Source organism: Miscanthus floridulus, chromosome 12 (genome assembly GCF_019320115.1).
Source record: "Miscanthus floridulus cultivar M001 chromosome 12, ASM1932011v1, whole genome shotgun sequence".
Taxonomy (NCBI): domain Eukaryota; kingdom Viridiplantae; phylum Streptophyta; class Magnoliopsida; order Poales; family Poaceae; genus Miscanthus; species Miscanthus floridulus.
The window spans coordinates 56,444,448-56,513,493 of NC_089591.1; the positions used below are offsets into that span (position 1 = coordinate 56,444,448).

The window sequence follows — 69,046 nt, forward strand, 5'->3', positions numbered from 1 at the left end:
GAAACATAGTTGTTCCAAACAACCCAGCTTATAGTTTATTTTTATCTATTCGGTTATCTAATTTAAATAAGGCTCCATTTGGATGTTGGAAATGGAATTGTTGGATGTTGGAAATGGAATTGAGTCGATAAAATTGCGTTTCCAAATCCATGACATGCTGAAATGGTATTGGACTGCAATTCAGATTGTATGTGTTTGGATGTCTTCAAATTGGACCCAGAAATCAGAAATTGCATCCGTACCTCGTCTTCTCCTTACTGGCTTACTCCTTAGCCGGCGCTGGCCCCTTCGACCCGGCCCCACCCCCACCATGTGCCGGCAACACCTGCCCCCTCCGTGCCGACGACCCCTGCCCCATCTCCATGCGCCGGCGACCGCCGCCCTCTCCGCGCCATCAAGCTCCGCCCTCTCCGCCCCTTTGTGCGCCAACAAGCTCCACCCCCTCCGCGCCCTTTGCGCACCGGCAAGCTCCGCCCTCTCCGCGCCGACGAACTCCGCCCGCTCCGCGTCGACGAGCTCCATCCCCTCGCGCGTCAGCAAGCTCCGCCCCTCCGTGCGTCAGTAAGCTCTACCCCCTTGACACCCGTGGGACGAGGTGACATCGATTCCAACCAAAACCGAGCCTCACAGGTTTGTATTGGGGGTTGCTTTGTTTTGTGCCGTGAGAACAACGTTTGGAATTGGTAATCAAATTCCAAAACATCCAAACACGTGGTATTGTAGATATTCCTCAATTCCATGCTGAATGCCAATATCAAAATGGGGTGTAAAGAAAGTTATCGACCCACTTTTATGTTATATCAACCTATAAGCACAGTGGTAGATCGCGCAATGTAGGAGTACTTATAGATATATAGGGTGCGTCCAAACTTCCCTTTAGCCGAGTTTTTTATGACAGGATCACAGGAACAGCCAAAGGTCCTTCTCACGGCCAACAGCCCAACACCGACCGAAAAACACGTCCAGAATTCCCCTCTCCTTGGAAGTCTATACGACTAGTCGACGCCAGGCTCTTATATTCCGCTGACGCAGCGAGCCCAGCCACCAGGCAAATGGGGTGAAGGCACTGAGGAAGCCATACCGCCGCTGTAGCTCGTAGGCTGTAGCCGACCCACGCCCGCGCGCGCACTGCTGTCGTCTGCGGTCTGTCGTCTGCCACTGCCACGCACCTGACCTCGCCAGTCACCAGTCAGCAGCACCCGCCGCCGCTAGGTGGAGAAGACAGGAGGAGGGCGGAGGGGGAATCGGGGGGTAGTGCGGCGGCATGGCGGGCAGTGGAGGAGGAGGGCCGGGGCCGGGGCGGGTGAAGGCGGGGAGCCGCCCGCCGTGGGTCGGGCTGGCGGCGGCGGTGTGGGTGCAGGTGGCGGCGGGGAGCGCCTACGTGTTCCCGCTTTACTCGCACGCCATCAAGGAGGCGCTCGGGTACAACCAGCAGGCGCTCACCATGCTCGGCGTCGGCAACGACGTCGGCGAGAACGTGGGGCTCGTCCCTGGGGTGCTCGCCAACCGCCTCCCGCCCTGGCTCATCCTCGTCATCGGCTCCGCCTGCGCCTTCTTCGGCTTCGGCACGCTCTGGCTCGCCGTCACCAAGACCGTCGCCATGCCTTACTGGGTGGTACGCTCCCCTGCCTCTCTGTTCTCCCGCCCCTTTTTCCCTATATGGGTTGACATGTGTGCTTGGTTCGCATGCTATTTTGGGCTGTTTGTCATTGTTTTGCTTGATTCGACGAGTCCTCGATGCCATTGGGAATGGCTGAACGAGCTAGTTGGGGCTTAGTTAGCTCTTCAAAATTCTTAGTTAGTTCTTCAACCTTCTATTTTCGAGTTTGATTAAAAACAAAATCTATTTAGTGCTTTTTAAAATCCTTTTTGTTGTCAATTTCGGTAGCAAATGTAGTGTAAAGTCGTGTTCATTGAACAATTCCATGGTGTTAGCCTGTCATACGTTCGGGAGATATTTTATGCCTTTTTGTTTCACACAAGCAAGTGAATCATTGTGTCCACACTCCACACGTGCATGTTTTTTAATCGCATGATTGACAATAAAACCCACACATATTTCCTGTTTTCAAGTTAAATGATACGAAGGCTTTCTTTGCTGCAGTCATTTACATTTTATTAGAATACCGGTTTTGGTCCATAAGTTGCTTATTCATGCATGCTCTGACCAAATCATTTCTGCAAGTGGAAGAAATTTGGTTTCAGTGGCCGACCACACAATAAACCCTGACATGTGTGCTTCACCTGCTCCCTGCTTCATGCCACGATGGATGTATAAGTGCTGGGTGATGAATGAGCTAATGCGAGGCTTGGGGCCTTTATATAGTCATTTGTCCTTCAAGTCTCCAGTGTCTAGTTGCGTTGATTAAAGCATTCCGATTTCTGTTTTTACCATTCTTGTTATCCTCTTTAGGTAATTTTGCGACCAAATCTAGCATCAATTGTGTTGGAGGAGCAAATTTCGTGGGCATAGCTGGTATAATTTAATGAGATAACTTATGCATTGTTGTTTCAGTTCAGTAAATCATTGTGTCCGTAGGTGCGTATAAATTAATTATTTAATTGTGTGCTTGATGTTGACGTGGCTATATATTTTCCCTTTTCAAGGTGTCTTGAAGCTGAGTATGATATGAAAAGTTTCCTTACTGCAACCATACTGAATTCATGTTTTAGTCATAAGCTCGCTTATTGGTGCTTTGGCCAATCCTTTCTGCCAGTGGAAGGAATGACCTCACTGGTGTACCTACGTAGCAAATCCAGGATTTAATTTTGTTAAATTCATCAATTCCTTTGTTTCTTTTGGCGTGCCTGTTGCTTTGAACACTGATGGCTGCCTGTGGATGGGTAGTTCTAGTGCCTTATGTTTGTCGCATACACAGCCGGCCTTGTACCTCTGTACTCTTGTGCTTCTTTCTCTTAATATAGCGATGAGACGCAGCTCTCCTGTGTGTTCGAGATCAATTCCTTGTGATGTATTCCCACCCCCAGTAGTTTGATTCACAAAGATCTGATGTGACTATATGAGTGGGATGCAATTCTACTTTGTTTTTTAAGTTATTTTAGTTTCGACATAAGATATATGGAATCACGCTCTGTAGGATTTGAACCTACGACATCGGGTCTTGGAGACCCGCGTTCTACCAAACTGAACTAAGAGCGCTTTCAAAGCAAAAAAAAAAAGAAAATCCTTTATTGGTACCGTGTTTCGGTAAGGTCGTAAATTGAACTATTACCACAAAGATCTGAAGCTGACTTCAATTACTATGTTTTAGTAGATTGTCTGCAATGCACTTTTATACTTTAGCCCAACTTAGGTTTTGAACTTGCAGCTTGAGAAAAGATTAATGAGCCTGGTAAAACTACACATTGTAATTATTCATACAAAAACTATGGTTATTGTGGCCTCTAACTCTGGAACACATTCTAGAGTGTATGCCATGTGTACTGAATCATGCTATGATTGGGGAGTGTTTGTCAAAAAAAAAATGAATTAGGACAGAAGGTGCATTATCAGCCAAAACCAATGTTGATGTATAATTATACATACTTAACTGGGAATTTATTGTTTGTTTCTCAGAAACTATTAAAGGTATTGATGAGTTACTCTGACTGAAGATAAAATTGTGGTTGTTAGGCTATTGTATATCGTTCTTTCTGGGGGGAAAATGTAATCCACTCACTTTCATGAAAAAGCCATAATCCTGTAGAGTCACACTGTGACCACTAGGAGCTGAAGCCATAATCTTATAATCAAATACCGCTTGCATTTAACAGAAAGATAGGACTGTGGTTTGTGGTGCATGGCGGGTGCCTCTAAGCTCCGTGATCTCCTGGCCAGGTCGCTGACCTCTGGAGTTTAAGCTCCAATGAGGCTCTGGTCGTCTGTTTTTTAGTCCTTGGCGTGGCTGTAATCTAGTTCTGTGTCTGCGTGTGGGGCGTGTGCTGTACTCAGGGAGGTTTTTGCCAGACTCGTGTACTACCTTTTTATCTACCTTAATGAAATGACACATAGCTCTCCTGCGTAGTTCGAGGAAAAAAAAAAGAAGAAAGATGGGAATGGTATTACGCCGCTTCAGCTAATAAGCTGTGTTGTCAGCACTATTCAATTACAGTACTAGGCAGAATCCAGGCTATAGATGGTTGATGGTTTTGTTATGACTACCTCCCTTATGCACCAGTGGATCTTTGGAATTTGGTTGATGCAGTGGCTGGAGCTTGAGCCACTATGGTTCGTTTTTATGTGTTGCCCTGTGTGTCTAGGTGACTGTGCTAGTAACTAGTAAGTTCGGTAGTGGCGCTTTGGGAGGGAGCTGGTATGGTATATGGTCGGACTTCTTCCCATGATAGAGCATGTTGAAGTCATAGGTCTCAATTTTTTTGCAGAGTGGTCTCCTTAGTCCTCGGTAAGCTGGTCGCCTCCTGCCCCTTCCATCTACTTGCTCATGTGTTTGTTAATTCATCTGGGTTTGTCTTGTGGTGTCTTGTTTCCTTAGTGAAATACACGCATGACGTTCTCACTAAAAGAAAACAAAATGTATTTGATAGTACTACATAGGTTTCTTCTTTGAAAAATTAACTGCCAAAGAAACATTCAGTAAGGTAATATGATCTCATTTTGAATGTTGGGAGTTCCTTGTAATGATTGTGGTTTGTTTATCATTCAAAAGGACCCAAAATTGGACAATGTGAACTTCTATTCTCCCTGCTTACCTCTGTACTAGTAAATTAGGTGGGCAAGACACATACATGTCCTGTTGGTCGTGTCCAGTACAGAAAATAGAGCAAAAGAACTCATAAATCAGTCAGAGATTCATAATGCGTGACTTAATTACTCACCATATGGCCTATCATGACGATCTTTGTTTGATTTTGCCAATGAAGTTATCTCTTGACATCCCCAAAAAAGTACTTATCTCTTAACTTTAGTTTTTGTGAAACTATGCCATTTGTTTCAACACCAGTATGCATTTTTTTTCAGATTGTTTACAAGAGTCAGCTTCTTTTCTTTTCCCTTTTTTCTGGTACCTTGACTAGTTTATCGTATGTTTGCAGTTGTGGATAGCTTTATGTATTGGCACGAACAGCAGTGCATGGTTGGGCACTGCTGCTCTTGTGACCAACATGAGGAATTTCCCTCTCAGCCGAGGCACTGTTGCTGGTCTCATCAAGGGTTATGTTGCTGTTAGTGCTGCTGTCTACACTGAAACGTTTAATGGAATGCTAGGGAATTCACCCACAAATCTTTTGCTGTTGCTTGCCTTGGGGATCCCAATAGCATGTATTGTGGTGATGTATTTTGTTAGGCCTTGCACTCCATCACTGGATGAGGACAACTCAACAGAACACAGCCATTTCATGTACACACAAATCTCAAGTGTGGTTCTCGGAATATACCTTATGGTTGCTACAATACTTGGTGATACTTTAAAACTAAGCCAGGCTGTCACCTATCTTTTGTTTGGTATAATGATACTTTTGCTCCTTGCTCCACTCGCAATACCAATTAAGATGACACTTTATCCAAACAAACAAACAAAGGAAAAGCCCAGCACCCTTGCCCCATCTTATTCAACTGATAGTCTGTCTGGTGCGGATCCAGAGAACTCACAACCACTTCTGGGCAGTGCCTCAACAACACTTGCTACAGGTACCAATGAATCTGATGACAGTACTGATTTGGATCTTCTATTGGCTGAGGGTGAGGGGGCAGTGAATTTGAAAAAGAAAAGAGGGCCAAGAAGGGGGGATGATTTCACATTCCTTGAAGCCTTAGTAAAGGCGGACTTCTGGCTACTGTTTGTTGTTTACTTTTGTGGAGTTGGCACAGGAGTCACTGTTCTCAACAACCTGGCTCAGGTTGGAATGTCTGTTGGTGCTAATGACACAACTATTTTGTTGTGCCTCTTTGGCTTCTGCAACTTTGCTGGCCGTATCCTTGGTGGATCTGTCTCTGAATATTTCGTAAGGTAAGCTACATTTAATTTACTCGCAACAACTTTATCTGTACAATTTGCCTTCAATGCATCACTTACTATATTCCAGCTTATTTAAGCTAAAAGCTGAAGTAGTAAAGCTGATTGCTTCCTACAGTACTGTGATATATTGATATTACTAAACAACAAACAAGCATTACTGAACATTGCAGCTAATTCCCAGTGGCATCGATCTCTAACCGCGCCTGTTACTTTGCATATGTTTTGAGGACTTAGTCATCTAGAATCTTATGTTATATATAATTATTAAAAGTTTTGTGAATAAATTTAATACTTACAACCAATCAAATTTGCTTATCTTTACTCTCTATCTTTCTATTCATTTTCCTAACACAATACACATAGGTACTCTATAATCTCTATCAAGTTATGACTTATGAACTTACAATAAATTTACCAATTACTCTATATGTGTTGTCATATTTTACATTGCACCTCTGTGGATCTTTAATATGTATTTAGTTGAAACTTTAGTTAAGCTATATCAGCTCTTGTTTCATTCTTTTTTGACATCATGGCTCTATATTTTGTCTTTCAACATTTGATCCTATTAGTTGTTGCAGGTTTTCATCCACGTGTTAAGTTGAAACTCTCTTCTATTCAAAATTTGCCTTTTTATATTTTATTGAAAAATAGATTCTTGGTCCTAAACTATACTCTTAGTTACTACGATGGCATAAACAATTGTTTCAGCCTACACCACAACACTCAACATGTGAATGTCCTCTATCAAAAAATTATACGTGTACAAGTGTTGTTTTATATAAAAAAAATCGATATGTCATAATATTTAAATCAAAATGTGTACATTTATCTAAAGCAACACTTCATAAATTTTGATGCCATAGAGTTTCGATATAATTTTAATGAATTACCTAATTGGTACATGATTTGTTAAGGCCTTGTTTGGATGTTATCGGATTGGATTGGGGTGAGATTTTGTTCATGTTCCACTCCAATCCACCCCAACACATGTGAATCGATGTGAATCCGACTACATCCAAACAAGGCCTAAGGGAATGTATTTTTCATAATCGATAAACTGTTAAAATGATTATGGTATTGGTATTTGGTTTGTTAAGGGAATATATTTTTCATTGCATTGATATGTGGTTTGTTAAGAGAACATAGATAAACTATTTAAACAAGGTATTGTTTCAGAGGGCTTTTCCCAAAATGGCTCTGGCTTTTAGGGAATCTTTTGCACTGAAGTGTGGAGTGTTTTTTCTCTCTTCCCAAAATAAACTAAAAGCTGATGAATCCATAGAGCTGGCTTCACTAGCTCCAGCTCCTTCGGGCACTGTAGCATGGAGTCAAGGCCGATATAAGGCCTGCCAAACAAGCCCTAGAAATATTCATCCTAATGTGTGCATGTTTACTTGGTTTACAAGGTGGGACATACTACCTCCACCCCCCCCCCCCCCCCCCAAAAAAAAATTGCAATTCTAAATCATTTCTTTGTTAAAGTTTGACCAAATATATAGGAAAACATATTAATGTTTATGGCACCAAATAGGTATACTATAGAATATCTCATAAAAAATCTAATGATACTTATTTGATATCATAAATATTGATATTTTTTGTATATAGTTAGTCAAACTTAAAAATACTTTAACTTGGTATTGTGCTAGAATTGCATTCTTTTATGGACTTTGGGAGTAGCATTTATGTTTACTTTGATTTTAAGTGTCTAATTTAGAAACATATATGGTGTCCTTTATGGTTATTGAATTATTTTTCATAATAGCTTATATTGGTATTTAGACGTAAATTTAGTTTATTCTTTATAACGATGGACAATTTAGATACAAAAAAGGGGTTACTTTATATTATATCTTATAATGGAAGATGTGGTTATTTTAAGGGCAAATTTATGGTTACTTTGCATTGTCTTTCTTATATGGAAGATAAATTTAGGCTTCGTTTTAAATTATCTTTCATAATGGTTGGGACTGGCAATTTAAATGCAAATTTAGGGGATTACTTTATTTATTTTTCATAATGGTAGGGGTGGGTGATTTTTTTGAAAGAGAATAGATCCAAAGGCTATTATTGGCGATGACGATTAGAGTCAGTCCAGATGTTTTTGGCTATCATGTTACTTTCTAGTATTTATCTTTTTTTCTAGCGTGTTTTGTGAGGATTAACACGGAGACTCCATTTGAGGCCTCCAATTAGTAATATTACTAAGATTAAGAAATATAAATTAAGGAGTGCCTACTTCTGAAAAAAGGACTGCTAAGACCTGATATTCTGCAGGTCAAGGATGCTCCCTCGTCCTTTCTGGATGATGTGCACACAAATAATCATGGTGGTAACGTTCCTACTCTTTGCAACTGGTCTTCATAGCTTGATTTATGTTTCAACTACTCTCCTGGGGATATGCTACGGGGTCCAATTTGCTGTCATGATACCAACGGTCTCGGAGCTTTTTGGGCTGAAGGACTTCGGGCTAATGTACAACTTCATGCTGTTAGTGAATCCACTGGGTGCATTATTTTTCTCAGCTCTTCTTGCTGGCTACGTCTATGACAAGGAGGCAGCAAGGCAGCACCCAGGTGTGCTGGAGCCTTCCGACTGCTATGGGCCTGATTGTTTCAGATTGACTTTCTATGTCTGTGCCCTCGTATGTTGCTGCGGTACCCTGTTGAGCGTGCTCTTCATATCGAGGATAAAGCCGGTCTATCAGATGCTCTACGCAAGCGGATCCTTCAGACATCCTCGGAGCCAACAGCAGCTCCACTGATGTTGCATATACACTATACAGTCATGCCAAGAAATATTGAGTTTTGGGAATGGAATCATAATGTTCTGGAGTAAAATATTTGCTGGATGCCACGTTCCGGTGTTGTATTGCATTAAGGGCGCTTGATTCGCCCCCCTGTTTGTATGAGAGAGTTGTTCTGATTTCATTTGTCCTGTTCTGTAAAGGTCGCCAGGACACCAGCCTTGATAAAATACAGCGGGTCATCAATATACGCTGGTAAACCAACTGCATAAGCTGCCTATTTATATGGCAGCTCGTGTGCATCAGCAAGTTTGAGGATGTCATAAAGCGAATGTATCTTCGTTAGGCCTTGTTTGAATGTATTTATCTTGATCCACATGCGTTGAAGTGGATTGAAGTGAAATTAAACTAAGTTTCATTCCAATTCCACCTCAACACATGTGGATTGAATTAGATACACGTGCATCCAAACAAGGCCTTCTTCTGTTGTTTGGCCTTCTTCTGTTGTTCCTGTACCATGAGGTTCTCCCTCTTCAGATGTTGCTGCTGCTTCTAAAAAAATGAATGGTGAATTTCCTTTTAGCTTATGTTTTGGTGCTTGTCATGCTAGCACTACCAGGAAACCGAGTTGTGGACTTGCAGTGGTCTAGTGGAACAACTGTAACAAGGTAGGCCCTTTATTTTCCCCTTGGTCACTCCGCTTTATATTGTTGTGTCGAAACACTGAAAATTTTGGTTTAATCAATGGCACTGGAAGCACTACTTCATTTGTAACTAAAAGGCCCTATATGTATGCTATATACTGGTCTTTTGTATTATGGGGAAGTGTCCCAAAAGTTCACTCAACTGAAATACCGAATACAGCACGGCGAAGCTGTCCAGCCCCAATTTTTTTTCGTCTACCTACTAGATTTGCCGGCCGAAAAATGTCGAGCCTAACAATCAGCCTGACGATGATTCGGATCGGAACAAAGGAAGCAAAAAAACCACAAATAAGCGTCGAGTCGAAGGTGCCGCCCTGACGAGCTGGCCTTTCTGATGCATTTTTGGTCCACGTCACTGCTCAGCAGTATCATCTCTCAATTTGCGACGGTAGTGATGTACCGGTGGGCGCGCCCACCGCAATGCACCGCACTTCTTCTTCTTCTTCTTTTTTTTTTTTTTTTTGCTTGATTGAAAAGGACCGACAATTGCACCTATATGCACGCGTTTGGATACCACACGTTACGCACGCACCCACCCTATATCTCCGTCTTCTTCCACGCTTTAGAAGAAGAGCCCTCCTGTGGGCGGCCACCGCCCAACCGCCGAGGAAAACCGACGGCGGCAAAGTGGGCTTCGCCATCGCCCCCGTGCGCACCACTCGCTTCGGCTGACACTGAGTCACTGATCAGCACCCTGTTCGTTTCATCGTTTACGTGGCTTATAAGTCAACTGATGATGTTTTGTTGTGAGAGAAAAACACTGTATCATAACTGATACGATCAAACAATCATGGTGAGTTAGTCAGCGAAACGGAGAGGAAGTGTTGTCCCGCGCTGTCCGAGGTAGGCGGAGATCCGTAGCGCAGGGGTTGGCCGGGAATCGTCGGCACTTGACGGGCGATGACATTCGTGGCCAAAACTCGCAGGCAGGTATTTGGTTCCTCGTCAGACATAGACTAATTTACGAGACGAATCTATTAAGTCTAATTAGTCTATGATTTGTTAACGTGTTGCTACCGTAAACATATGATAATCATAAATTAATTAGGCTTAATAGATTCATCTCGCTAATTAATCTACTTTTATGTAATTAGTTTTATAATCAGTTATATTTAGTCCTCCTAGATAGCATCCGAACGTTCGACGATGTGACACGGACTAAACTTTAGTCAAGGATCAAAACATTTCAGTCAAGAAAAAAAAAGTGCGGTGCACTGTGGTGGGCGCGCCCACCGGTACTTCGCTACCGTCGCAAATTGAGAGATGATACTCCTGCGCAGTGACGTGGACCAAAAATGCATCAGAAAGGCCAGCTCGTCAGGCCGGCACCTTCAACTCGACGCTTTTTGTGTTTCCTTGCTTTCTTTGTTCCGATCCGAATCATCGTCAGGCTGATTGTTAGGCTCGACATGTTTCGGCCGGCAAATCTAGTAGCTAGACGAAAAAAAAAACGTGGGGCTGGACACCTTCGCCGTGCTGTATTCAGTTTTCAGTTGAGTGAACTTTTGGGACACTTCTCCAGAATACAAAAGAAAGACCAGTATAGCATACATCTAGGGTCTTTTAGTTACAAATGAAGTGGATCCACACACAAGGTGGATCCAATTCTGTGACATGGGTCCCACTTCATTTATGATGACTTTTTTTTCTTTGTTTCGGAATCATTTCTTCACTATCTCTTCGGTTGACTTACCGCCCACACGAACGCTTATCTTATCGATAATGATGCTCACTGCGCCATTTTCTACCTGCGTTGTCGTGCCCATCCGCCCACCTCACTTCATGTTGCCGTCGTTGGTCTTCCGCAACGTCTCGCCCCATCCCCTACGGCCTCCTCCGCGTCGCATTCTCCACTGGACCTAGTCTGCCTCGCCTGCCTCCTTGCCACAACCGCCTCCATCGAGATGGCGAGCCGCGGCCGTCTCCACCGAGCCGGCGAGCCTCTATGACGGATGCTCCAGCAAGCCGGCGAGAGGGATGAGATTCGTGTGACGCCGCGCTCGACGGTGAGTTGCCCGTGCCACTACTGCACAACGAGGTTCATGGGCCATCGTCGACCTCCTCGTCGGCGTGCCTCGGTTTGTCCAAGCAAAACCCATGTTGCAAGAGTATATTTCAAGTGTTTCCGATGTTTCATCTGGATGTTGCAAAAGTAGATCGGAATGTTGCATATGTTGTGATGTCTATACACATATGTTTCAAGTGTATGTTAGAAATATTTCATCTCATTTTCTAGATGTATGTTTACAAGTGTTTCATCTGGATGTTGCGTGTGTTTTCACACATATGAAGTGTTTTCAGGTGTTTTTTGCAAGTGTTTCATATGTTTCAAAAGTAGATATGGTGTTGCAGCTAGTGTTTCTAATGCATATTTCATGTGTTTCATCTGTCTTCAGACGTATGTTGCAAGTGCTGCATCCGTATGTTTTAAAAGTAGATCGGGTGTTGCATCTCTGTCTTCGCTTTTTTGTTGCCTCATCTTCGCCCCTGGTGTCTCCTCCTCCTCCTGACGGCGGGTAGGCATCTGCCGCCGCCTCCCCCTCTTCTGCTTGTTGTAGCTGCTGGCCGCGTGCATGCGCATGAGAAGCGAAGGGTGTGAGCGAGGACTCCCCACGTGCAGTCGGACGGGTCAGGTGACACAGGCCCATGTAGGCAGGCAGCGGGATGCAGGTGCGCGGGGGAGAGACGGAGTGCAGGTGCGGACATCCGTCCGACATCCAGAGGCTAGCACTGCTCTTATCTTATTAGAGCAAGTATAGGCTGTTAGCGGGCTTTTATGCTGACGTGGAGAAGAGAGGGGGGAGAAGAGAGAAGAGAAACGAGCTATAAGCTTACAGTCGGCTTATGCACAAGAACCAAAAAGTTTTATAAGATAGATAAATAGGCTATAAGCCGACTAACTATTATACGAGCAGGTTGATAGATTGATCGTAAGTTTCCATACAGTTAACAGTCGACTGTATACGACAGCAGCTCAGTGGTGGAGATCATGATGGGAAACGTAACCAACCCCACACAATCCACAAACACAGATGAGGTTGGGTAAAAACTAAAACCAACTTACTCGATTTAAAAAAAACAGCGTACTCGGTTGTAAAGCAGGTTTCAATTTCAGATCACCTCTGAAATTAAAGAAATTTTGCCCAAATATCTTTTGAGACTTATACATGAAGTATGAGTTTTTTTTAAAAAAAATTAGATACATGAAGTATGAGTTTTTTAATTTTAGATCTGAACAAAATATTAACAAGGACCAAGAATTTTTATGAGATAGATAAATAGGCTATAAGCCGACTAACTATTATACAAGCAGGTTGATAGATTGATCGTAAGTTTCCATATAGTTAACAGTCGGTTGTATACGACAGCGGCTCAGTGGTGGATGATCATGATGGGAAACGTAACCAACCCCACACAATCCACAAACATAGACGAGGTTGGGTAAAAACTAAAACCAGCATACTCAATTTTTTTTAAAAAAACAGCGTACTCGGTTGTAAAGCAGGTTTCAATTTCAGATCACCTCTGAAATTACAGAAATTTCGCCCAAATATCTTTTGAGACTTATACATGAAGTATGATTTTTTTTTAATTTTAGATACATGAAGTATGAGTTTTTTAATTTTAGATCTGAACAAAATATTAACAAGAACCAAGAAGTTTTTATGAGATAGATAAATAGGCTATAAGCCGACTAACTATTATATGAGCAGGTTGATAGATTGATCATAAGTTTCCATATAGTTAACAGTCGGCTGTATACGACAAGCGGCTCAGTGGTGGAGATCATGATGGGAAACGTAACCAACCCCACACAATCCACAAACACAGATGAGGTTGGGTAAAAACTAAAGCCAGATACTCGATTTTTTTTAAAAAAAACAGCGTACTCGGTTGTAAAGCAGGTTTCAATTTCAGATCACCTCTGAAATTACAGAAATTTCGCCCAAATATCTTTTGAGACTTATACATGAAGTATGAGTTTTTTTTTTAAATTTTAGATACATGAAGTATGAGTTTTTTAATTTTAGATCTGAACAAAATATTAACATTATTTATGACTACACATCTATTATACAACATAAATAATAGAAAATATAATTATAAAGTTATATAGCATATGCATTAATGTAATGTGAAATTTAATATTTTTCTTTTAGTCAACACCGAAATTCATAAAAATTCGATGAAATGTCATAAAACTACAAACCTTGTTGTAAAATCAAATTGGGCAGCCATAAGATTTGTTAAACTAAGATTAGGGGTAAGTATATTATATTATGTTATTAGCGGTCTAATATATAGTGCCATATAATCTTATTAAGTCAACTTAATAGTTACCTATAAAACCTCCAATATGGAACAAGAATTATTGTGATTTACCTAGAGGCAAACCCAAAATTTGAAGAACGTGTATTCAAAATTTCAAAAGATAAAAAAGATTGATTCAACCATATCTTTTAACATGTATAATTAGTTATACCCTTAAATACTATTGATCAACAAAAGTAATAGGTATTCAATGAACCCTTAAATACCCCTCGAGCCCACCCTAAATTTACATGACAATAACAACTCATACAATTGCGTAAAGTCTTCTCATAGTACTGTACTTATAATTTACAAATGTAATTGTTTCGCAGCAGCATCTCTTTATCTCACCTCTCTCACCATCTCCTCCGTAAAAATTACTGGCATCGGATGAGACAACCTATAGAAACTCAACATACTTGGAATGTATATTTTAGAAAAATAATTTAAAATGGAACAATCTTTTTCAGCTTTACTACGCACCTATTTTTATTTAATCTTCCATACTAGTAGTAACGACCAAGTGGACGACACTGTACACACGCGCACCATGTAAAGCAAAACCTGGTGCCGCGTACACCATATTTTTCCCTTTTGGGTTTGGCGGCCGGTTTTTTTTTTTTTTTTTTTTTTTTGCGTGGAGCCCGGGCGTCGGGTAATAACCATCGCAAAAGGCGTCCTCGCCACAGCAGCGACGCGTCTCCCACACGGCCCACACCCAGGCTTCCACTTGCCGCCGCGCCCGCCCCTCTGCCTCGTTTTCTCTCCTTCCCCTGCTCCTGCACCTACGCATCGCCGCCTCCCCCTCTGTCCAGTGTCCACTAGTTCAGGCTCCAAAGTCATAGTCCTCTGTCCTCGTCTTCCTCCCGTATACCACCTCGTCCCTATCCGCAGCGACCGTTCGCCGCGCCGCGAGGCCCCCCTGATCCGACCGACCTCCACCGCCATGGCTCCCCTGCCCCGCGCGGCTCGCCTCCTTCGATCAGCCGTCGGGCGGCTGAGGTCGCCACCGCCGGCCCGGGCCTTCTCCAGCGCCGCGGCGACCGAGACGGGGGCGGGGAATGGACGCGAGGCCGTGATCGCCGCCGCCGCCGCCGTGGCGGTGGCCGGATCCGGGCTCGGGCTGTGGCTGAAACCGCCGTCGCTTGCCGACTCCGGCGAGGCGTCCAGCGGTCAGATCTCGGTCGCCGGCGCCACGGAGGCGCGGGAGGAGAACGGGTGGTTCCTGTTCGCAGGTGAGCGTCCTCCCTTTCCCGTTTGCTTCCTCCTGATGCGCTACCTCTCTTCTGTCTCCGTGTTTGCTGAGGGGTTTAGGTGGTCACCGCCGCCGTCGCTGTTGTTTAGTGTGGCTCTGGCTTATTGTTTTGCGTTAGGAGTTTGGAGCTTTGCTCTGTAAAGCTACACCTACAAGAGGTGCCAGGGTTATCTTCCCGAAGAGTGTCGCTTCTATTGATTTTGATCGCCTGCTTGCTTGAATTGCGACCTGTACGGTGCTCCCTCGGCTGTACCGATCCTGTTGTGGATAGGAGCATGTGATAAGCCAATTGTGACAGACCCTTGGCCGTCAGCGAGAAGCCGTCGACGTGAGCGTGACAAGAGGATCGCCGGATTCGGCAGAGCGGCGGAGGAATCTCACTCCGGCTCTTTACTGTTACTGTAATAATATTGTCGATGTTCATTACAGAGCTGGGTTCGGAAATAAGGCCGATGCCCACATACTGGGTCCCACATGTCATACAAACGTGATTACATAAATAGCTTAACTACGCCTTCTCTCAGTGAATACGCCTTCTTCGTCCTGTCATCACTCCTGAGGTGTGACAACTCCCCCTGCCGAAGTTGCTGCTTGTCCCCAAGCAGGAGCTTCTGGGAACCGAAGCTTAATGACGTTGTAATCCTCCCGAGTGGTGGATGAAGACGGCAATCCTGTCCAGGACACAAGCACTTGGGTTACAGCATTGTTACCTTTCTTTACCATGCAGCGTTGGAGGATTCGCTGAGGTTGTGCTGCTGCAGCCTGGAGGTCTGTAATCACAGGTAGGCTGGAGAAGACCGGTGTGTAGTCAGGATGAAATTGCTTCAATTGGGAAACATGAAAGACAGGGTGTATGAGGCTGTCCTCGGGCAGCTCTAGCTTGTATGCCACTGTGCCCACTTTCTCTAATATCTTGTAGGGGCCAAAAAACTTATTTGCCAGCTTGGGAAATGGACGATTCGCCACTGAAGATTGTGTATACGGCTTGTAATTTGAGCAGCACCTGATCCCCAACACTGAACTGTTGGTCTGTTCTGTTCTTATCAGCAAAGTACTTCATTCTGTTCTCAGCTTGTTCGAGTCTCTGCTTAAGTATCTGGAGATGCAGTTCCCGGTGCTCAATTACCTCAGAGACAGTTTCAGCTGTACCTTGGGGAACAGTTGTGTTTGCAGCCAAATTAGGATCAGATCCATAGAGGGCTTTGAAGGGGGAGCAACCAATGGAACTGTGAAATGTTGAATTGTACCATAATTCAGCAAGTGGCAGCCATGATTTCCAGGTTTTTGGTGAGTCCTGAACTGAACATCTGAGAGTCCAAGCATTGATTGACCCTTTCTGTTTGTCCATCAGACTGATGGTGATAAGCAGTGCTCAAAGCCAAATTAACCTTGTAGAGTGTTGGGGGCAGGCCCCACCAATGGGCACCCCATATGGCTCAATCGCCGCCTAGGAGTCAAGGGCCAGAGCGGCATCAGCCCTCCGGCGTACCCAGCATTTCGCCCTATTAAAAGGCGAGAAGGTGTATGTGGGAAGAAGGAGAATTTGTGTCGAATCCCCTTCTCGCTAAAGCGAAATAAAGGCGGTGCAAGCCATCCCGTTTCTTGGCATCACTTTTCGCCATAACGAAATGGCGGACCCCGCGGTAAAGGGCGGCCCGCGGTCCGCTCTCTGCCCCTTCGCCCCGGCGAGAGGAGCGGCCCGGCTGGGAAAGGTGCCGCTGGGCGGTGCGTGGTCGATTAAGGCTATTCGCTCGGGCGAATAGCTGAAGCGAATAGCTGCTAATGGGTTGGTTGGTCGTTTCTGCAGGTTTCGCCATAGAAGGAGCCGGCCGCCTCTCACGTGGCCGACAACTACTGTCCGCCAGTGGCCCGTCTGGTCGGTTGAGCGGGCAACAAGGGGCGGAACCGGTCGGGTCCCTTCGTGCCGGCGCTACCTGAGATAGGGGGACTCCGGATGGCGAACAAGCCCAAAGCGACGAAGAATATTTCCCGAATTTGTAGTGGTTGTGAGGGCATTTATGTCCTGCAAAAAGCCTACGAGCGTGTATAAATAGCCCTCGCAGGGGGAGTGTAGAAAAGGTGGAGAAATGAATAAAGTCTTTCGTTTTTATTTCGCTCGTGTCCGTTTAGCCATCTTTGCACTTGAATTCGCTAGCGAGGCAACCTAGTGTTCTAAGGCTCAGGCTTAGAACGACATAAAAAAAGGGGCAGACCCAATGCCAGAGGCTCCCACATGAGTGGGGACTAGGGAAGGGGAAAATCGAGGCAAGTCTTCCCCCCGCAAAATCTGCGGAGAGGACTGCTTCGAACCCGCGACCTGGTGACTCAGTGAGACAGCTCTCACCACTGCAACAGGCCTGCCCTTCTGAGCTTAGAACGACATAGAGCTTGAATAATTCCTTCCAAAAGTTGCTCACAAAGATGGGGTCTCTATCTGTGACAATGCTTTATGGCATCCCATGCAACTTGACAATGTTGTCCAGGAAGATTTGAGCAATGGACATGGCAGTGTAAGGGTGTTTCACAGGAATGAAGTGAGCATACTTAGATAATCTGTCGACTACCACCAGAATAACTGTATGGCCTTGAGATTTGGATAGAGCTTCAATGAAATCCATAGACAAGTCTTGCCAAACACCTTCTGGTATAGGCAAAGGTTGCAGAAGGCCAGATGGGTGTTGATGAGAGTGCTTGTTGTGCTGACATACACTGCACTGCTTGATGAAACTTTCAACATCAGTTTTCATGCCCTTCCAAGAAAACAGAGCATTCAGCCTGTGATATGTGGCTCTGACTCCTGAGTGACCCCCAACGGCACCCAACGGCACTAGAGTGAAAATCTGAGATTAGCTTTGTAGAGCTGTATTGTGACCAATCCATATATGGTTGTGGTGCTTAATCAAACCTTGGTCTAACTGAAACCCCTTGTCATCAGGACTGTGTAGAGCTAGCTGGGCAAGTAATTGTTAAGCTTGTGGGTCAGTAGCATAAGAATTTAGGACCTCCTGTACCCACTGTGGTTGAACCACTGAAACAGCTTGGATAGCCATCAGATGTGCTACCCTGGACAAAGCATCAGCAGCTAGATTGTCTTTTCCTTGCTTATACACAATTTTAAATTGGAGCCCCATGAGTCTTGTCATGGCTTTCCTTTGCATTTCTGAGTGAAGGTTCTACTCCTTCAAATATGCTAAGGATCTGTGGTCAGTTTGAATAATGAACTCCTGTCTCTGGAGGTATGGTCTCCATTTTTCCACTGCCATGATCAGGGCCAAGGATTCCTTCTCATAAATGGATAAATTTTTGTGTTTCTCTCCCAGAGCTTTGCTGCGATATGCCACAGGCTGTCCTCCTTGCATGAGCACTGCTCCAATGCCATCAATGCAAGCATCAGTTTCCACAGTGAATTGTGCTTGGAAGTTGGGCATAGCTAAGACTGGTGTAGTTGTCATAGCTGTCTTGAGGTTATCAAAAGCTTGCTGAGCCTGCTCTGACCACTGAAATTGCTTGAGCCTGAGGATATTGGTAAGTGGCTTAGCTAACATGCCATAGTGTTTGACAAATTTTCTATAGTATCCAGTTAATCCAAGGAAACCCCTGAGCTCAGTCATATTGCAAGGTACTGGCCACTGTAGCATTGCCTGAATCTTAGATTTGTCAGTTGTTACTCCTTTATCAGATATAATATGCCCCAGGTACTCTAAGCTCTGTTGTGCAAATGTACATTTAGATGCCTTCAAATAGAGTTTGTTGACTCTGAGGACCTCAAGTACTTGCTGTAGGTGTGAGAGATGCTCTTCCATGGATCTGTTGTAGATTAGTATGTCATCTAAGAAGACCAGCACAAAGTCTCTTAGGAATGAGTGAAGCACTTTATTCATGATACACTGAAATGTTGCTGGTGCATTTGTCAACTTTGAATTGGTAGTGGCCATGGTGTGTTTTGAATGCAGTTTTGTATTCATCCACAGGCAACATTCTCACTTGATGATAGCCAGACCTCATATCCAATTTAGTGAAAAATTTGGCACCATGTAATTCATCCAAGATTTCATCACTTGATTGTCATATTGTTGAGCTTTCTATAATCAACACAAAGTCTCCAACTTCCATCCTTTTTCTTGACCAACAAGACTGGTTTGGCAAAGGGACTGTGGCTGTGACAGATCAGGCCATTGTCTAGTAATTCCTTGACTTGTTTTTCAATCTCTGTCTTATGTTGAGGAGAATAGTGATATGGTCTGGAATTAATTGGGACAACATCAGGGAGTAGAGGGATAGCATGGTCAACTTCTAGGTGGAGGAAGTTGTTTGGGATCTTGAAAGACATCTGCATATTGAGTGAGAAGGAGCTGCAGGTTTTCTGAGTGAATGTGTTGCTTGGATTGTGGTTGAGTTGAACTTGTAGCTTGGTCAAGAATTACAAATGCCCAAATATCATTGCCCTTGGTGGATTTGTAAACCTGTTTTGCTGAAATTGTGCTTACTTGGGGTAGGGGTTGTTGCAAACCTTTCAGCACACTTGTTTGCCCTGATGTTGGAACTGCAATGTTTTAGCTTCCCAATCACATTTCATTGGACTGTATGCCTTGAGCCAATCATGACCCAAAATTGCATCATAGGGAAGCATATCCAGGACAATCATGTCTGTGGAGAATGAATGCCCTTGAATATACCACTGTAGGTTCTCAACCTGTCTGGTGGTTTTCATCCACTGTCCATTTGCCATCTTCACTTTCTGTGGGGCAATTGGTGCTGTTGGTAATTTAGTCAACTGCACAAACTGGGAGCTTACAAAGCTGTGGGAGCTTCCTGTATCAACTAGAATGAGCATGGTCTTGTTCTTGACAGTGGATTTAAGTTTGATGCAGTTCAGTGAATCAGTTCCTGATATGGCATTCAGAGAAAGTTGGCAAAAATCTTCAGTGATCAGGTCCTCTATTGCCATCTCATTGACTCTTCACTGATTTCTCTGTCCAAGTCATTCAGGGCCAATGCATTGAGTTGTGGCTTGTTCTTCTTGGTGCAGACATCGAGGTGACCAGGCTCAAATTTTTCACCACAATGAAAACACAAGTTGTTTGCCTTTCGATAATCTCTCAGTTGTCTATCCCTCCACAGAGTACCATATGTTGGTGGTTGCCTGACCTCAGGTCTCTGTTGTTGTGGTTTGGTTGCTTGATTATGGCGCTGAAATTTTTGTTTACCTCTATCCTAGAACTTTCTGCTGGATCTTTGCAATGAGGGCTGCCCTGTCAACAGTCAATGGAACCTGGGGTTCGACAGTGGCCTTGATATCATCCTTCAAGCCAGCAAAATATTGTGTAGCAAAGTACAACTCATCATGCTTGGCACTGTGCATTGTGATCTTGTACTGCAGTGCATGGAATTGGGCTGTATAATCTTCCACTGTTCCTATTTGCCTCAAAGCAATCAGATCTGCTAGAGCAGTTCTATAGTCATCACTTCCAAATTTGGACTGAATGTCCTGGCAAAAAGTTTGCCAATTGACAGTAGGAGTACTCAGCTTGTATGCTTCCCACCACATTGCAGCATTGTCTTGTAAATACATAGTTGCAGCAGTAACCCATAAACTCTCAGGGATGGAGTACATGGTGAAATAGTTGTTGCATTTGTTGATCCATATCTTGGGGTGGTCACCAGAAAATGTTGGAAACGGCATCTTTGGTAAAGTGTGGTGTGGTAGCTGATCTTTCTTCTGATTGTTATCTTCTTTGGTTTCTTTCTTGGGTTCATCAAACTTAGTTCTTGGACGCTTGGACGAGCTAGGTTTGAGTGTGCCCTTGCCTTTGTCATCTGCAAATACATTTGTGAATGGTGCTTCCTCTTCAAACACTGCTGAGCCTGAGCTACCACTGACAGAATGAGCTTCTTCGTCGAACTGGCGAAGAGTCAGTTGAGCTACTGCATGGCCATTCGCTTTGACTTGTTCTGCAATAAACTTTTGGTCAGATGCCACATTGTCCACCCTGCGGATGTTGTCTTGAAGCTGAGTCCTCAGATCTTGCTGTATGATGTCGATGTCAATCAATCGAGCAAAGAGCATGTCAAAGTTGTCCATGACTGAGTCCCAACGAGTCTTCTCATCCTCGTTGCTGCGAGGCATTTCGTCAAGCAGGATTTGTGTCTGCTTTGAAGGTTTTGGAGGAGCCGTGATGAAACACTGGTGAAGCACAGGCTTGGATCTTGTCCTCCCCTCTGTCGTGCTACACCTTTACACTCAACACCTGGACGTGAGGCGGGATCGAGGGATTTTACACAGAGACGAAGGCTCTGCAACCCAAATCCTCAGACACGTCCTCGCCGTTCGCCACCGCACCGCAGAAAACAATCAAACTCCAGAATTTTACATGAGGACAAGTGCCCCGCAACCCTTGTTCGATGTTTAAAGCGTGCTAATTGGAAAGAATTTGAGCAGAATAGGAGATGCTCACAGTGGTTCTCGCCTCCTAACCCAAGGTTTGTTGGTGTAGTCCCCCAGTCGATTGTCAAGCCGTAGATGAAGTGGATCTGCGAGCCAGGGTGATGGATTGGGGTGGAGATGGTGGGGCTCAAGCTAGGGAACACCGTCGCCGCTGCTGACCTAGTTCAACCAAAGGAGGGACCTATGAGACCTGACGTCGAACACCACGCAGGCGTGGACGGAGATCACCTGCCGACCGGAATTACGAACTGCAGATCGAAGCACACGGTTTCGGAATGTACCGATGGAAGCTGAGCGCCTTGGTAGTGGTGATGGTGGTGACGCCGGTCGCTAGGTCCGCCGCCGGGGTTGTTGGAGATGAGGGGCGAAGCCGAGATGACGAGCGACGCGGCACCGGGATGGGGATTGGGTGGGTAGGGTTGTTGCTGAGGAAGGACCGCCTTTGATACCACTTGACAGACCCTTGGCCGCCGGCGAGAAGCCGTCGACGTGAGCGCGACAAGAGGATCGCCGGATTCGGCCGAGCGACGGAGGAATCTCACTCCGGCTCTTTACTGTTACTGTAATAATATTGTCGATGTTCATTACAGAGCTGGGTTCGGAAATAAAAGGCCCTTGGCCGATGCCCACATACTGGGTCCCACATGTCATACAAACGTGATTACATAAATAGCTTAACTACGCCTTCTCTCAGTGAATACGCCTTCTTCTTCCTGTCATCACTCCTGAGGTGTGACAAATTGGCAGATTCCAAACTATATATGACAAGGGGTACCGTTCAGTAAAGTCTGTTACGATGTCTGCTTTTTAATCAACAGCACGTAAGCATGCACTGCTTGATGAGCGTAGTGTTGTTTAATTGTCTGAGTGCATCGTATTTATCTTCTTCAAGCTTTGCAAAATTGAGCAGTGTGTTGATCTGATCACAATCCTATCATTTTGTCCTCCTCTTTAATCTACTCTCTACAGATTCATTCCGCAGAAGGGTGTTCTTTAACTATGAGAAGAGGATACGGCTTCTCAGCCCTCCTGAGAAGGTAATGCTTGAAGTGCTGCATTAAGGGCTTCTGGGAAATTCTATTAAGTTTTGGCATACCGAATTTCTAACAATGTTTATATTTATGAATAGATCTTTGAGTACTTCGCATCTGTGAGGAACCGAGAAGGGGAAGTTTACATGTTGCCTGCTGACTTGATGAGAGCAGTAGTCCCTGTTTTTCCTCCATCAGAATCCACCATAGTTCGTGAAGGAAGATTAAGGGGGGAGCGGAGCCCTGGAGAGTTGCATTGTGCTCCATCGGAGTTCTTTATGCTGTTCGACACAAATAGTGACGGTCTCATCTCCTTTGCCGAGTAAGTGGAATGAACTTTAGAAAAAAATGTTGGCCCAAATCATTGTATTCAGAATATTGAACTTGGGATTTGTACTCCTGCATAAATACTCATCATTTGCTGTAAGAAAGCCTTGAAAATCTGTAGGTGTTTATCTAGCACCTGTTCAGGATAACTGATGTAGCGTATATATTAATAATTCATGATAAGACGCCGTAGCTATGATGCATATATTGAAAGTCATGGTGCGATGCATTAGCCATTTGCCATCTGATGCATTGTTGCACAGACATTATATTATTGGTTTCTAAATTGCCTCTGTCGTATTGGCAGGTACATCTTTTTTGTGACATTGCTCAGCATTCCTGAGTCAAATTTATTGCGACCTTCAAAATGTTCGACGTTGACCACAGCGGGTGAGTTCTTATCCTACCATTGCTCTAAGTCTTGACAATAGGTTCCCCGCCCCTGCTGTAACGTATCTGTTGACCAGAAATTTCTCAATCTGTACACTTCTATTTGGTTTTGACAAATGATATAAAATAAATTTGATGGTTTGAAAGGAAATTTAATTCTTCAAGTCCTGTTTGCTTCAGTTTGAAATTTCTTTTCCTGTGTATACATATGTTGTTTAGTAATGCTGGTAAAGGTATGTTCTTATGTACTCATGCATAAACAAGAATACAGTTAATATGGTCTTGTTTGTGCTGTATTGTTGTTTACCGGTGATCATTGCATGCAGTTAATTTATCTCCCCCAGAAAAAGACCTGCTCGTTATGAGCATGTTCAGTCATCTGACTTGTTTGTTGATGGTAAAAGAAGGGTATGAACAATTTTTGGCCACCTTCTTCACTGTAAATTTGTTGTTCTCATCTGGGGCATGATATTTTTTTCAGGGTGATAGACAGAGAAGAGTTTAAGAAAGTAATGGCACTGATGCGGTCCTTTAACAGACAAGGGTCCACTCATAAGGATGGTTTACGTATTGGACTTAAAGTTGGCCAGCCTGTGGAAAATGGTGCGGTGGTTGAGTACTTCTTTGGGAGTGATGGCAATGAACCTCTACACTGTGACAAGTTTTCAAAATTTTTGAAGGAATTGCATGACGAGGTGATTTGCTTCTTTCATACCCTGACCCAACATGATAACTTGTCCAGAAAAGTTGACCCGGACTTTACATGGAAGAAAAATGCATTTATGTTTTATTCAAACACCTTTTTCATAGCATACATAGACATATGTCTGCCTACCAACTAGTGGACTTCTTTTTCTAATTGTCTCAGTAATTGCTATAGATTTATGTTGACTTTATCCCTTTTAAGTAGGCTATTGAAATTTTTCCAAACTTAACTGAAGTTCTTAAAACGACACACCATGTATTACTAGAGCTTAGATGCACTGTGTTCTAAAAGCCATCTGCTTCTCTTTTCATTCTACACAATTTATTTATCTGATACTACTTGGCTTTATCTGATACTACTTATTTATTTTGCATTCTACACAATTTACTTCTAAATATTTCATACTATACTTGTATTCAGATTATTAGACTGGAGTTCAGTCATTATGCTGTCAAGTCGTCTAAAACAATACCAGCAAAGGATTTTGCATTGTCCATGGTTGCTTCTGCTGACATGAACCACATCAACAAGCTGCTCGATAGAGTTGATAGTTTGGTCAAGGAGCCAGATCTGAAGGACATACGCATCACCTTTGAGGTATGACTTGCCTTCTTAATAATTCTACTCAGTTTATCTCTTATTATTCTCATGAATGTTCATTTGCAACTTCAGGAGTTTAAGGCATTTGCTGACTTGCGGCGAAGATTGGAACCACTGTCGATGGCTATCTTCGCTTATGGGAAAGTGAATGGGTTATTGACAAAGGAGGATCTAAAACGTGCGGCACAACATGTAAGATTTTTTTTTACCAAGTTTGGCATATGCTTATTTATGTTATTTTGCTACCGCAAATCTAAATTAATAACTGCTAAGACAAAGCAGACTTATGGGCTAGCTGACTAATCAATGAGAAGTCAGTTTTGACTTGCTTGACTTAATGGTCAGCATAATTTGTTTTTTTTTAAAACCAGGTCACCGAGCTTCTAACTGATGTCTAGCTATCTAATTTTTCATTTTGGTTTGCCTTGTAGGTTTGTGGGGTCGTCTTAACTGATAGAGTGGTAGGCATCATTTTCCATGTGTTCGACACAAATCAGGATGGGAACCTGAGCTCGGAAGAGTTCTTAAGAGCATTACAAAGAAGAGAAACTGACATTCGTCAACCAACAATACCAGGTCCATTGGGGTTCTTGTCTTGCTGGTTCAGCTGTAGGAAGTGTTCTTCACTTCAACAGGTGGTTCTCTGATTGAGCCCCTATTTGATCCTCACTGTATCCGTCATTCGCCTTCATCTCCCGGTACGTATGAGATAAGTTTGTTCTACCCCTGTTATGTTATGATACCCTGTCTTGACACTGTTTTCATCGATGTTCAGGCGCAGAAGGTAATCACCAAGCAATGCATTGCTGACCTTACAACGACTTTGCTGTATATGTCGTCTTGGTGGCCGAAGCTTGCCTAGCAGTAGCAGCTGTAATTGTAAGTAGTGTCCTGTGCAGACCTAGGACTGAGTGATACCTTGGTTATTCTCACGTGTAAATTAAACCCCATATGCCTTCAATATATGAAACCTTGTCATGTGTCTTTCATTTTTAGCTGTATTTTTAGTACAGGTTCTTTCACGCATGAAAGCTGGTTCTCCTTTCACATGAAAATTGAGCCCCCTGCAATGACCGTGACCGCAGCAATTGGTACATCAAAACTAGCATTTAACCGATACCACGATATTACCCAAGTAGAGGTGTTTAGCAAGGCAACATATCAGATGCAAACCAACCAACTTATATAAATTTGAAAATTACCGATCAGGACCACTAAATGCTTGATCCAATGGATGGGCTGAGGGGGCTTAAGCGCAAAATAAAAGGCCAGCGGATGGGGAGCTTAAGCGCAAAAAAATCTTACCTCTCACCATATCCATTGGATCAGCATCTAGTGGTCCTGAGTGGTAGTTTTCAAGTTTGCACAGATTGATTGGTTTGGACCTAATACGTTGCCGTTTAGCAATGCCCCCAATCTATTTACACAGCAGCCAAGTAGAGGCTAGTCTATTTACGCAGCAGCACTGGACCCAATTTTTAATAAATTGGTCCCTTTTTTTAAGAAAAAATACGTTTGATCCCTAGAAGACTTAAACTCATCTTTGGACTCTGAGGGTCAGCGCTAGAACTCATGACGCCGAGGTAACACGTCTTGGCGTCACAGATCTTGGCTCTTGAGATCTCTGGCCATACATAGCAGGGCTGACGTTTACGTGGCCTGTACCCAGCGCTAGAATACACGCCATAGATTCAGAGCGCGGTGGAGCGGGCGGTGGAGGTCGCTGAGGTAGCTGCTCTGCTAGATCGGGGCCCTACTGAAGTGAAGCGACTGCAGGTTCACAGGGAACAGACAGGGGCTTCTGTTCCAGAAATTAAAGGCTTGGTCAAGAGTTCATTCAGCCTGTTCGCTTCAGCCTGTTCGCTTGTTGGTTTCAGCCAGCCCAAACCAGCTAGCCAACAGTATTTTTTTCTCACAATAAACCAGCACCAGCCAGCCCAAACCAGCCCAGAAACCAACCAGCGAACAGACCGATTGAATGCCAGCAACTCATCAACTGTTACCTGTCTACCAGCTCCATTGCTTGCAGCAATAACGACCCCGTAAGTACCACTACCACGGTACCAGTTCTGCAAAGATCGATAGATGCGGTAGTAGTAAATCCCAGGATCCGAATGCAGTAACACACTGATCCTGGCCTTCATGTTCATGTGATTTTCCCTTCATCAGATCGATCCCATGCCAATCTGGATGATGGAGCTTGCCAAAATGTCGGTGAGGTCGCTGAGGTAGCTGCTCTGCTAATCTGGATGAGGGAGCTTGCCAAAAGGCGTCACATTCTGGCGCTGCTACTTATAGCCAGGCCCAGGAGAGCAGGCCGGTGTGAAGAGGTTCTAGAAGTAGCATCGTCGTCGACTCGATGCATGCTTGGTAGCACCACAACCAGGAGCCAGTTTAGTTCCATCTCATTTTGCCAAATTTTTGAAGATTCTCCGTCACATCGAATCTTTAGACACATGCATGAAGCATTAAATATAAATAAAAAATAAAACTAATTACACAGTTTAGACAAAATCCACGAGACGAATCTTTTAAGCCTAATTAGACTATAATTGGACACTAATTGCCAAATAACAACGAAAATGCTACAGTAACATTTCGCCAAAAAAAATTGGCAACCAAACAGGCCCCAAGAACCCAGGATGGTGATGAACTGATGATGATTCAATGCTGGTAGGTTTGCAAAGTAGGTTACAGTTAGGCCCCGTTTAGATCCAAATTTTTTTGGATTTTGGCTACCATAGCACTTTCGTTTGTATTTGGTAATTAGTATCTAATTATGGACTAATTAGGTTCAAAAGTTTCGTCTCGCGATTTTTCACCCAACTGTGCAATTAGTTTTTTTTTTCGTCTACATTTAGTACTCCATGCATGTGCCGCAAGATTCGATGTGATGGATACTGACAACTAAACATGCCCTTACAGGGAGAGATAGAGAGAGAGACTGCAGTTACTGCACACGTACAGCGGGAATTTAAGCTGCTGCCGCTGGGTTTGTACAGGTTTGGCGCGAACCAGGGGCATGGGATCGATCTCCATCGATCTGATGGAGGGAAAATCACATGAACATGAAGGCCAGGGTCAGTGTGTTACTGCATTCGGATTACTACTACCGCATCTATCGATCTTTGCAGAACTGGTACTGTGGCAGTGGTACTTACGGGGGTCGTTATTGCTGCAAGCAATGGAGCTGGTAGGCAGGTAACAGCTGATGAGTTGCTGGCATTCAATGAACTCTTGACCGGGCCTTTAATTTCTGGAACAGAAGCCCCTGTCTGTTCCCTGTGAACCTGCAGTCGCTTCACTTCAGTAGGGCCCCGATCTAGCAGAGCAGCTATCTCAGCGACCTCCACCCCGCTCTGAATCGCCGAGATCAGGCGCTAACATACGTGGCGTCGAGCTTGGCGCCTTATATTCTAGCGTAAGATATCAGTCACATCAACGCCACCTAAGATGTCCTACTATACACGGTTAGGTACACTTTGGAGCCTAAGATCTATGACGCCGAGACGTGTTACCTTGACAGTCATGAGTCCTAGCATCGACCCACAGGGTTCAAAGATGCGTTTAAGTCTCCCAAGAGACCAAACGTAAATTTTCTTAAAAAAAAAACCAAATTGTAAAAAATTGAGCCACACGGAGAGGAAGCACGACATATTTACAATTGTTCCTTTCCATCACAGGATCCGTGGGACACCGTGCACGCGTTGACACGGACGCATTAGCCCGTTGCCACCAGACACACTGACACGACACAAAGAACAATATGTACAGACATCTCGTTCTTGCAAAATTATGTACAAGGCGACCTGCTCTAGTCAGGCACCACTTGCTTTACAGTTACAGGTCGCTGTGGGAGTGCCGGTCCTATCACTCCGGCCGCACGCTGATCAGGTTGGGGAGGGCGACCAGCCGGAGCTTATGGATCTCGCTTGCCGTCACCCTGCAGGACTCCAGGGATAGGGAGCGCAGGTTCTGCAGCGGTTTCAGGTGGTGGAGGCCCGAGTTGGACACCCGGGAGTTGGACACGTTCAACGACACCAGCGCAGTCAGGCCTGTCAACAGATGCAACTATTGAGACGAGGACAGTCGTCCTGATAAATGCACACGGAGAGAACAACGAAAATTTACCAGAGATCAGCTCTAGGGTTTTGTCTGTGAGGTTGCCATTTTGAGATAGGTTGAGTAACGTCAGAGCTTTCAGGTCCTTGATGTTCTTAACACCGGCATCCGTAATCAACCCACCGCAAACCTCCAGGGACTGAAGATTCTTGAAAACTGAAACAACGGTGCGATATTTAAAATGCAGTGAGATACCTTATTTACAAATGGAAAGAAATTCACTGATATAAACAAGTGCAATGCTCCTGCAAGATGATCACAAAGAATTGAGATGCATTCCATCAAGGTAGTATGCACCAAGAGTAGCTGCTGCATTTTTAGCGTTAACATACGAAGCAGCCTCTCCGCAGATTTTGCGGGGGGAAGGCTTGCCTCGGTTTTTCCCTTCCCCAGACCCCACTCATGTGGGAGCCTCCGGCACTGGGTCTGCCCTTTTTTATAGTATGCACCAAGAGAAGCTGCTGCATTTTTAGCGATAACATAGTACTCTTGTTGGATAGGATAGTGTTTTGAGTATGCATACTTACATCTGAAGCAGTTCATGCCAGAATCAGTTATGCGAGCTCCAAATAGGTCAAGGTGTGTCAATCCAGTGAGACCTGCATTAACCAAGTGATCTTAACTATGCCAATAAGCTAATCAGAGAAATGACAACATTATAGTTATAAGTGACAAGATGCCTGTGTTTAAACAAAAACAGTCACAATATATCCAACTAATATGAGAAGCATACTTGTAAGAGATGCTAAACCGGTATCTGTGATTTGGCGATTGTCAAGATTAAGAGACTTCAGTGAGCTCAAGCCAGAGATCTTCTTCAAACCAATGTCAGTAACCAATGTAAAAGAGAGATTGATGCTCTGCAAATTACGTAGACCTGCAGAAACAGACAACTTAAGAACTTTCTTTAAGACAAAATGTGAACTACGATATATTTGTAACAATTTAAAATCATTCTAGTATTACGGGCCACCCTAGAAATAAGTGTATGAATAAGGAATCTATTGAAAGCACATGTTAATTTCATCAAAGGCTGTAGCAACAATGTCAAGGAGGTGTTTGGTTTGAGGAACCATCATAGTCTATATGAGGTGGTGCACCATGAGTTCATCCCATAAATTTTAGTGGAATCACCCATTCCTCAATTCTTATAGAAATCATTAGTTTGTGAGGGATGAGGTGATGGAGAGTTAACCCCCATTATATTCCAGAAACCAAACAAAAAAGTGGGGGAGAAAGTGATGGACAAGCCCACCAAACACGCACTAAATTAAAAAACGGTTACACAATCTGAAATGGTCTACCGGTATGGATTAACAAGAAAAAAAAATAATTGCCAATAATACTAGCATTTCTGCAAGCGTTTTAAACAAACCAGAGAGATGATGAAGTCCATTGCTCCCAACTTCAGTGTCTGAAAGCTCCAGGCTTTTTAGCTGTATGAGGCCTATAGCACATCAAGATGCAAAGATAGATTAAAAGATGCTTTGTAATTAGGATTTCAGCAGAGAGAAATGGTTAGTAAGCACAAAAGAGAGTTAAAGGCAACAGTTTATACAGGGGTTTTTTATAAACGTTTTCCTTAACAAAACACCAGGCAAACAAGGAGAAATTGATAATTGCCACTGTAATCTAGAATTTACCAATGCATTCAACCCTGACCTTTCAGGTGAAATAGACCCTCATCACCAATCTTACATGAGTCCAAGTTCAAGCACTCCAAGCTGATCAAATCTGAAAGGAACATAGGGCATCAGAAAATAACTAAAAAGCAGTTTCCTCATTATGCATGAATCAATACTAAGGGACACCATAATTCTGATGCACTTCTAGAACGATCAATACAATAAGTGTGGTTTTCCATGGTTAAATGTTGTACTTATAGGCTATAGTGCTGCACACAATGTTAGGTCAAAGAGTGCAATACCCTCCTTGGAGATGCCATTCCAGGTTTGCATCTGCTTTTCATCTTATCAGCATTACTTGCACATGAAAGAAACAGTACTCATTTGTTAGGAAAAAGACATGGGCTGATCCAGCAGGGAGGCCCAAGCGCCCCCACCCCACCTGCTGGAGCACCATGGAGAGCAAGAAGAGAAGGGAGGAGGAGACGAGGGGCCAGGGCGCTGGAGGAAGGATAAGGAGATGAGCCACTGGGAAAAGGTCTGATTATTTTCTTAGACATAGTGATTAGGTTTTACAGAAATACGGAATTACTACATAAAAATGCTTTTTCACGAAATATGCAACATAGTTGTTTCTCAGATATAAATCCTATTGTGAACTAATATAAAGATAACGGCCACGGGTGGATAAAACTTACCTTTTAGATGAATTAAACATGCATCTGTAATGTGGTTGAACCCAAAATTTAGAGCCTTCAATTTTGTAAGACCTGCAAGGCAGTGCCAGTAAATGAGCTAAACAAAATTTGTAGCCTTGAAGGATATGGAATTTAGTGGCATAGACAGCCAGCTTGCAGCAAAACTTATGTCTGACCATTAATCTAGACAAGAAAAACAAGGAACCAATCTAGATTCAACAAGATCAGTAATTTGCATCATGTTTACCTTCCAAGTTCTCACAGCCTTCATCGTATATGCCGCACCGACTTAGATTCAACAAGACCAATGAAGCCAGTCCTGCAATAGCACAACTCCGAGTCTTAGTAAAGTTCGGGTACCTAAGTGCTTGGCTTGAAGCTGTTTACACAAACATTGATGAGATACACAGTCCAGATGGCTACTCTGTGCATTAAGGCATCAACAGGTCTGTTCACACAGGGAAAAGAAAAGAGGACTAAATAAATCCATAAATTAGTGAGTAGTTCTTCTAAGTGGATGATGATGCATGTGGTCAGCTGTTCGTAGTTGTTAATGGTTTGTCGTAGGTGTGGTCGACCTCTTTTGTTAATGGTTTGTCGTAGTTGCTTTCTTGACCAGTTTTTTCTGCTGTTTCACAACGTGTAGTTTTTTTTTTTTTTTGGTAATGGAGTGCTCCTCTAGTTGTGGGTCTTGCTGGCTTTTTGAGCCTAGGGGTTGCTCGGTTTTCGGGCCTGGTTTCACCATAAAAACTGGGTCAATTTTTTCTTCTAATAATATGTGAGCAATGCTCTAGCCACTCTTTCGAAAAAAGAAAGTAGTTAGTAACAGCTACATGGCATGGTTAGACTTCATAAAGAAGTACACCCTTGTCAAAAACAAATGCCTACTCCAGCTAACAAGTTTCTCTTGAAAGTAATAATAGAATGAGAGAATCAGATTGTGTTCGCCCACCTCAGCAACAAAAGAAAAAAAAAAAAAAGTTATGTTCCTGTCCAGATGTATATGTAGTAGTAACCTGCCCTGATAATAGCTGAAAAAAGCACTCTCAGGGTATCTAGTCCGACATTTGGGAACTTTTGTGTTGTCTATTCATGCACTCTTAATTGGATCATAAATCATCTATGTAATGACAACTGTATATGATTGGTGGAACTAGCTTCCATGGGCAGAGGGAACACAGATGGGGACTTCTTGAGACTAAATGTAAGATATTTTCACAAAAGTGACAACTGATGGCACAGTATGCCCAGGAAAGATACAAACCAGATATAACCTCCAAACAAGCTGCAGTAACCGCACAGCCCTCCAGGTTTAGATGACCTAGCTTGTGCAGACCTGAATTGAATGACCCAACAACTAAAAGCAATGAGTTACTGCTAACTCTAATGAAACATTCAACTAAAAGCAATGAGTTAGTCAAAAATAAAAATACACCTACCCTACACAAGGGCATGTACACGAACCAAATATTATAGTGAAGAAGAAAATGAAGAAATTTATTCGTGTTTCTTGGTGTTACCTCTCAGATAAGAAACACCATAATCAGAGATTTTGCAGGAAGAGAGCTGTAGCTCTCTCAAATTCGTGAGATCTGCAGAAGGAAAATGCTATTTGTTAGCCTTGGAGATCATTGTAAATTACGATATACTGATATGCACTTTACAACACTCAACTAAGGAGAGGTACTACCTGACAAATATTTCATGTCAGAATCTGTGATGCAATTACAGTATCTCATATTCAGTTTTTCCAGTTTTTTCAAGCCTGCATCACAAAGTTTGTCATTGCATCCAGTGGAATTAAAGTTTGAAGCATTAATGCAATGGGGAATGAGCTAAATTCACATCATAGGTGTATACAAGTTTATCCCCCTATAGTGACTTGGAACATGCAAAGATAATCATTATTCACGTTCAAACAGCATTGTCTTGGTAACAAACATTAACTGGTGCTACTAAGTCTTGAACTTTTGATAAGCATTATTCACGTTCAAACAGCATTGTCTTGGTAACAAACATTAACTGGTGCTACTAAGTCTTCCAAGCTTGCAGCAGAGAAGGTGGTGGTTTGCATATAATTCATAACTGACGAGCTTAGAAAGAAAGGGATACCTTTTAAATGTATAAGGCCACCATGAATCTTTGGACATCGCTCGAGGTCTAAGTTTACCAAATTAACTAAGTTTGCAAAGGCTTTTGCTCCTTCAGCAGTAACAGCAGCACATTTCTTAATGCTCAGCGATGTCAAGTTTGAAAAGCCTACAAAGTTAGGAGATTATTGTGGCAGAGTAACAAAAACAAGATCTCTAATACTATACTAGGTTGACACAACAATATCATACAGCTGACAGCAAACTCAGCTGTTGTGCTATCAGCGTAATACTGACCCGATAATGTCTTAAGTCCATGTTCTGAGATTTTATCACAGTAATCGCATGCCAAACTTTGCATGCTTGAGCAATCTTTAAGAAGATTGAATCCACTATCAGTCACATCTGAGCAAGAGAGGTCGACAGATAGCAAGGACTGCCCTTGAGAAGCCACTACTTCCATCCAAGCATCAGTCACTCCAGGGTAGTCTCCAAGACAAATGTCCTGTGAAGAGATGTCCCATGTTAGATCCTGCTCAGCGTAGTGCACAACAGTAAGCTTAAAAGACTAGGCTATGCCGGCCAATACAAAACAGTAGTTATCAAGGCCTGGGAAGATGCCTTTTGTCATTCCCTAATACTCCCATCGTTCCAGATAATAGGCCATTTTGGCTTTTCTAGGTACATAGTTTTTATTATGTATGTACACATTGTGTTGCTATGTACCTAGAAAAGCTAAAATGACCTATAATTTGGAACAGAGGGAGTAGTAGATACCAAGGCCTGATTGGTTTGACGACTATACATCATTGTTCATATTCCAAAGGAAAGGCAAAGTTATATTATAACATTCCTTAAATTTCCACACAATGATGGAAAATTCCATGTGTTTAAGTTCACCTAGAATGGTGTGCCAAACAAGAATAGAATCATCACCTGCAAAGCGCAATCACGGAAAGCCCCAAGCGATGCCTCCGTGAGGCATCCACATTCCACCAGCTCACTGAATATCTGCTGACTAAGATCTCTGGGCAGCAGGGAGAAATCAGAATACCTATTTATGTCCTGCAATCATCCCCATCAATTCAGCCAAGAACAAGCACACTCCTTCAGAAACTGAAAAACAAACAAAGGCAATAAAACACCTTGCAGACTTTGGCCACACACAGCTCCACAAGCGACGGGCACCGGCCTGGCACTGGGCCCTGTGTTCTCCGCTGCACATCGGCAGAGTTGCTGCGGGGCAGCGTGTGCAGCAGCCACTTGAAGCTGCCGCTCTTGGAGAACCTCGCACTGTAGAGATCATCCTCTTGGACCAACTGGCCCCTCTTCCTTGAACAGGCACTACCCATGATGTCACCACTACCCGCGTGCACTGAACTTAAACCAATCAATCACTCCTGGCCTCGGTGATCAGGGGGGAAACAGACACAACAATATGAGTTGTGACTGATGATTGTCAGATTTTTTTTTATGATCTTATCATCCACTCCCCGCGTGATCGTGACCAGGGACAGACTTCACTTCCGTCTCCATCCTGCAGGCAACATAAAAAATTCGCATGATTTTCAGAGTTTGTTTTTTACTCACTGCAGCAAACAAGCTCGCAAGGCATAGCTAGACTAGATGCAGTTCCACGCAATCAGGCCTCTTACAAAGTTACAACGACCCGCTGCCAGTCCTAAATGCAATCAACCCCACCAGGATAAATTGATCCTACTCCTATACCACAGTAAACGCAGCCATCGCCTGCGGAGAGAGCGAAGCATAAATCCTGCGAGCGTACGATTGTCCATTGAAACACAAATAGCCCCAAGATAACTAACTGCATCAAATGTTCTTCACAAATTACCACACAAACTACCACTAGAGAGTAAGAAAAACAGAAGAATGCCCGAAATCCCGACCCGCAATCTCCAAACCAAGAGGAAAATTCGCAAGCACTGCACCGGCACGCTGAACAGATCAACAACCACCGAAAAAATCGCACCAAATTAACAGGAAAGAGGATAAAACTACCTGATCGGATATGCGATTCTCACCGGGAGGCCGCTGAACCAACGAGCCAGGGTTTAGCCTGGGATTCCAGCTAAAATAAGCTAGCCGCCTCGAATCATCATCGCATCTAATCTAGATTAGACGAACCCACACGAGAGAGAAGGGGGAAGAGAGAGCGACAGGGGCCACGAAGGGGGATTATTAACTGCAGATAGCACTTTAACGGTTGCTACCATATTTTCACCGGTAGATAGAGAAAACTGACACAACTTTACACAGTTGCTCACGTGGCACGTCAGCCACGCAAGTCGGTGGATCCGAGTGTGTAAGTCACATAAAATTTCCCTCGTGTCCTCGTCTTAGGCTGTTGTCTAGTTCGTGAAATTTAAAAATTTGGCTATGGTAGTATTTTTATTTTTATTTGGTAATTAGTGTTTAATCATGTACTAATTAGGCTCTAAACGTTCGTCTCGCGATTTTCAACCAAACCGTACAATTAGTTTTTTTTGTCTACATTTAATGCTCCATGCACGTATCGCAAGATTCGATGTGATGGCTATTGTAGCACTTTTTGAGAAACTTTTTAGGAACTAAACGCAGCCTTACTCGGTTTGTCTCTCGGCTACAAGAAAAAGGAAAATAGAGGGAGTAGGATCACTGCGGCTAGGTGCTGGACAAAGAGCCTGCCTAGGGACGCCGAGTGTGGGTCCGGCTAAGCACGTCGGACTACGGTAGGAGGAGGCCGCGGTGGTAAGGTGGGCCTAGGGTCGGTGCATGTGAACTCGTCGGTGACCGAAACGCGCCTGGGCATTCGGTGGACGTCGGTTCACAGCGAGGCCCGAAGTGACGGTGTTCCTGGCCGGTGCAGCACCCTCACGCGTGTTGCTGCTGTGTTGGCGAGCGGTGGGGGTGTGGCGGTGTTTGGGCGGCGCAGGACAGGGGCCAAGCCGCAGCCATGTTGTGCGTGTAGCGCACTCGCGTGCAGGAGCGTCGTCACGACGGCGGACGTCGAGAGGGAGCGCGGACTCGGCCTACGCCGGTCGGTGTGGAAGGTGTGCCGGTGCTCTATGCCTCGCCGTCTTGGGCAAAGGAAGGCTCACTGACGGCGGTCGAAGACAGGGTGCGTAACGCGGCGCCTGGCTCGGTGCCTGAGCGAGCCGGAACAAGTTCGCGAAGGGTCGCAGCGCGGCGTCCGTGCTGTGATGTCCACCGGGTTCGCAGGCTTGGTGACTGATGCCAGCGGCGCTTCACTCGAATCCCCGTCGTGGCGTCGCGCATCTAGGCAGAAAAACACCGTGGTGGCTAGGACGACGAGGCGGCTTGGTGAAAAAGCACGAGAAGGAGATGGTCAGAGCTCCCTGTTCGTTTCGATCTGCATCCTCCTCTGCGCCACGTACGCCTCTACGACGCCCACGAACGCGTCGCGCAGCGCCACGTACGCCTCCTACGGCAGCCGCGTCGCAGTCGTGCCTATGTCCATCACCATGCCGTCGTCGCCGTCCTTGGTCAGCTGGAACAAGCGGCACCCACGCGGGCCCCTGGCACCGCCTCGCTCTGCCCGAGCACCAGCGACCCAGCGTTGACGACGGCAGAGCCGTCGTGGCTAGCAAGACAGTAGCTAAAAGCGTAGGAGGCGAACTCGTGGTGGCGACCATCGCGTCGGCGGAGCCACCGTGGCCGCCCAACTCCGGCATCTCGAAGAACAGCGCCACGGCGTCGCGTGTGAGACCCTCGCATGCCAGGTCACCATGCCCCCGTGCACGAAAACCACGTCCGGGCTGTCGTCGGCCGGGAGAGCAATGATGCCATTGCGAAAGCTTCGCTCGTGGTCCACGCCTGGATGACCCGTCTCGGTTCAAGCTAGAGGCCATGGCGGCTTGTGCGGGGAGCTTTCTGGACAGTAGAGGAAGAAGTCATCCATGGCCATTGAATGCTTGATAGATGACTCAGATCGCAGTCAACCAGGGTCAATTATGCGGTGTAACAAACAGCTTGCCAGTTAGCGATGTGTATAGGAAGAAGGCAGGGGGCAACAGGGACATTTTGCGTGACCTGTAGACTCGGATCCACCCTGGCGTGCGTGGCTGGTGTGTCACGCGAGCAAATATGGTAAATTTATATTAGTTTTCTCTATCTACTGGTAAAACTGTAGTGGTAATCGTTAAAGTACTATATGAAAAGATGTCAATCGGTGTATTGATAAACACCTGATCATTTCTGTGGTTTATGGGTCCACTGATATTATTTTGATAGGAGAGAAAAACGATATATCATTGCTGATAAGTATAACTGTTACGAGGCTGAAAAAATAATAATCCCCCACGAAGGGGAGGAGGAGAGGCGGAGAATTTAAAGCGAGAGACGAAGCAGCGCGTGAGTTCCACGTGTCGTCAGTAGACACTTAGCTTGCACGACAGAATTCCATCACTGACATGTGGGGTATGGACTGCGTTGGTCCGGGTGTCAGTGATTACGTTTGCGAATGGGTTGGTGGCTGATAGGGATGGGGATGGGGGCCACACCACAGGGAAGCGAAGAGGATAAGGCAAAGGAAGAGAGAGAGAGAGAGAGAGGGACCCGGGGCGCAAGGCACGGGCACGGCACCGCAGCAGCCCCCCGGGTTGCGCCTGCCGGTTTTGTGGGCCCGTGGCCGCTGGTCCGTCCTATGGCCTACACGTGGGCCCCGCGCTTTTACTAGGTCAGTTACGATTTTAATTCGGCTGTGGCGTACGTGTACCATTTTGTAGCGTCCTGCTCCTCCCGCGATCTCGTATCTACCCACGTTGTACGGTTAGCGTACTAGGTACTATACACGTACGTTTGCACCTGCAATTTCCGATTTCTCCATGGTTGCATTTGCACATGCATCCTGCCTTGTGTATCAACATTTAGGATTTTCTATATAGATAAATAAATGTGTAGTCCATCGGTCCCAAAATAAATATCCATCTTATATTTTGTTTGACTAAAGTTTATAGAAAGTTGAATCAACATATATAACGTGATTCATCTAACACGTATTACAAATATCGGTATTTGTTATATATTTAGTCAAATTAAAATAGTTTGAATCCTTCAAATATGAGATTGAGACTTACTCCAGGACGGCGTGATAAAGTACGGTCTTGTCAAGCATTTTCAATCAATCATATAATAATAACTACATGCTACTACCACTCTTACCCTCCATGTTTATAAAGGAAGTTGTTTTAAGGTTGTCTTACAGTCAAATATTTTAAACTTTGACTACAAATAAATTCTATTCGATTGAGTTTAAAAATATGAAAGTGATGTAAGTAGATTCATCTCGAAATGTAGTTTTATAAAAGTATATATTGACTATATTTTATAAATATTTTATAGTAAAAATTAGCGATCAAACTTGTTTTGAAGACCATGGCGATGTCCAAAACGTCTTCATTTAGGGATATGGAGGGAGTATCATTTAACGACGTTGATTTTATAGGTTGGCGATATGATACTGAGTTTAGTTGGCTACGTTGAGGGCTAAACTTTAGACTAGTTTAGCTCACTGTATGGTCAAATGGACTAATTATATTTTTGTGAAGTTAACTAAATTTTAGACATTATTTTCAACCATTTGTTTGGAGCCTAAGAGCTAAATTGGTGTAAAGTTTAGTGGTTACAATTTAGACTATACTAGAAAAACCAGGCGCGGCCATGTCGCGCCCTTTCTAGATTGGACAGTATATTTAACAGTATCAATATATAGTTGGAATTTGTCGAAGGGGTGGGTCTAGTGCAAGCGGTAGAGTCTTACCGCCTGTGACCGGAAGGTCCTGGGTTCGAGTCACGGTCTCCTCGCATTGCACAGGCGAGGGTAAGGCTTGCTACTGACACCTTTCCCTAGACCCCGCATAGAGCGGGAGCTCTCTGCACTGGGTACGTCATTTTTTAATATATAGTTGGAATTTGTGCATGAGCATTTTTCGTATACTCACGTACAAATTTTTAGTACAAAAAATGTATATATGAGTATGTGAGAACTCATGTACAAAAGTTTTTGGTACACACTCAATGCCTACTACTCCCTCCGTTCTTTTTTACATAACACATTAGGTTTGTCCTAAGTCAAATATTACAATCTTTGGCCACCCATTTGTCTAAAAAAAATTATAGTTTTACAACCTATGAATCATATAATGTGAAAATGTTTTTCATATAGTGAATCTAAAAACATAAATCTTATATCATGAATCTATATCATTTTTAGAAAATTGATGGTCAAAGATACAAATGTTTGAGTTAAGACAAACCTAATAGGACATATAAATAAAAACAGAGGGAGTACTTGAGTCCAATGTTATAACAAAGCACTTCCAACACAAAAGAAAAGAAAAGAAAAAGGAGCATAGCTCTTGCTATATCAATCATATAATACACAGGAGAGGTCTCAGATTAAGCAAAAGCTATTATCAAAATTGACTTTAGTAAAGTAGTCATTGTACTTATAGCACTTCGGTAGACATGGGAATAAACATGTGGATGTATAGATATAACAAAAGCAAAGTCATCTTAAAATATATTCATTTCTTGTCTTATGTCATTGATAATCAAGGAAAATACACAGTAACAGATTGCAAGGTCTTCATTTGTAGGTTCAGTACAGTAGTATCCAACAGGTCTTGATTTTAATAAAGCGAGTGAAATGATGTATTTGACAGTTTGTTTCCCAGCACAGTATTACAAACATGCCGAGCTCGTGTGAAGTCATATCTTAGTCATCAGGTTGTCCTGTTCTTCATTTGCAGTAGTTGTTGTTATCAGCTTATCTATGCAGGTAACATGGGTCATTAAGAAAATGTTGAGACATCTCTTGGTTTGAGCATGCACCCATAAAACAGTCATATTTAAATGAATCTTTGTGAATGTGTATTCATATGTGGTCATGATAATATGAAACACATGGATTCAGAAAACAATAATGCTAATTGAAGATAAAACAAAAGATAATAGCATTAAGATGTTGCAGCAAAGTACCACAGAACGTCAAAATGCTCACTGAAGACCTTTAAGGGTTTAACAGGTATGAGTTAGAAAACAAAAGAAATCATCGTGAAGCCATAGTGTCAAGAATTGTGTGTGACCACCTTATTTATGGTATATATCGTGAAGCCATGCTAGTTGTCACTATATCTCAAGTACCATAGGCAACAATTGCTTCAGATAAGTCTAACTTTAGACGATGACTCCTAAATTCAGAGCTGCAACCATCTATCAGCTCCAACAATTGGAGCTCCACTTGTTTCACCACAGTTATCATCCGTGACTGCATAAAGCAGTATGGGATCTTTCAAAATAAAGCAGCATGGGAAATTCATCTTGCTCTCTGTCTGTGCAGATAAGAGTCTTCCATGGCAAGTACATAGCATATGGACACAACCATGAATCTGCAGCATGACCATAACTTTTTCAAGCTCGAAGTAAATTGTGAAATGGAGACTTCAGAATCACCAAATAGATGCACGACCTTATATATTCTGGATTGTATGACTGCATATGAACAGTCGGTCTACTTCAGATCAATATATTAATCTTATGGTGTGGTAGTTCTCGTCAGCAAATACAGTTCTCGGCTTTTCACAATCATAAGAATGCATGACTAAAAGGAGAAATGTCAACATTTCACATGTGGATGTCATAGGGGTGGGAGTGTACAAAAGGAAAACATGGGCCCTTGCATCCAACTCTGTTGGATTCAAAGAGAATTGCACTACCACAACCATGCTCATGTAAAAGCTCAAAGAAGGTAGGCGTCTATTGCCTGCAACTGCAACATATCTGGCATGAACGGTTAGGCTGAGACTCCGTCGTTGTATCTCGTGTGAATGGTAACATCAATATATCAAACGGGTTGTCATAGTAGTTGAACAGAACTGTGTACCTTAATGCCTTAGGCGGTTGGACATTTTCTCGAATATGTTGCAGGCAGTAGAGCTGCCATCACTCTGCTACAGGTAGCCGAGTGTTGCTGGTGTAGTGAACGCCAGTGTAGTTGGCTAGGATGCCATTATCGTTGTCCCATTCGGCTTGGGCCTTGGGGGACGCCATCCCCTTCTGGGCAGCCGAAGCCGGCGGCCGGCAGCCGCCCATGGACAGCCTCCACGCCCCCTACCATGTTTCGCCTGGACTGCCACCAGGGCCGTACCTACAAATTGGAGGCCCCTGTGTGAAACATAAGATAGGGACCTAAAATCTAAGAAGCCAAGCCAAGCAGGCCGGCCGGCATTGGCCACCGAGCTTACGTCCTTCTGATCCAATTAGCTAATCGGTAATCTAAGGCCTATGTTGTAATGTTGCATTTTATTTCTTCTATCCAATAATTGATCAACCATTGTTAATTAGTACTTTGGAGGTCTTTAAAGTTTGGAGGCCCTGAACAGTCGCACAGTTTGCTCCTGCTAATCTACGGGCCTGCTGCCACTGACGACTGCACGTGGCGTGCTGGTGCGGCCAAGCGTACGGCCGAGCCCTGGGCGCCGTCAGCCCGTCACCGAGCAAGAGCTGGACGTGGCTTAGGCTGAGCCTGCATCCTCCTTCCCTTTCCATCCGCCTTCACGCACGGGAGGCTCGAGCTCGATAGACGAAGGGCTGAGGGCGGCTGGGCCGAGAGCGGGTAGATGAGGTCGGTAGAGGCGCGACAGGTGGAGAGCATGGAGGCTGAGGCGGTGCTACAACCGGAGAAAGGCACGAGCGGCGCGGTGGGCGGATGCCTGAGCCTGGCTCACAGTCACAGGCTGGCGGAGCGGCGTTGCGAGGCGGGGGAGATGACGTCGATGGCCGAGCGGGTTCGTAAGTATTCGCGAAGGCCCAGGTCCGCAACTTAACGGGTTTGAGACCCGCGATGATCCGATCGAACGGTTCTAGGAAAATAAAACCATACCCTGACCATTTTTAAAGTTGGAATAGATGCAGGATGCTCTTGTGATCCAGGCTTTTGTACTTCTTTTATCAATAGGGCTGCACACACACTACAAATACTTTATTTACATTTTCACGCATCAGAAGCAAATAAGTTTAGATGGAACATCTGAAGTTTTCAACCTGCTCCAACTCTTGTAGGCCATATTAACTTGGACAAGGTATAATGGTATATGACATATCATACCTTTTCTTGTATAAACTGATTCTGAAAAACGCTGGCCTCTCTCACGGTCCCCCTCCAGCCATGGCCCATGGATCCTCCTCCGCATAGATGCTCAACGATGGGAAGTGGTTTTCTTCTCTGGGATCCACTGCGTGTTTGACTGGAAGTGAAAAGGCGTGCTTATCTGGAACTCTCTGCAAGCCACGGTAAGATCCTCACGACCGAGGCATTTTACCCGCAGGATCTAGTGACTGCTTGAACCGACGGCAGAGATTTAAAGGCGACGTGGCCCCTTCCTGGATTGAGCCTCTATAATTAACAACCATCAATGTAGAACAATATAAGAATCCGTGTAAAAAAGTTTTTAAGTACAACGCTAAATTTGACGATTAGAGCTGCATCTGCTTTCGAACAATTAGAGGGCCCCCGTGTCACCATGGTCACTGTGCCAATACTGCATAAAGTAGCATATAGAAAATTTTCCTTTCCATTAGCAACATCAAAAGTTTGTTGTCTATTTGTGCAGATATGGTCTTCCATGCCCAATACATAGCATATGGACACACCCATGAATCTGCATGCATACCATAACCTTTTTAAGATTGAAGTCAATTATGAATAGAGAAAGCATAAGCTTCAGAATCATCAAATATGTGCAAGACCTTATATATTCTGGTTTGTATGAACATTTGGTTATTATAAGCAACATTTGTCCTGTTCGCTTGGCTGATAAGCTATGGCTGAAAGTATTGTTGGCTGATTTGTTGTGAGAGAAAAATAATGTTTGTTGGCTGAAAAAGTACGACTTATAAGCCAAGCGAACAGGGCAATTAAACTAAGATTAAAGTATTTGTTGGAGCTTTCTTGAACACCCGTTTAAAAGGGTGCAAACTGCAGAGTCGTTTCAAAACTCGCTCTAAAGGTAAATATAGCTTGTATGTTACACCTTGTAAATGAGGTTTACCTGAACCATAGAAGTATTTTAGATTAACTTGTAAGAGACTCTGTACCGCAAAATGTTCATATGTAATGCTCAAAGATTTGAATCAAGGATCAGTACTAGTCTAAAAGTGAAGCATTATATAAGCTATGAAGATAGTTCAGTTTCAGTGAGAAACAATGCAGAATCTGAGTAAACGCAGAGTACCTTGTTACTTCCCAAACAGTCAATTTCCTTTGGTCCAGTTCAGATGAATATATTTATCTTATGATTTGGTAGTTCTCGGCATTTCACAATTAAGAATGCAAGAGACTTCCCAAACAGTCAATTCACATTTTCACTCATAAAGTTCCCTCGATTTACACGATTTTTTAAAAAGTGCTACGACAGTCTCGAAGGTACTTTAGGATTCGTATGGGCACAAAAAGCATGAGGACTCATGGATGTCAATTCACTAAATGTGAGGAAAATGGAAGCTCAGTTTTTCTGAAGGACAGATAGCTCTTCCAGCTGCTGCAGCAGCCACGGACGATGCGGTGGGCACGGTGTCATCGGCAAAGGAGCAATATTCTTCCAGCATTGGACAATGCGCGACAGCATCACACGTTACTACGTTAGGTTTCTAGCAATATAATGATCCACGATTCGATATTCAGCCAAAACCTCTAGCAATGAATAACTCCCATGATAATGTCCGAAGAAACTGGATACGGTCATCTTATAAATAGGGCTAAAATCAATTGAGGAAACTACAACAGACAGCAGTGCAGATGTTGATCTAGCTTATATAGACTTATAAAGATACTTTCATGAGGATAACTTACCAAAGGTAGATTGTTTTCCTTGACGATCGTAGGAGTTTGAATGTGTGGTGCCCATCCAACATACCATTTTTTTTTTAAATCACTTTGTCAAGGAGCCCGGAAACAGACAACATGGTTACATTCAAATAATCAACTTCATCCTTCCAAAGCAAAACAGGAAAGAAGGTATAAGAGAGAGGCAGCTTTGCTCATCTCCTCATCTTCAGCTCAGATTTTCACAACCTTAAATGAGGAGAAAAGAAACTACCAGTCATTTCTGTCCAGTGAGTTATTTTGATAGACCGAAGGGAAAGGCAAATTAAGGAAACTACTTTGAGGGGAAATTTAGTTACCTATTCAGGATTCAGTTATAGCTTTCTGTGACTTGTATCGCTTAGGAACTGCTTGGATGTTAGCATTGGCTCCATTTGCATTAGAGGAGCGAGGAATCTGACCCAGCAGTTCAGTATAGTCATCAAATTAAATGCTTCCTCGAATTTATTCAGTGTTCTACATCGTGTGTCACCAGTATTCAGCCTCCACTCAAGCATCATTGCCTAACTCCCAATGGAACCCAATCTGGAGCAGTTACTTTTGTAGTATCAGCTTTTAACTCAGTAGTATAAAAAACAATACAGTAGTAGTACCTTCTAATTCGAGCGCCCAGAAGCTGAGAACTTCACAGCACGGCCGCCCTTTGCGTCATTCTACCGAACAACTTAGGCGCGTCCCTTTGCCTGCTACAGACCGATGACAAACAACCAGCTCACCTATCGACCCAGAAGCAGAGAGGTACTCTGTGAATGCACACACCAAGTTGTCCAGTACTATGTCGGCACCATCACTGGGGCATAGCCTACGCAACTCCGTTTCTCCTTCCTCTGGCTAGGATAGCCAGCCGATTCACCACAAGTGCTGCAGGACCCAACAGCCCTAGGGCCTTACAGGTCCAGTATTCCACGGCTGGTGCTAGGTGTTTCCCAGAGGCCCTACTGCTGGAGCGGTCGAGCGTCGAATCCCGATCAAGTCCTCAATGCGACGCTGGGTGTTGACAATTGAGGCGAAGGAGCTGGGCCTAGATGGCCATGCGGTGGTGCAGCACACACCGTGGTGTTGAGGCGGGCCTCGCAGAGCCGAGGGGCATCGAGGCGGACGGACTCGGTGAGGTTGAGCCACCACCTCCACCCCGCTGGTCTCCCGGAGCCATGGTGGCTAATGGCCGCACTGATGGCCTAGATTGCCGAGGCGTTCGCCAAGCACAGACAACGGCGGAGCCAGGAATTTTACGAAGCCTGGGCGAGATATCGTTTGCTGTGGCTTGTCGAAACAATCCTAACGGCATGTTAGCTGGTTGGTTTCTGCGTTGTTTGGACTGGCTGGTGCTGGTTTGTTGTGAGAGGAAAACACTGTTGGCTGGCTAATTTGGGCTGGCTAAAACCAATAAGCGAACATGGTGTAAATTTCCACCACCCAGAACAGTATTTTTCTCTCACATAAATTAGCCAGCAGTATTTCTTCATAAACTAACGACAATACGAACCAGCCAACTGAACAGGCTGATAAGCAGTAGCGGATCCGACATAAAAATTCACCTATGGCGAACTTTCTACTATATTTTTGCATGACAAAGCAACCACCATCCAAGATGCTATACCTCCATTTCAAATCATAGGACGTTTTAGCTTTTATAAATAATATTTGCTATTGATTTAGATACACACTATGTCTAAATACTTAGTAAAAGCAATGTATTAAAAATCTAAAATATTTTATAATTTGAAACAGAGTAAGTAGACGGCAACATTGGCTCATGCATTCGAGTGGATTAGTAGGGGTCAATATCTTATAATTTGAAGCAGGGACGGTAGAAGAAAACATTGGCTCATTGGCTGATGCATTCGAATTAGTAGAGGCCAAGAACAAATAAATACCAATTAGCGCGGAAGGAGCCATTCATTCAAATAGAAGTGCAGGATCCCTTTGCATGCTCATGCTCATGATAAAATAAAATCATATTATGCTTGGCTACTTGCTCGTGCTAAAATAAAATCATATTATCCTGGCTAGATCCCTCCGCATGCTCATGCTCATGCTCATGCTCATGCTCGTTGGTTAATGTGTCAGCAGCAGCCAGCTCATGCTCATGTTCCTGCGCTAGGATCCCTTCGCATGCTCCTGCTCCCGCGCGGTAGCAGCTAACGTGTCAGCAGCTAGCAGCCAGCAGGAGGAGCCCGGGCACCGGCCCAGGGTGGCCGGACCTAGGCTCCGCCCTTGAGCACAGGGATGCCTGAGGCCTGTAAATCGTCGTTCGGACTTTTGGGCCGCAGCTTGTGCTGGCTAGGCGCGTGCGGGCGCCGGAGCCGGCGGCGGCCATGCGCGTGTGGGAGCTGCCACCGCCGCTGGCATGGAGCGTGCGGGCTCTGTCGCCGGGGGTTATGCCCGCGCTGGTAGCCCTCGGCCACCGCCGCGCGCGCCTCACCGAAGTTTCAACCAAGGAGAGGTCACGGGGAAGAAAGTGGACACGGAGCGGCGGAGGTGAGCGGGCGGAACCAGGTGCGGCCCGCGAAGGTTCGCAATTGCCGTCGACGATGATGAAGCGGGTAGCAGACCCGAACCGATCCTCATCGGACGGCCTAGATCTCATTTTTGTCTGATCTAGCAGCTAATGGTTAACGGGCGACATGGCTTAACCGGGTGCCCGAGCTTGGACTCTGGATTCGATATGTACAGATTATCAAACAGGTAGATATATAGATTCTTTCAAGTTTCAACCGTGCATGGTGCGCGTCGCGTGTTGTCCCGGCGTGGCACGTGCGGCGTGCTAACGCACAGCACAGACATAGGCGGAGCTAGCTAGGTGGACAGGTGGTCCATGGACCACCCTAAAATTTAGCTCAAGGTTAAACTACAGTAGATGAGCTCTTTAAAATCATGAAAATTACACATGGATCACTCTATAATTTGGTTTTACATCTATAGTGAACCACCTCTATAGTGGACCACCCTTGCTCCAGATCCTAGCTACGCCACTGAGCACAGACGGGAACCAGCGAAAGTATTTTCATACTATATGGTTACGATTTGCTTGTGTGTTCATGGATCATGTCTTCCATCATTTAATCTGCCCTATTTTCTTGTTGAATTTGAAGATAATCGAGTGAAAGATGACTAAGAGAAATCTTATCTTAAAAGATTAAAATCTTATTAAACAGTGCCATGGGAAAACAGCCTAAAAAATCCACTCCGCAGTCTTAGAAATTCACAAAGGTCATCCTATATCTTCAAAACCAGTCAATCACGTCCTAATCGTTTTAGTAGTATATAAACTGTCGGTGTTTTGGACCGGGGATCCTCAACCAACTAGTAAATTTGTAATGCGTGTTCCCAATCCCGGATGGTGATGCAAAGAGACACAAGGTTTATACTGGTTGTCGGATACCGCGAGAAGGGGTACCCTAAGCAAGAACCAAAAAACGACTGCTTAGACTTCGTAAAGATCGAAACCAGCTAACAATCGCTGGCCTCGGGCGACCTCTCACCAAAGGCCTCGGCCAATTCTCCGTATCGCTCGAGGCCCCCTCACCGCTGGCCTCGGGCGATCCCCCACCGAAGGCCTCGGCCGACCCCCTCTCGTCGCAGGCCTCGGCCGGGTCGCCGACCCTCCGCCTCGCGCGAGGCGGGCTCGGCAACACTCCGCTCCCTCTTCCTTCACATGTCCCTCTGACCAAACGTCGCGTCGCATTAACTCAGCCAACTGCTGCCACTGACATCGGCCGCATGCTCGGCACAGTACAGCGGAATGGCCGACGGGACGGGGGGCGGGACTGGACAAGGGTTACCCGCCACTGTGCCCACCGCTATGCACATGGTTGACGCTCATGCCTCACTGTGCTGCCAACTCCTGCTCTGAGAACAACGCGGCGTGGGGAGCCACGACCGGGATACTGTGGCCTCGGAATCGGTACCCAGGACCAATAATTCCCTTCAAAGCCTCGGCAGTTTGCTTCAGGGGCTCGACAGCCTGGGGATCCATGTCCGGCGAGCCCCCACGATGGCTCGGCCTCGGCATCTGCAGAGCCTCGGCCCCCTACGATGTCATCGCACGATGACCGACACGTCACCCGCCATGCCCTGCCTCAAGCTGTACTGGAGCCCCACGACGTACAAGATCAAGTATGACCGGCGCGTCACTTCTGCACGATAAGGACGGGGCCACTCCATCGACCATACCACAACAGTGGCCGGCTATAGGGCTCGGACACGCCATCCCCACTTATCGGACGCTATGTAGCAACATATGTACGTCCTGGTTCTCCCTTAGAGTATAAAAGGGAGGGGCCGGGGCCATTTCTAGGGGGGAGAACGAGGAGCAAAAAGAGGAACTCACCAATAGAACCACACACTTCTACGCTGCTTGAGAACAACGCCTCAAGCAGCCCGCACCACCCCCGGCCGAGACCTGGGGCTAGCTCCCTCTCTCACCTAGCTTGTAACCCCCTACTACGAGCACTCCGGTGCAAGGAATACAAGATCGATCTCTCAGACTGGACGTAGGGCGTTGATTGCCTGAACCAGTATAAACCTTATGTCTCTTTGCATCACCATCGGGGATTAAGGGCACGCAGCACAAATTCACTCGTTGGTTAAGGACCCCCCCCCCGGTCCGAAACACCGACAGTTGGCGCGTCAGGTAGGGGCTCGCTGCGTGTTAGCTTCATTGTCCCAGCAAGTTTCGGATGGCAGACCTCGTACGACCATTACATCTCGGCACGGTGATATGGTTCGGGAGCCTAGAGTTCATGTCTCTAGGATGTGGATATTATATGGTACTCCTCGCACCCCGAGCTCCATAGCTCGACGACGTTACCACAGACCCGCGGCCCAGGTGCAGGCAGCGTTCGGGCCATGGCTCCCGTAGCACTCGCCAGGCGCGACGCGAGCGGGAACGCTCCGACACCACGCAAGCTCGAGGCGACGCACCGCGCTCCGCTGGTATCCCTTGCCCAGCTGTTGGTGCAGAGTCCCTGGTCGGGGACTTATCTAACCTGAGCTTGGGCAAGGAAAAGATTCCGGCGACGCACGGCGACGCCTCGTCATCAAGCTCTATCCCGCCACCTCCTGAGGGGCCAGCCCCGGCGGAGCGGCGCCCGGCAGTAGCACCATCCCCGTACCCCTTCGAGTTGATAAACGCTGCCGCCGCCTTCGCTTCCGCCTACGCTTCCAAGCACGTAGAGCCCTCAGAACTCCACCAACGTTTTGCTCTCGACTTCTCCCCCGCAACATTGGCACACGCCCACGCTGACTCCTCGGAAGAAGACGAGACATGGGCTGGAGCAGACTTCTCTAGTCTTTGTGACCCCGAAGCCATGCGCTGCTTTATGACTGCAAGCGACTACTGCTTCGGCTACTCCGACTCCGACGAGGAAGGGACTTACGATCCGTCTCGTGAGTGCTTCCACGTCGGGCTCGTGATGCCAAGGGCGGGCGAAGAGGACGAGAGGATAGGCAACCCTTCCTCGCCTCGGCCAGGGGCGGGCGATGCCACACCTCCGCGTCTCGAAGCCCCGGCAGCACAGAACGAGAATCTCATCCACGGGGAGCATCGACACCCAGACCTAGAGCAGCTCCGCGAGCTTCAAGCCAAGGTCGAACAAGACCAACTCCTCCTACAATAGCTTCGGGACACTCTCAAGCAGGAGCAGCAAAGGCGCGGTGAGGGCGGAGGAGCCCGACGGAGGGCCCGCGACGTCCATCACCGCATCAACGACAACGAGGGGGGTGAGCCACCCCCAATCTTTAATCGCGCTAGCCAGAATATCGCAGCAGCTGCGATGCTGGTCCGAGCAATGCCCGAGCCCTCCACCACTGAGGGGCAACGGGTCCGCGAAGAGCTCCACGACCTCCTCGAGACCGCTGCGGTGCAGCAGGCCGAAAGTTCCGCCTCCCGCCAGCGCGGAGGCACTTCAGAGCAACCCACGGCGCAACCTCACCGGGGCTAGGGTGCCTCAGTCCGTCCCGAGCCCGCTCGCGTGCCGACGGCCAACGGGGCCCCCTCGGTGCGTGATCGACCTAGAGACCAACGCGAGGCACAAGGTGACTACAAAGTAGTTGGCAGGCGACGGCGCCACGACGACGGAGCCGGCCAGGGCTACCACCCACACCGAGGCGGCCGCTACGACAGCGAAGAGGACCACAGTCCTTCTCCCGAGCCACCTGGCCCTTGGGTCTTTAGTAGAGCCATCCGCAACGCTCACTTTCCAGCCCAGTTCCGACAACCTGCCAACCTCACAAAGTATAGCGGCGAGACGAACCCCGAGCTATGGCTAGCCGATTATCGCCTGGCTTGTCACCGCGACGACCCAAGTGGTCAGCGCGGCCGTAGTAGTCGAGAGGCAGGAGAAGGGACATGCTTTACCCGTCCAACGACCTGTCTACTTCATCAGTGAAGTGCTCTCCGAGACTAAGACGCGTTACCCCCACATCCAGAAGCTGGTTTATGCCGTAGTCTTGGCTCGATGCAAGCTGCATCACTACTTCGAGTCCCACCCGGTGACCGTGGTGTCGTCTTTTCCTCTGGGAGAGATAATCCGAAACCGGGAGGCCTCGGGTAGAATAGCCAAGTGGGCTGTCGAACTCATGGGGGAAGCTTTGTCTTTCGTGCCTCGGAAAGCGATCAAATCACAGGTCCTAGCCGACTTTGTAGCCGAGTGGACTGACACACAGCTGCCACCCGCTCAGATCCAATCAGAATGCTGGACCATGTACTTCGATGGGTCTCTGATGAAGACTGGGGCTGGCGCGGGCCTGCTCCTGGTCTCGCCCCTCGGAGTACACATGCGCTACATGATCCGGCTTCACTTCGCCGTCTCCAACAACGTGGCTGAATATGAGGCCCTCGTCAACGGCCTGCAAATCGCCATCGAACTGGGAGTGCGACGTCTCGACGTACGGGGTGATTCGCAGCTCATCGTCGATCAGGTGATGAAAGAGTCAAGCTGCCATGACCCCAAAATGAAGGCGTACTGCACGATAGTACGTCGCCTAGAGAACAAGTTCGACGGTCTCGAACTCAACCACGTTGCGCGAAAGTACAACGAGGCCGTGGACGAACTGGCAAAAATGGCGTCGACGAGGGCCCCGGTCCCCCCAAACATCTTTGCCAGAGACCTTCGCAAACCTTCCATCGACTGCACCCCGGCGGCGGAAGATGGCTCACCGGTCAAGCCCGTCGAAGGGCCAAGGCCCCCGCAGTCGAGCCTGAAGTCATGGAAATCGAAGCAGAGCCTCCCGAGGCCGACCAGGGTACGGACTGGCGAACCCCGCTCCTTGATTACCTCACCCGGGGAGAGCTCCCTGCAGACAGGACCGAAGCCCGATGGCTTGCACGACGAGCCAAAATTTACGTCCTCTGTGACCGCGAGTTGTACAGGCGAAGCCCGTCAGGCGTCCTCCAACGATGCATCACTACCGAGGCAGGCCAGGCCCTGCTTTGGGACTTGCACGTGGGAGCCTACGGGCACCATGTGGCGCCTCGGACACTCGTTGGAAACGCCTTTCGCCAAGGTTTCTACTGGCCAACGGCGGTTGCCAACGCCACCAAGCTAGTACGCTCCTGCGAGGGATGTCAGTACTATGCGTGGCAGACGCACCTCCCGGCCCAAGCCCTCCAAACCATCCCCGTCACATGGCCATTTGCCGTGTGGGGTCTAGACATGGTTGGGCCTCTACAGAAGGCCCCCAGGGGCTACACCCACCTGCTGGTAGCCATCGACAAGTTCTCCAAGTGGATCAAGGCTCGCCCGATCACGCAAATCAAATCCGAGCAAGCGGTTCTATTCTTCACTGACATCATCCACAGGTTTGGGGTTCCTAACACCATCATCACTGACAATGGGACACAATTCACCGGTCGCAAGTTCCTGACGTTCTGCGACGACCACCACATCTGGGTGGCCTGGTCGGCCGTAGGACACCCTAGGACAAATGGCCAAGTAGAGCGTGCCAACGGCATGATCCTACAAGGCCTTAAGCCAAGAATATTCAACCGGTTGAAGAAGTTTGGCAAGAAATGGCTTGCGGAACTCCCGTCGGTCATCTGGAGCCTAAGAAACACCCCGAGCTGAGCCACGGGATTCACACCGTTCTTTCTGGTCTATGGAGCCGAGGCCATCCTCCCCACTGACTTAGAATACGGTTCCCCGAGGCTACAGACATACAACGAGCAAAGCAACCGCACTACCCGCGAAGATGCCCTCGACCAACTGGAGGAGGCCCGAGACGTCGCGCTGCTACACTCAGCCAGGTACCAGCAAGCCCTGTGACGCTACCAAGCCCGGCGCGTCCGAAGCCGAGACCTGAAGGTGGGCGACCTGGTGCTGAGGCTGAGGCAGAGCAACAAGGGCTGCCACAAGCTGACCCCACCCTGGGAAGGGCCGTACATCGTCGCTCAAGTACTGAAGCCCGGGACCTACAAGTTAGCCAATGAGAAGGGCAAAGTCCTCACCAACGCTTGGAACATAGAACAGCTACGTCGCTTCTACCCTTAAATTTTCGAGCATTGTATATTTTGTTTCTCGAAATACATTAAAGAAGCATCTTTAGTTGTTCTAATTTTTCGAGAAACCCCCATCAAGGGGAACCTATCCCGTACCAGGACAAGTCGATTACAAAAAAACCTAAGGACCAGAGGTTCGCCTCAAGAGCAAAAGGCTGGCCGAGCTAGGAGACAAGCCTACGCCTCCAGGCTACGACAACTCCCTCACCACCTTTTGCTCGAGAGGCAGCCTAGGCTCCGAGGGGGTTTTTTCAAAAGGACTTGTCTAGAAATCGGAACAGAAGGTAAAACGCTTTACGATAACGCTTCAAGGGAGACTCAGCCATGCCTCCGCATGGCTGAACCTCCCTCGGGGGCTAGGGGGGAACCCCCCTAAGTCCCGGACACCATTTCTTAATCGATTTTCAGTTAAATCCCTATGCCAAACTCTCTCTAGTGCGCTCTAACAGATCATTTGTAAAGAACCTAAGGACCAAAAGTATGTCTCAAGGCTAAAAGGCCGGCCGAGCCGTGAGAATGACCAACGCCTCCGGGCTACGGCAACTCCCTCACCACCTTTTACCCGAGGGACGACTTAGGCTCCAAGGGAGTTTTTACAGATGATACGTTCGGAGGCGAGACAGAGGACAGAGGCTCGGAAATACAATAAAGCGATTAGAAAAAACGTATATATACAAGCACCTCACAAAGGCCTCGACGGCCACAAACGTCGTGATACAGTAATAAATCTAACTTATTACATGGCCCCCTCAGCCCAGGTCAAGGCGCAGGGTCTCCCACGTCGGCAGACGGCGAAGGAGGGACCACCTCCTCTTCGAATAGCTTCGCCAACGCCGTGCCGGGGCCCTCGACTGCCGCTTCTAGCTTCGTCAGCTCCTCCTCGGCCTCGACGGCATCCTCGGACAGGACATAACCGTCACTGACGCCTTTGACATCGACGCCGGCATAGTGCGAGGAGACGACGGCCAGGGCGCGTTTGACGCCTATGTGTAGCGCCTCTCGCAGCCGCTGACGCGCTTAGCCAATCAACGCAGTCAGGCGGCTCCTAAGGGAGCTGCCCGATTGAACCCCCTCCATCTCCAGGGCCTCGCAGACGACGCGAGCTGTGCTCTGCAGCACCTCATGCTCCTCGATCTCGCAATTGAGCACTATCTGCAGCGCGACGAAGGCCTCGGTCAACCGCGAGACCTCATTATCCAACCCTGCGCCAAAACAAGTAGAATGGGATTAAGCGTCAAAGAAAACAGGCCAAACGGGGGCGTGAGGCCTGCGAGACTCACCCTTGGCCTTCTCCTTCCAGCGCTGGACCTCGACTCGAGAGGCCTCGGCTGCCCTGGAAGCCTCCTTCTCCAGTTCTGCATCGCGACAAGAAGTCAGGTGTCGAACGCGTGAAAAGACGAACGAGACAAAGGGAACAGGACTCACCCTCGGCCTTTTCCCTCCATTTTAGGGCCTCACCTTGGGAAGCCTTGGCCACCTTGGTGGCCTCTGCCAAGGCACCTTTCGTCAACTCGTGCGCCTGCTGCTCCGCACCCAGCTGCCCGGCGGTGGCTATGGCGGTGGCCCTCACTTCTTTCGCCCGGGAGTTGGAGGCGTCTCGCTCGTCGGCCACCCGGGCCAGTTCCTCCTCCAGCTCCTTGACCCATGCCACCAAAGGGGCGACCTGCCCCTGAGCCGTGGCCTCCTCAGCCTCCCGGTTGTCACAGCAAAGATGGAGATCCTCCACCTCCATGCTCCGCGCCGACAGAAGCTCGTTAGCGTGGGCGAGCAGCTCCCTCTGCCGACAGAGCTCGTCCCAGACGCCCCTCTCCCGCCGAAGGAACAGCGACTTCCCGAAGGACTGGGCCTCGAGCTCCTAGATAGGTAGAACACAAGTTGAGCACTACGAATAAACCCGGAGAAAGACGACGTCACACGAGAAAAGGGGGATACATACCTGCGAAACCCCGGGCAGGTCATTGGCCATGACGGACAGCGCTGTCCACAGCGACCGCTCCGCCAGGCTGCGGTACTGCTCGAGGGTGTCCCAGCGACCCCCCTCGGCCGCGTCCTCAAGTGCAAAGATGGGCTCCCCCTCGGGGTCATCGCGGCTCTGCCACCAGACGCGCGGGTGATCCCACCCGTACGGCTTAGGCCGCACTCGCACGAGGGCCGCACTTCCCTCGCCCGAAGCCAAAGCCGGTTGTTCCACGGCACTGGCCGCCCCGGCATCAGCCACCCCCTTCCCTCGGGAAGCATTGTCGGTAGGGATCGGGCAGACCTCTGCCTCCCGGGCGCTCCCTTGTACCGGAAGCACGCTCTGAATTGGCGGCAGGGTTGAGGCTTGCCTCACCTCCGTCTCTACCTCAAGGTCCACCACCCTCGCCGCGCTCACTCCGGCCTCCACCACTTTGGCCCCGAAGTTCCCGGGCGCCGCGATCTCCACCACCTCAGCCCCTGAGGTCCGGAGGGCCTCGGCGACCGTGGGGGCCTCGACCTCGACCTCGCCCTCGGTGGCCTCCATGGCCGAGGGGGTCTTGGCTGCACCCACAGTGGCCTCGACAGCTGCAGGTGCTGTGGCCTCGCGGAGTGTAGGCTCCTCCTCCTCCTCTCGCCCCACGGCCGCCTGGGTAGCCCCTACCTGGGCGACCAACTCCTGTACCTCCACCGCCCCTGGGGCGATGGAACCCATGCCCACCTTGAGCGCCTTGCGCGACGCAAAGGCAGGCACTTCCGCCTGACGCTTCTTGCTGAGGGCAAAACACGGTCAGACCCGCGACCAAAACAAAAGCAGGAGATGTTAAAAGACTTCACTAGCGAAATACTCACCCCGAGCGGATGCCCAACCACTTCTTCACCATGTCCCTCCTCTACAACGGCGGCGGTGGCGCGGCCCCCATATCCGCCGAGGCCGGCCGACCTTCGCTGGACTCCAGCGCTCACTCAACCCCCGATGGAGCCAGCCCTGCAGCTGCCTGCTCCACCTCTGCCATTGAGCCTAGTGGGCTAACGGCGTGCTTTCCCAACGCCCTTGTCTCGGGTGTATCGGCCTCGGCCACGGGGCGGGCGCTCATTTGCCCTGAGTCGCCGTCTCCTCCTCCTCGTTGGGACGCCAGACTGCCCGCCGACGCCCCAAGAACCATCTCCCTGACATCAGGGAGGCGGTCGAGGGGACCCCGCTCCACCTCACCACCATCGTCGCCGCTCGAATCCTCCACCGACGTCGATGGAGACGCCTCCACTGGGAGACCCTTGAGCTTCTACTTCCGGCGACGCTTTTCCAGAGCGTCGCGCTCAACGATCTTCTTCTTACATTTTGCCGTCTTAGCATCCTTCTTCTTCTTCTAGGCCTCCGCGTATGCCCGGTTCACCGCCCGCCGCTGTGTGTCTTTAGGGACGGGCGGTGGGGAGGCTCGTATGTCCCTCATCCCCTGCAAAAAACGACGAATACGAATAAGGGCTTAGGCCAAGGAGAGGAACAAGGAGGCCTCGGAGGCTACAGCCGCACACAACTCACCAGGGAAAGGTACCCCAGTGTCGGGCGCATCAGGAACAGGGACAGGCCGCCGATCTTCTGCCGCCCCTCGACCGCCTCGTTCACCTAGCGCAGAACCTCCTTGTCGGAGAGGGGCACAGCGGACATCCGGATGCCATCGATCGGCTCGTTCGGCGTCATCTCGAACAAACGTCGCCGCCGCGCCATCAGCGGCAGCACCCTCCGGCGATGGAAGGCCGCCATCACCACTGCCGCCGTAAGGCCATGATCGTGTAGCCTCTCCAGTGCCTTCAGCAGTGGCCGCAGCTTGTGTTGCTCCTCGCTCGGGACGCCATACCGCCAGTGCTCCGGCTGAACCTCCACTACCCTCCCAGTATAAGGAGGAAGCCCGCCGTCGTCGTTGCGGAGGTAGAACCAGCTGGAGTACCAGCGACGATTGGACGATGTAAGTTGGGCTGAGACATAGAGGTTCAGCCGGTCCTGACGCACTTGGAGAGTGCAGCCGCCGGTCCTCGTCGCCTTCCTCGTGCCCATCATACCCGTCGGCCTGGTGGTATGCGTCGCCCGAAACAGGTGAAGCCACAGCTCCCAATGGGGAGGGATTCCCAGGTACCCCTCATAGACGGCGACAAAGGTGTCCGCCTGCGTAATGGAGTTGGGGTTGAAGTTGTGGAGCTCCACGCCATAGTAATGCGGGAGCGCCCGCATGAACCGATCCGCCGGAAGGCCGAAACCACGCTCGTGGAAGGACACGAAGCTCACGACATAGCCGTCGTGAGGCCTCGGCTCTGGTTCGCCTCCCGGAGCCATCCACTCCAGCCTGCTAGGATCGGTGATCGGGCGGAGGAGACCGACGTCAACAAGCGACTGCAGCACTCCCACGGTCACGTCAGACCGATCCCATGGGTCCGCCGGGAGGACCACGACGTTGGCCATGTGCGCGGTGGAGGTCACGACTACCACGGTAAGGCTCGCTTTCTGCCTCTCACTCCCCCCTTTTCTCCCTTCTTCCCGGTGCTCTCTGTTTTTCTTTAGCAATAGCTAGAAGGCAGCAAAGGCAGACACAGGCAAGGTAAGGGGAGAAGGGGCGAGGCTCGTTTCGTATTTATGCAGGGAAGGGAGCAAATCGTGGGCGACGAAATCGGGGAAGTTACCCCCAAAAAATTCACTGCGGTTATCCAGATCCTGTCTAACCGCCCACGCGCCCACTCCCTCCTCATTAATTGCGCGTACAGTTATGTCCCGTCGGCTGACACCACGTCGTGTCCAACCACAGCAGCAGCAGGCGCCATTTCGCCTCCCTGAAAAAGCCGCCTCAAAAGACGCGCCTGCCGTTGTTAGCCGTAGGGAGAGAAATAACCCCCACCCGATTCCTTTCAGGCAAAGGAACTGGGCACTGAGCCCACTACGGTCCAGGGGTTCAAAGGCCAGACCCTTAGGGGTTTCGACGGCCGCCCCAGGGCAACAGAGTCAGGGGCAACCACGGGCGAGCCTGTACGAGGCCGAGGCCCAAGCAAGCAAAACGCTTGGGACGCCCTGTGTCGCGTCCGAGACCGGCAGGGAGGTCTCCGAATGGGATCCCACCGTAGGGAGGCACCGAGCCACCGAGGCCCAGCGAACGGCCTCGGCACCCACTAGAGAAACCCTCCGGTACTCTTGGAGCGCGTCTCTGGACCGCTAGCCGACCCCCAGCGAATGGGGTACGGGCCTCCACTCGGACTTACCCGATAACAGCTCACAGAAAATGCCATCGCTCGCGCCCACCGAGGGTAGCGTGGCACATTCCACCCCTCCTTCTGAGCGAAAAGGAAGCGCGAGGGTCAAACAAAAGTCAGGAGAACCCCTGACGGCCCTCTTGCTCCGCGCAGAGGCTAAGGGACTCTTCCTGCAAAACATTGCCGAGGCCTAGCGACTTAAGCTCGCGCACGAGGGGGCTCCGCAAAACAAACCCTCCTTCCGAGCGAAAAGGAAGTGTGAGGGTCGTTCGAAAAGCCAGAAGAACTCCTGACGGCCCTCTTGCTCCGTGCAGAGGCTAGGGAGCTCCTTCTACAAAGACGCCGAGACCCCGCGACCTAGGCTCGCACCCGAGGGGGGCTCGGCAGACAAACCCTCACGCGTGAGGGGCGAACCAAAAGCCAGGGGGGCCTTTGACCTCTCTCTCGCTCCGTGCGAGAGACTCAGGGGCTCCTCCTGCAACTTTGCCGAGACCCAGCGGCTCAGGCTCGCACACGAGTGGGCTTGGCAAACAAACCCCCCGCCCGAGCGAAAAGGACGTACGGGGGACGAACAAAAAAGTCGAAAGGACCCCTGACCGCCCTCTCGCTCCGTGTGGAGGCTCAGGGGCTCTTCCTGCACCCAAGATAAAGGCAAGCGACCCAAGCCCGTTACGGTCCAGGGGTTCAAAGGCTGGGCCCTTAGGGATTTTGACAGCCGCCCTAGGGCAACAGAGTCAGGGGTGACTATGGGCGAGCCTGTACGAGGCCAAGGCCCAAGCAAACACTTGGGATGCCCTGTGTCGTGTCTGAGACCGGCAGGGAGGTCTCCAAATGGGATCCCACCGTAGGGAGGCACCGAGCCACCGAGGCCCAGCGAACGGCCTCGGCACCCACTAGAGAAACCCTCTGGTACTCTTGGAGCACGTCTCTGGATCGCTAGCCGACCCCCAGCGAACGGGGTACGGGCCTCCACTCGGACTTACCCGATAACAGCTCACCGGAAATGCCATCGCTCGCGCCCACCGAGGGTAGCATGGCATCTTCCACCCCTCCTTCCGAGCGAAAAGGAAGCGCGAGGGTCATACAAAAAGCCGGGGGAACCCCTGACGGCCCTCTCGCTCTAGGCAGAGGCTAAGGGGCTCTTCCCGCAGCATCGTCAAGGCCCAGCGATCCGAACTCGCATCCACGGGCTCGGCAAACACAATGAAAACCCCTCACTCGAAAGAGACGAAAGCCCCAGAAGAAGTGAAATCACTCCTCCAGGGCCTCGGGGGCTACACCCGGCGGGTGCGCTCGCGCGCACCCACCAAAGCCCTGAGTACGAAACACCATCAAAACCTCAGGGGGAGTGCCTCCACTCCCCCCAAGGCTCGGGGGCTACTATCGGATACCGCGAGAAGGGGTACCCTAAGCAAGAACCAAAAAACGACTACTTAGACTTCGTAAAGATCAAAACCAGCTAACAATCACTGGCCTCGGGTGACCTCTCACCAAAGGCCTCGGCCAATTCTCCGTATCACTCGAGGCCCCCTCACCGCTGGCCTCGGGCGATCCCCCACCGAAGGCCTTGGCCGGCCCCCTCTCGTCGCAGGCCTCGGCTGGGTCGTCGACCCTCCGCCTCGCGCGAGGCGGGCTCGGCAACACTCCGCTGCCTCTTCCTTCACCTGTCCCTCTGACCAAACGTCGCGTTGCATTAACTCAGCCAACTGCTGCCACTGACATCGGCCGCATGCTCGGCACAGTACAGCGGAATGGCCGACGGGACGGGGGGCGGGACTAGACAGGGGTTACCCGCCACTATGCTCACCGCTATGCATATGGTTGACGCCCATGCCTCACTGTGCTGCCAACTCCTGCTCCGAGAACAACGCGGCGTGGGGAGCCACGACCGGGATACTGTGGCCTCGGAATCAGTACCTAGGACCAATAATTCCCTCCAAAGCCTCGGCAGTTTGCTTCAGGGGCTCGGCAGCCTGAGGATCCATGTTCGCCGAGCCCCCATGATGGCTCGGCCTTGGCATCTGTAGAGCCTCGGCCCCCTACGACGTCATCGCACGATGACCGACACGTCACCCGCCATGCCCTGCCTCAAGCTGTACTGGAGCCCCACGACATACAAGATCAAGTATGACCGGCGCGTCACTTCTGCACGACAAGGACGGGGCCACTCCATCGACCATACCACAACAATGGCCGGCTACAGGGCTCGGACACACCATCCCCACTTATCGGATGCTATGTAGCAACATATGTACGTCCTGGTTCTCCCTTAGAGTATAAAAGGGAGGGGCCGGGGCCATTTCTAGAGGGGAGAACGAGGAGCAAAAAGAGGAACTCACCAATAGAACCACACACTTCTACGCTACTTGAGAACAACGCCTCAAGCAGCCCACACCACCCCCGGCCGAGACCTAGGGCTAGCTCCCTCTCTCACCTAGCTTGTAACCCCCTACTACGAGTACTCCGGTGCAAGGAATACAAGATCGATCTCTCAGACTGGACGTAGGGCGTTGATTGCCTGAACCAGTATAAACCTTGTGTCTCTTTGCATCACCATCGGGGATTAGGGGCACGCAGCACAAATTCACTCGTTGGTTAAGGACCCCCCCCCGATCCGAAACACCAACACTGGTTTAGGCAATTGGTGCCCTATGTTCAGTCTGAGAGATCGATCTTGTATTCCTTGCACCGAAGTGCTTGTAGTAGGGGGTTACAAGCCAGGCGAGAGAGGGAGTTAGTCCCAGGTCTCGGCGAGGAGTGATGTGGGCTGCTTGAGATGTTGCTCTCAGGCGGCAGGGAAGTGTGCGTGTTACAGGGTGTTGTTCCTCGTGGGTGCCTGTCTCCTTCCCCTAGAATGGTCTAAGTCATTTCCTTTTATAGTTGAAGGGAGGACAAGGATAGTACATGTGCTAACTATACGGCGTCGTGCAAACAGAGGCGGCGTGTCCGAGCCCTGTAGCCTGTTCCTATGGCGGCGTGGTCATCGGAGTGGTCCGTCCTTGGAGCGCTGGGGTGACGTGCTGGTCACATCCGATCCTGTGCGTCATGGGAGCTCCAGGGCTGCCTCGGAGCGGGCACAGCGGTCAGCGTGCGGATCGCTGTGGATTGACTGCGCGCGAGGTCGAGGCTCGGTTGGTGCCGAAGCCGAACCGTGGTGGGAGGTCTCGGCAGACGTGAATCCCGATATAGCCGAGACCCTGGCGTGGAGTGCCGAGGCCTGGAGGGAGCGGTCGATCTGGTACACTAGTTCGGAGGCGATGATGACCCGAGCCAGACTTCCCACGCCGCGCTGTCTTCGGGGCGGGGATTGCGGGGCATAGTGCGGTGCGAGCGCTAATCGTGGGCACAACGTCAGAATACAGTGGCCGGTAATCCCCGCCGTGCCCTGTCTCAGCCGGTATGGCGCCGATATGACCTCATGTCCCGTCGGCCACTCGTCCGGCTGAGATTGCGGGAGTGGTTGACGCATTAATGGGACATGACATGCTGTCGGGAAGGCTGGTTGAGGCAAGAGCGACAGGTTATTGTCGAGCCAGCCTCGAGCGATACGGAGAATAGCTGTCTCATTCGGGGCCATATGCCCGGGGCCTCGGGCGAGACGGAGATTGGGCTCCTTGCCGAGGCCTCTCGCGAGAGGCCTCGCGCGAGGCGGAGATTTCGTCAGGGCGCCGAGACCTCCCGTGCGAGGCCTCAGGCGAGGCGGAGAGCCGGTGGGCTCGGACGAGGCCGGCGATGAACCCATGGCTTATCTTCTGGCTTCGTTGTTGATGAGATTTAAGTGACTCTTTTGGTGTACGCTCGGGGTACCCCGTTTTATGGTACCCGACATAAACATTCCAAACATTGATTTTACGTTGAATGTACAATAACCAATAAGTCAAGATCCGTGCTTTTCAATATACGGGCCTATTGAATACATGACTTAATTGCCAGCTAGCTAAAAAATAATTAGAAATAATCCTAGTGCATCCAAACAGAAAGGCTAATATACGGACTATTTCTTTAGCAAAACATTTGATTAATTGTTAGTCAATTAGCTAGCCAATTTAAGCTAATTTTTTATCCAACTAGCAGCTAGCCTAACTCATCTAAACATGCCCATGGTGTGGTTCTATAAATAGGTGCACACAATTTATAGATACAAGATAGACATCACATGAATCTTTATGTTCAAGTTATTGTCATAATCATATTTTTGTATATTTTCTACACTATATTTAATTCATACAAACTTGATATTGGCTTTTAGAATTAATATAAGGTGTAGTTTGTTAAAAAAAAACAACATTTCAAAAAAACATGATAGATAAGTAAAAAATTAATACACTAGAGATTTTTTATCTAAAAATGAATAAAAAGACCATGAGTGCGGGTAGGACTGTAGGGAAAATATACTAAATAAAAAGTAATTGATAAATAATATATGATAAATTAGACGATTGCTTTCATATTTGTGTAAATTTTTAGAAAGTGTGTACCAGAACGGTTTCAAAGGCCATAAGCTTTGAAACAATGTTTAGAAACGATATGCAGTCTGTTCGGTTGGCTGGTTCGTATCGTTGCTAGTTCGTTTATGTGAGAGAGAAGTACTGTTGGCTGGTTTATGTAAATAGTGTCCATGTGAGGGGGCTGACCCCAGCTGAACAAGCGGATACTTTCTCCGTTCTAAATTATAAGTCGCTTTGACTTTTTTTGTTTATATATTTTGCTATGTACTAGGCATATTATTTATTCAGATCCATAGCAAAATGGATATACCAAAAAAATTAAAATGACTTATAATTTGGAACGGGGGGAATATATTTTATACTCATGGTTCATATCTCACGCAAAATCAAACCATAGAACCTATATTTGGGTCGAACATCTTATACGTTAACAGTAAGCATTTCTGCCATATTTTTATATAGTATAGATCTCTTCGATCTTCTTCGCCGGTAGTTACATAGGAGTACATGACTTTGTCCAACAGAGTCACTTTAAATTTCATATATTCTTTGGAACCACATGCTCTGCATGTCTATTCTTTGCAAGTGAGAGATGCGATAATTCTACTTGTTTGTTCCATTTTAATTTTTTATTATGGTAAAAAGAAGAGAAAAACTAGACAGCAAACGGATTAGGACTGTCGGGGCAACAAGCCAACAAGTGTAAAAAGCAATTGAGCCCATTAAGGTCATGTTTAGATGCAAAGTATTTTTAAAGTATTGAAGAAATATTATGGTTTTTAAAATCTACTTTGTGTTTGGATGCAACAAATCTTAGTTTTTAAAACCGTGATTTTGTCAAAACTATAGTCTTTTTGGAGTTTTAGAAAGTCCAATTATGACCTTTTTTTTTTCTAAACCACAATTTTGTGTTTGTTTAACTTATAAAACCACAATTTTATGATACCGTTTTTAAAAACCGCATCATCCAAATATGCCCAAATTGTGCATTTACGCTGCAAATCGTGTTTCCCCTCTTAATTAACCCTGAGGCTCCGCGGCTCCGCCTCCGCTACTGACTCAGTTGACTGAACTCAGAGAAAATGTCTCGCGTATTGACCCAATCCAACGTCAGTCCTACAAACTTCTCGTATCTGGAGGCAGCCTTCCTCGTCCCTTCCGAAGCGACGCAACCCAAAGGGCCCCGTCCGGCAGCGACACACCAACCCGCCGCCCCGCCACGGGCGCGCGCGCGAACCCTGGGACCCACCTGGCAGGAAGCCGCCCCCATACAATATCCAGCGCGTCGGCGTCGTTTACCAGTCTTCTCCTCCCGGTCGTCGGTCTTGGGCGACCGCCTCGCTACTTCCTCCTACCGGTGCGCAGGCACACACGGTTTCCACGCCAGCAGGGGGTGCCCACCCGCAAAGTCCGATCAAATCAAAAGGGAATTCCTGAAGAGGAGAGAGGAACACCCTTCCTCGCCATTTCCGTCCAAGTGTTTCCTCGAGGAGTCGTGCGTGCCTGCCGGGTTGGGTAGGCGTTGGGGCGGCGGGACGGGACGGGGGAGCATCGGTAGCCGCGGCGGAGCCCGGTGCTCGAGTCTCTTCTCTTCTCTCCGGTGAGTACTCGCCTAACATTCTTGAACTCCTGGAGTTCCAGGACTCGGGCCTCCAGATGCGTGTTCCGGCGATTGGTAGCGGTTAGGATATTTGGTGCGTGATCGGATTGCTGTCTGGCCTGTTTTTTTGGGTGATTGCAGAGTAGCATAGGTAAGCGTTATGGCATCGCTGACCGCAAAGATTCATTGCTCATCTGTTTTTAGTAATTTTCTGTGGGATAGGATTGGCACGGTTTCGATGGTGGGCTTGACCTTAACTAAAGGCTGAAGCAGTTAAGCTACAGTGTTGCAACTGACCTGAAATGGCTGAAGCTAAAGTTTTGCTTATTGGCAACAGACACCGTGCCAGCTGGCACTATATGCCATTTGAGGCACCTTGGATCCTCATGTGCTTCCTTTTCTTGTACCGTGTTCTGGTGCTGTCGTGCATGATGCCATGATCAACTACCTGCTCGTCTCTTCTTTTCCAGTTTGATCTTTCGCTTTCCGTCCTGTTTGGCTGCCTATGTTTAAGCACTTGGTTCGGGTAGAGTTCAAAGTAACTGTTTGAATTAGACTGATTAGTACAGAGTACAGACGTACAAAATCTACAGAAACTAGACTACTAGTTTTTTTGCCCCCTTTTTTAGTCAACTATGAATCTGTACAGCACCTCTAGTTGTATTATGATAAATGCATCATCATCTACTGCCTGGCAACGTACTAAGGGTAATGGAATTCCTAGGGCAAAATTGTATGTGTGTTCACAATCGAACTCTTCATGTTTTACCTTTTGGAAACGACTGTATTGTGAATTATTTGATGATAGAAGTATGTCAAGTGTCAGTTCATTTTGTACTACCAGTATCTAATTTTGTTTCTCATTCAAAGTTGCTAAACTGAATGCTTTATTGTTTTTTTTCTGTTTTGATTGAACCTATGAGAAGGGGGGCAGACTTTTCCGTGCCAATCATATACAAGACAGTTTCCTATCCATAATGTGCTCATATAAAGAAATCAAGTACAAATGAAGAAGCACATCTCTGCCCATCATTTGATGACTGGAGACAGGTAGCACTATGGTAGCTGCTACAACTGCAGGAATGTTTCTTGTGTGTTTTGAGTCCCTCTGCCCCTGTTTTCGCTCAAAAAGGAAGGATGGAAGCGAAGACCATGTTCTTGCAGAACATTCCAATTCCTGTAAGTCAGAAAACAAAATTTCACTCATCATGATGAAACCTGTCAACGCAGCAAAGCAATGGCTAACCTGTTTGTCAGGACAAAGTTCATACTAGCAAACAAGAGATATGTTTGTTATCTCTGGTTGTATAAAAAACTCACTATCGATTGTGACATTGCTTTTATTTGTTTTCAGTGAATTCTTCTGAAATGAGGTCGATTTCTGATAGAATTCCTGGAAGCCCGCTTCGAGTACCTGCAAGTCCATCTAGATTTTCATTGTCTTCTTCGCCACCAAGTAGAAACGAGCCTTTAAACCTCAGTCTTGAACATGTTGTTAAACTGACAAATAACTTCGCGCCGGCCTTGATGGTTGGCGAAGGTTACTTTGGAAAGGTCTACAGAGTGACGCTGCGAGATGGACGTGTCGTAGCTATTAAAAGGGCAAAGAAGGTAACTTATTTTTGTCCAGGCAACTATTCTAGCAACTTTCCTAGCTACAATGGTCTAGCTTTAGCCCCGCATAGTGCCAGTTTCGGTGAGATATGAATGTTCTATTTGTGTTGAGACTTATTTGGACAATTGGACCATGACCTTATCTTGTACTCTTTCCTTTCTATATACATACAATTACTCATCTGCATTAGCACACATTTGTATTCATTGTATTTTGGGGAATCAAGATTGCGGTAGAGTGTCAAATCCAGGTTTAGGTATGTTGTAGACCCGTTACTTGATCCATATTTATAGACCGATAGATGGGTGTTGGATGATGAACTATGAGCTCATATTCCATTCTTTACTCCATCAGTCAATGATAATGTTATGTGCTGGTTTTTATTTTTCGATGTGCTTCTTCATAAACTTCCCTTTTCATTGGCAGTTTTCTTGTAGACCATACTTTGTAGTATGAACTATGATTCTGATATGGTTTCATTTGGCAGGAAAAATTTATCTCTTTACGTGCTGAATTCAGCAACGAAGTCGCGTTACTAAAAAATATTGAACATAAGAACTTGGTCCAATTGCTTGGTTGTATTGACAAAGCCAATGAACGGATTCTCATAACAGAATACGTATCAAATGGCACTCTTAGGGAGCATTTGGATGGTAAGGTGTAAACCAGATTGCTAGTTTTTTGTATTCCTTCCAAAATGATTGGTCTAATAGTTTGAAATCTTCTTTCAGGTCAACATGGCCTAATTTTGGGATTTAATCAGCGGCTTGAAATTGCTATAGATGTTGCCCATGGATTGACTTATCTGCATCTCTATGCAGGTACACTTCACGTACTTAGTTAAGCATCAAGCAATTTAGTCTTTATCAATCCAAATCATGCACTTGTGCTGCTCAAAACTGCAGTAAGGAAGTGAACCAGTATGCTTAGGGCACTTTTTTGAAGATGAAAATAATTCCTTTTGCAACTAAGGCTTGTTAGGATGGGGTGATAGAGGTCCAGTTCCTTATGATTCAGTCCAAAATGGAACTAAATCTGAAATCTGTAGAGCAAACCACCCAATCCAAGTAGGCCATAAGAACTTGCGACCAGATCTCTATTTAATCAAACACTTTTTTTTGTCATGATGCAGTTCCACATGTGAAATAAGCCCGTGATATGTAACAGTGTAACTCTCTTCAGTGAAAAATATGTTTCTGTAACACATTTATGTTCTTCAGCTTTTTAGTGATGAAGTGGTAATGTATGCACCCAGATAACAAGAAAATTTTATTTTGTCATTCCTACAAAAAAAACACGCATGCATATTTTTCTCAATTCATAGTCTGATGTTATTCCTCTTGCCTTTAGAGAAGCCCATAATACACAGGGATGTGAAGTCATCAAATATTCTGCTGACAGAAGGCTTCATGGCCAAAGTGTCTGACTTTGGATTTGCAAGAACTGGTCCTACTGAGCCAGGCCAGTCACAGATTCAGACTGATGTGAGAGGAACAGCAGGCTATGTAGATCCAGAGTATCTGAGGACAAACTATCTTACGATCAAGAGCGATGTGTTCTCTTATGGTATTTTGCTCCTAGAAATCCTTTCAGGCCGTCGTCCTATTGAGGCAAGGAGGGGTCCAACAGAAAGGATTACAGTGAGATGGGTATGTATTCTCTACCCTACTTTTGCCTACCAATTCGAGGATTGATGTTTTTTTCCGATGTCTTTTTGTCAGACTGCCATTAGTATTGTTATAAATTGGGTACGTAGTATAATGTCCCTTTAGTTCCTCTATAGTGATTTTTCCAAGGGAAGTAGACCAGTGTGCCAGTTAGAAGCCGGAGACAGATTGCAAACAAATTACTACTAATTAAGTGAAGTATGTTGTAGAGTTAAATAGATAAAAGATGAGCTCTTATTTGATGCTTCTTTGGGTTAAATTTTTACCCACCTCCTTCCCATGCTTGTACTTTTTCATTCCTGTTGTTGTATACGTCCTAGACTTAAGATGCCTGAGGTTCAGTCTATCGTTGATACAGGCCTTCAATAAGTACCAGAGAGGCAATGTTAGGGACATACTGGACCCAATGTTAACTGAAGCAGTGAACGAGGATATACTGAACAAAATCTTTGATGTGGCGTTCCAGTGTGTCGCTCCTACCCGCGAAGACAGACCATCCATGAAAGAAGTTGTGGAGAGGCTGTGGAAGATAAGAAGGGATTATACAAAAATACAAAGGATAATAGAATTGACTCTCTGAATCCTTAAACCATCTGATCCTGGTCGCTGTTTTTGCTTGGGAGAACATGGGTCAGTTCCTTGTGAAGACCAAAGATGGCCACATAAAAATAATGCAAATTAGTGATTGTGAACAACTGGAATTTTGTAGAGGGTTGCAAAAATGTTGTTGTATGTTGTATATGGCTCTATGTTTAAGAGATGTGCGAAACAATGTCCTGCAATTGATGGTTTCCCTGTGTAGCCATTACTGTTAATCAGCATAAGCTGTTCAGTAATCCGTATCCTCGAGAAGTATGGTGTACCTTCTGTGTATGGCTCTTGTACTTTAGGAAACAGCTGCATTGTTGGGTGAGGCTTTTAAGTAGATACTCACTTGTGACTACTAATTTCTTCTGGATATAACTAGTGATAAAGGAAACTAAAATTTGTTATTCCTCACTTGTGTCATCTTGCAAGACTGTAAATGCTTCTTCGGACTGCCCATCAACTGTATAATTGGAAAATCGACCTAAGAAACCATCCAACATATTCAACAAACATGATAAATATGCTAAATTTAGATGCAGCCAAGACCCAAATTCGAAACTAATGTTAAAACCATCACAAGGTCTCAATTAGTTTCTGGTGCAAACATTCCTTCAATTACGACAGTGATTTGTAGAACAATACAAGAATATTATTAGCTCACAGGACAAAACCTCTCAGCCAGCTAGACAGTAGTGAAATCATCAATCCATTTGCAAAGCTGCTTCTCTCAGTCAGCTGCGATTCACTCGAAGAGGGCAACGTCGTCAAAATTATCAGCACCACCTGCCTATGGCGTGACACTGCACTTCCTGTTCAATATCAATGCATATAAATTGCTGTTGCCCTTCAAAGCCCTGTGATCAAACAATGTCTGCACTTCCTATTTTTGACTTGTGCAATGGTTGATTAGAATGTTAAGTGTACATAAAAGCTGACAAAGAAAATGACGATACTCAGCACTATTGTTTTGATTTCTTCCATAAAATTCAGATGTCATAGGGGTGGGAGTGTACAAAAGGAAAACATGGGCCCTTGCATCCAACTCTGTTGGATTAAGAGAGAATTGCACTACCACAACCATGCTCATGTAAAAGCTCAAAGAAGGTAGGCGTCTATTGTCTGCAACTACAACATATCTAGCATGAACGGTTAGGCTGAGACTCCGTCGTTGTATCTCGTGTGAATGGTAACACCAATATATCAAAGGGTAAAGTCCAATTTACACCCTCCAACTTTCACCAAAGTTCGGATTTCAAGCTCAAACTTCAAAACCGGATAACTTTGGCCCTCCAACTCTTGAAAACCGTTCAACTTTCAACCTTCTGGGCTTGTGTGTTCATGGATCATGTCTTCCATCATTTAATCTGCCCTATTTTCTTGTTGAATTTGAAGATAGTTGAGTGAAAGATGACTAAGAGAAATCTTATCTTAAAAGATTAAAATCTTATTAAACAGTGCCATGGGAAAACAGCCTAAAAAATCCACTCCGCAGTCTTGAGAAATTCAC

At 47.0% G+C, this 69,046-nt stretch overlaps 5 protein-coding genes, 1 long non-coding RNA gene and 1 other non-coding gene across 11 annotated transcripts; 3 read left to right on the plus strand and 4 right to left on the minus strand.

Annotated features, from left to right (window-relative positions):
- The first annotated feature begins 984 nt into the window (after positions 1-984).
- Positions 985-9,311, plus strand: LOC136496492 (protein NUCLEAR FUSION DEFECTIVE 4-like). Its single transcript, XM_066492192.1, has 3 exons — positions 985-1,615; positions 5,053-5,966; positions 8,256-9,311. The coding sequence occupies exons 1-3, from the start codon at positions 1,265-1,267 to the stop codon at positions 8,740-8,742; spliced, it is 1,752 nt and encodes a 583-aa protein (XP_066348289.1). The 5' UTR covers positions 985-1,264; the 3' UTR covers positions 8,743-9,311.
- On the minus strand, positions 3,087-3,160 carry TRNAW-CCA (transfer RNA tryptophan (anticodon CCA)). The gene has a single exon. It is a non-coding gene; the product is annotated as a tRNA-Trp (tRNA).
- Positions 9,312-14,551: 5,240 nt separating the features above from the next.
- LOC136496473 (calcium uptake protein, mitochondrial-like) lies at positions 14,552-25,482 on the plus strand. The gene is made up of 10 exons (XM_066492163.1): positions 14,552-14,974; positions 22,409-22,476; positions 22,569-22,792; positions 23,105-23,187; positions 23,514-23,595; positions 23,669-23,882; positions 24,314-24,490; positions 24,566-24,685; positions 24,925-25,191; positions 25,269-25,482. The coding sequence occupies exons 1-9, from the start codon at positions 14,686-14,688 to the stop codon at positions 25,138-25,140; spliced, it is 1,473 nt and encodes a 490-aa protein (XP_066348260.1). The 5' UTR covers positions 14,552-14,685; the 3' UTR covers positions 25,141-25,191; positions 25,269-25,482.
- Positions 25,483-28,132: 2,650 nt separating this feature from the next.
- On the minus strand, positions 28,133-35,271 carry LOC136496472 (F-box/LRR-repeat protein 3-like). Of its 3 annotated transcripts, none has more exons than XM_066492161.1 (16): positions 35,071-35,271; positions 34,174-34,565; positions 33,965-34,093; positions 33,326-33,533; positions 33,051-33,197; positions 32,629-32,703; positions 32,459-32,530; positions 32,203-32,274; positions 31,186-31,257; positions 30,939-31,010; positions 30,278-30,349; positions 29,991-30,062; positions 29,349-29,492; positions 29,143-29,232; positions 28,625-28,771; positions 28,133-28,548 (listed from the first exon to the last, which is right to left on the minus strand). In XM_066492161.1, exons 2-16 carry the CDS (start codon positions 34,378-34,380, stop codon positions 28,364-28,366), a joined length of 1,764 nt encoding a protein of 587 aa, XP_066348258.1. In that variant the 5' UTR covers positions 34,381-34,565; positions 35,071-35,271; the 3' UTR covers positions 28,133-28,363. The 3 variants fall into 3 exon arrangements, with proteins under 3 accessions (XP_066348258.1, XP_066348257.1, XP_066348259.1); XM_066492160.1 differs by having other exon boundaries at positions 35,048-35,271; XM_066492162.1 differs by having other exon boundaries at positions 29,143-29,214; positions 35,048-35,256.
- A 5,080-nt stretch (positions 35,272-40,351) lies between these two features.
- LOC136498405 (uncharacterized) lies at positions 40,352-45,169 on the minus strand. Of its 2 annotated transcripts, XR_010769611.1 has the most exons (5): positions 44,525-45,169; positions 44,231-44,456; positions 43,899-44,120; positions 42,156-42,708; positions 40,352-41,195 (listed from the first exon to the last, which is right to left on the minus strand). It is a non-coding gene; the product is annotated as an uncharacterized lncRNA (long non-coding RNA). The 2 variants fall into 2 exon arrangements; XR_010769610.1 differs by lacking the exon at positions 40,352-41,195 and having other exon boundaries at positions 41,976-42,708.
- Positions 45,170-53,448: 8,279 nt separating this feature from the next.
- Positions 53,449-55,102, minus strand: LOC136495926 (uncharacterized). Its single transcript, XM_066491709.1, has 4 exons — positions 54,368-55,102; positions 53,890-54,286; positions 53,712-53,786; positions 53,449-53,633 (listed from the first exon to the last, which is right to left on the minus strand). The coding sequence occupies exons 1-4, from the start codon at positions 55,100-55,102 to the stop codon at positions 53,449-53,451; spliced, it is 1,392 nt and encodes a 463-aa protein (XP_066347806.1).
- An 8,293-nt stretch (positions 55,103-63,395) lies between these two features.
- On the plus strand, positions 63,396-67,818 carry LOC136497332 (calmodulin-binding receptor-like cytoplasmic kinase 3). 2 transcript variants are annotated; one of them, XM_066493120.1, is made up of 7 exons: positions 63,396-63,669; positions 64,596-64,848; positions 65,024-65,280; positions 65,772-65,937; positions 66,016-66,105; positions 66,635-66,933; positions 67,310-67,818. In XM_066493120.1, exons 2-7 carry the CDS (start codon positions 64,728-64,730, stop codon positions 67,529-67,531), a joined length of 1,155 nt encoding a protein of 384 aa, XP_066349217.1. In that variant the 5' UTR covers positions 63,396-63,669; positions 64,596-64,727; the 3' UTR covers positions 67,532-67,818. The 2 variants fall into 2 exon arrangements, with proteins under 2 accessions (XP_066349217.1, XP_066349218.1); XM_066493121.1 differs by lacking the exon at positions 65,024-65,280 and having other exon boundaries at positions 63,398-63,669.
- Positions 67,819-69,046: the final 1,228 nt, after the last annotated feature.

Excerpts from the sequence above, each read along its gene's own strand:
- LOC136496472 (XM_066492161.1), bottom strand. The coding sequence starts at position 34,380 with ATGGGTAGTGCCTGTTCAAGGAAGAGGGGCCAGTTGGTCCAAGAGGAT. Across the intron at positions 32,531-32,628 it reads TGACATGAAATATTTGTCAG|ATCTCACGAATTTGAGAGAG; the intron begins GTAGTACCTCTC and ends TTCCTTCTGCAG. Across the intron at positions 29,233-29,348 it reads CGGTTTAGCATCTCTTACAA|ATCACTTGGTTAATGCAGGT; the intron begins GTATGCTTCTCA and ends GGCATAGTTAAG.
- LOC136495926 (XM_066491709.1), bottom strand. The coding sequence starts at position 55,102 with ATGGGTTCCATCGCCCCAGGGGCGGTGGAGGTACAGGAGTTGGTCGCC. Across the intron at positions 53,787-53,889 it reads GGTGGCCAAGGCTTCCCAAG|AACTGGAGAAGGAGGCTTCC; the intron begins GTGAGGCCCTAA and ends GTCGCGATGCAG. Across the intron at positions 53,634-53,711 it reads CTGGAAGGAGAAGGCCAAGG|GGTTGGATAATGAGGTCTCG; the intron begins GTGAGTCTCGCA and ends GTTTTGGCGCAG.
- LOC136496473 (XM_066492163.1), top strand. The coding sequence starts at position 14,686 with ATGGCTCCCCTGCCCCGCGCGGCTCGCCTCCTTCGATCAGCCGTCGGG. Across the intron at positions 22,477-22,568 it reads TTCTCAGCCCTCCTGAGAAG|ATCTTTGAGTACTTCGCATC; the intron begins GTAATGCTTGAA and ends ATTTATGAATAG. Across the intron at positions 23,188-23,513 it reads TTCGACGTTGACCACAGCGG|TTAATTTATCTCCCCCAGAA; the intron begins GTGAGTTCTTAT and ends CATTGCATGCAG.
- LOC136496492 (XM_066492192.1), top strand. The coding sequence starts at position 1,265 with ATGGCGGGCAGTGGAGGAGGAGGGCCGGGGCCGGGGCGGGTGAAGGCG. Across the intron at positions 1,616-5,052 it reads TCGCCATGCCTTACTGGGTG|TTGTGGATAGCTTTATGTAT; the intron begins GTACGCTCCCCT and ends GTATGTTTGCAG. Across the intron at positions 5,967-8,255 it reads GTCTCTGAATATTTCGTAAG|GTCAAGGATGCTCCCTCGTC; the intron begins GTAAGCTACATT and ends GATATTCTGCAG.
- LOC136497332 (XM_066493120.1), top strand. The coding sequence starts at position 64,728 with ATGGTAGCTGCTACAACTGCAGGAATGTTTCTTGTGTGTTTTGAGTCC. Across the intron at positions 66,106-66,634 it reads TTATCTGCATCTCTATGCAG|AGAAGCCCATAATACACAGG; the intron begins GTACACTTCACG and ends TCTTGCCTTTAG. Across the intron at positions 66,934-67,309 it reads AAAGGATTACAGTGAGATGG|GCCTTCAATAAGTACCAGAG; the intron begins GTATGTATTCTC and ends TCGTTGATACAG.